General features: G+C 26.4%; 1 protein-coding gene across 1 annotated transcript; it reads left to right on the top strand.

The window, feature by feature from the left end:
- The first annotated feature begins 36,063 nt into the window (after positions 1-36,063).
- so (SIX homeobox 1 protein sine oculis) lies at positions 36,064-65,802 on the top strand. Its single transcript, XM_011505283.1, has 5 exons — positions 36,064-37,159; positions 40,197-40,479; positions 42,156-42,390; positions 64,590-65,061; positions 65,391-65,802. The coding sequence occupies exons 1-5, from the start codon at positions 36,827-36,829 to the stop codon at positions 65,679-65,681; spliced, it is 1,614 nt and encodes a 537-aa protein (XP_011503585.1). The 5' UTR covers positions 36,064-36,826; the 3' UTR covers positions 65,682-65,802.
- The last annotated feature ends 6,287 nt before the right edge of the window (positions 65,803-72,089 follow it).

Raw genomic sequence — 72,089 nt, 5'->3', positions numbered from 1 at the left:
ATTATAATTATACTTTATAATGATATTATAAATAAAAATAATGTTATTTTTATTTATATAATAAATATTCTTTTATTACATTTTACTTCTCATCTACGTAGGTTCATAACTTACAGAATATGTGCTTACAATTTAAAATTATAATAAATTATAGCATATACCAAAATTTATATAAAATTCATGGGTCTATTTATTTTATTTTGACAGGATTGCTACTATTTCTATTATTTCATATATTATGCACCTAATTTTTGCTCTCCTACATTCAATCGTCTATGTATATGTACAAAAATTAATTATTGAAGAATAAGTATTTAATAATACAATAACAAGGTCTCTAATAAATTTGTATATCACATATAAATATTGATATGGTATTGAATAAATTGTATAAATTTTGTATGATTTGTTTGAAAAATTTAACAGAATATATTATAGAATTGTCGGACTAGAGAATGGTACCAATTGTCATAAGTGCAACAAGGATTATAATAAAAGAAATGGATAACTATTAATTCTATATCATTTACATAATTTGGAACGAAGAACGAATGAAGATTCTTCATACTTAGCCATGTTATAACTTACCGATGTTACTATCGGCTTTGTTATCAGTCTCCGCAAAAGTGTCTGGTGAAGGTTCTCAAAAAAACAACGATGTTAAACGAAAATTGTATAAACCGTTATTATAAAAACGTAAAAAAAGAGAGGATCAAGTCTCATCAAATAATTTATTGAAGTATATAGAGCAGAAGATACCACCAAGAATAAAAATCAATTTTCACTTTAATCACTGTCTATTATTTTAAGCATTTAGCTCGTATATAATAAATCGCAAACCAAGCAATAAAAAATCGTGTATTATACTTTACGATCTGTTACAACGTATTATAAAATAATTTTGAGACTACTTTGGCGTAACAAGTATACCGAGAGAGTATGTGCCTGAAGCCTTGAATCTCTCATAAATTACAATACCGACTTTTTGTCCACTCTCGGCAAATGTTTTTCGGACTCGCGCGAGTGAGGGAAGGAAAAAAGACCTCCTTTTTCCCGTCTCTTCACCTCTCTGTGATCGTGTAACCACTTCGCATGGTATGAAAACATATCACGTACCTGGTACAGAGTCTGTTCACGTATGAAGAGCCCTCCACTTCATTCGTTCTTCATCGTTCATCATCAAATTTACGATACGCAGTAAGCGAAGTCGACGCAGCGCGCGCTCATTTTACCATCTTATTATATAGAGACGCGAATTTCGATAAGATGATGACCATAGTTAGGCATATGCATGAACTTATAAACAAGACCGTTCACTACAACGTTCAGGAAAGCACCGATTATGGCGGTAACAAGGGCCTTTTTAACGCGCTTTCCTTGCCTCTACCCCGCGCCCGCGATACACTACAAGAGCTCAAGTGCAAAGCATCACACCTCCACAACCAACCTTCTTGATGACTACTTATTAAACTTTTCACTCTTTTTCGCATACATTAATGTTTTATTTGGAATTTCATATGACTATGCATTTTATTTCGCGTACGCGAAATGTGGACACTATACAGAAGGCGACGGAAGCGGCAAGAGCCTTGAAAATTGTGGCTGCTTTAATTTTAATGTAATTTTAAATAATTTAAAACATTATTGTATTATTCCATTTCATAAACTTTAACCAAATTAGTAAAATTTAAAATATATTATCTTATTATATATAGATATGCACTGCTATTAATACTAGACATTATTACGCTTTATTCTCATTCTTTACGACACTTATCAAATTTAACCTTATTCTAATGCATTATTACCCATTATTTCATATTTTTCACTCTTAAACTCCGCATTAGATATTTTAATAAATTATCTTCCCAATGTCTCCTATAAAAAACCTACGATAGGCCAATATTTATGTCTAATCACATTGGTAACAAATTTACTATTCATCAGATTTTATTTATTTAAGTAAAATTTAATAAGAATCCATATTAATAACAGTTGAATTGGAACGTAATTAGAAGTGAATTCATAACAGTTGCTCAAATTCAATTTTAGTTTAGAGTTTACAATGTCAATTGTAATATCGATAATCATGATGGTCACAATAACACGATTTTTTGACAAGATGTATCGAGCTTTAATAATAACCTACTCACCTCGTAGCTGATATGTTAGAATTATAAGGTAATTTTGAAAATAGTTTTTACACTATCGGTTATTTTACATTTCACTTATTTTACACTATAATTATAACATTTTCTATAACATTTCTAACTATTATCGTTACTTGTTAGACGTATTTAAACTTTAGTATTATATTTATTTCTTACTTTTCCACTTTCAGAAAAGAGAGTAAAAAGAGGACAATATTTTTAGCAAAATTAAAGGATTAAGTTATAACAAACGAGTCTACCAGATTGGCAAAAACGTTCTAATACTTCAATATATATTCCATAAATTATTCGACGTATATAGAGATATATATATATATCAAACAAAATATTTTTTCTAGCTTCAAGAACGATTAAAATTAAAAAACAAGTAAAACACTTATCAAATACCAGAAATTAATTTATATCTATTGACGTTAAATAAGTAAATAATGTCCTTTTTCGTCATTTCTTTCCGTCATTAATATTAATTTATTATATATTATAATATTAAAGCTTTGTAACTACAATGTATATTGAATGAGAGAAAGAGAGAGAGAAAGAGAGAATGAGAGAATGAGAGAGATCATAAATAAATAATATACAAGCATGAAAATTTGATATGAAAATCAATTCCATATGTTTAATGCAATTTTTTTTATTACTTTTCATACACATTCAAAGGAAATTTAAATTGACCTTTAGTGGTTACTTTCAAATATCTGCAGGAAAACTTTGTGTATCTTTATTCGTTAAGCGGTGAGTTCTCAACGGACATAGGACTGAAAAGCTTGTGAACACGCGCTCAGCCTCGAATTTATTATTTGCCAGCAAGGCCTTAAATCTCATAGTTAAACCGCTGGAAGGGGATGCAGCGCAATACATTATGTCTACCTAAGATTCTTATGAGGTTAGCAAGAAGTTAAGAGAGATAGAGCAGACACCTTTTACTGATGTGTTAAGTTATTATAGAATCAATTACTCGTAGTTTTTGTTTATCGTAACCCCAAGCATGTCCTCTCATCAAATTTGACAACATTGCTATTACGTTTTTTAGGCATCAATTACTTTTGACCTTGTACTTATGACTAAGACTTAGTATTGCAATTTTTAAAAAACAATGCTATAAAGTATGTTTTATTTTTAAGCCAAATTCTTTTCATGTTATTATTATTATTATTAATACACTTTAATTATTGTATATTAATCAACTCAAATCGATTTAAAAATAATATTAATATCCTTAATGCTATACTTTTAAAGCTAAAATACTTACTATCTAATTCAATATTTATGGTTAAATTAAAATACTGGAGAAAAATTCACTGCGCTTTCTGTTTATCAGTTGTAAATCCTATAAAGCTTAATATTGAGAAATATTATAGATCACTCACAGAGAAAAAATCAAAAAGTAATAAAAGAATCATGATAGCTTTAATTAAAAGCCGTTTTGTTCGTTGTGAGGCAATAAGTAATGAAAAAATGAAATAAAAAGAAAATCAAATTACCCATGTCCACGTCAGACAATTATCAGGTAGCCAGAAACAGGGTTCGAGACAAGCATGCAAATTAGGGCAAATCATCGACAATTAAATAGGCGACGTAAGACGTTGCATCCATATACAGCACGTGTAGATTGACCAGCCAACAGCAGCGTACACACGGGATAGAAATAATAATAATAAAGGGTACTGGGTTGGTCAAGCATGAATGTTTCATGGTTCCTAACTATCCTTAAAACATGATCGATGGCTGATTAACACTCCATATTTAACTCTTTCTCTCTCTTCGCTCCTTTCTACCTTCTTTTCATTCATTATTTTCTCTCTTTCTTGCAAACATAACAGAGCAGTGTATAAATATATGGCCATTTGGCAGTAAATCTTTGCTTGGTAACAATCATGTACGACTAAAGATAGTCTCTAGCTTCTATATGTATGAGATTATATCTGCATGAGTTTGTAAATTAGCCATTCTGTGCTCTTCCGTTCTCTCCCTCTTGTTAATTACCGTGTTTTAACACCTAACTGGACGGCACCAATTTACCATCGCTATATTTTTCGCTTTCTCTTGTCTTATTGTTTTTTCTTTTTCTTTCATTACGATCTCCCTTTTTTCAATTGCCTTAACACTCCTCGCCTTATTTGCCGTATATGTAGATTAAAAATTTCGCCTCTAGAATTCGCAAGTACATGAATATTTTATCTTTAGCTTATTTACATGCACATTATCGACGTTTTGTATAATCGAGTTATTTATTTGTGTATATTCTCCAGGTTTGTCTTATTTTTGTTCTTTACTTTTTTTACCATACTTTCAAAAAAGAATGCATGAGCTGTTTCAGATTTGCTAATGTTGTTTATCTCTTTACATTTTAAGTAGGATACATCGTTGCATCGACGTTTATACTTTTATATCTCATATTTTCGGTATATAGAGTAAAGTACGGCATAATTTGGAAGCCGCTTAAATTTGCACTTGTCATTAATTATTGAATGAGATTTATGCTTTATAATTATTCAGTTAATACTTAAATTTAAGAGCAAACATTGTAGAAATTCTTATATAAAAACAATATTTGCGTAAATATGAAAACTATGAAAATATAATTAATCATCGTTTCTTCCAAGATATTTTTGAATAGAAAATAAATTGTTATAAACTCATGTACTCATTTTATTAATAAATATACATTCATTTAAAAGTTAAAAAAAAATTAAAAATATATTTACAATCAGAAACTTAGAGAGTAACGGAATTATTTAAAATAACCATGTATAAAATAATAATCTTTTTAGGATTTCATTGATTCTCAATAATGAGAAGGTCAGAAGAATATAAAAAATTAGAAATAATGTACATTTATTACTACATAAACATATAAGACATATATATTTATAAATAAATAAATGTGTATGCAGAAAAGTGCAAAAAAAAAAGAAATTGCAAAAATAAATCATATGCATATATTAAAGATTGAAAAAAATTCGCCAAGCCTAAAAACATGTATAAAATAAAAATTATAACTTTATAATTTGATGTTCCATAAATATTTTTAATTTATTATCATTTGTATTTTCATCGCTACAAGAAATATTTTTTAAAAAAAATTTCTGTTCACAATTAGAACAGTAAATTAAATAATAAAGGCGCCTATGTGTAAAGATACACACGTAAAATACTAGAGAGATATGAATAAAAATACATAATATATAGAATATTTGGATGCATCTATAATTAAATTTCTTGGAATTGCAGGTTCTTTATCAGACTCAAATTTTTTTACATTATTTTGCAATTGAAAGAAGTGAGGGTCACCTATGTTAAAAACAACTAACCGTCAGTCTGTAATTTTCAAGTACGAAAAGTAATATCTTTCATTACATAAAAGTATAATCGAAGAGAAAAAGATCCATTCGAACGGCCCTTGGCACCTTATCATGTACATCAAAATAATTGTATTCTTTAAAAAGCAGCATTTTAACCGCAGCCTACGTAAACAGCCGCGTGTATAATGTTATTTGCATTCGAAGAGGCATTAGCGGTCAGGCTTGCGCTTGATATTCTATTTCATGTCTTCCAAGGTCAACCACGGCTGAAAGGGCACGCATTCTCCGATCATGTGGGCGCTAGATTTTCTTGCATGACAAAAAAGTGCAATATCTAATATTAAGAAATCAGAACTATTACTAGCATTCATTTTTTATGTCCCATGACTTGGATCCTGAATGGTGGTAGTAAAAAATGAGAGGAATAAGTATACTTAACGATAAGATGCCCAGATGAATAATGAAAGTACTTCTGTAATACCTGCTATAAAGAAGTCATGCGAAATATTTAAACTAATAAGCAATTAAAGCATTAAACTATAATATTTAACTATTTTAATGTGTTTTTAAAATTACTTTATCAAAATTAAAACAGATAAAAGAGAAAACGATATATAATTTTAAATAAAACTCGACTATGTTACAATGTCAGAGATATAACATGAATAAAAATTAAAAACTATCGACCATATTAATCATTTAAATACCGTATAATGATTATAATGTTGTCGACGAACCACTTTGAGTTAATCGTGGGTAACTGAAGTGAATTTCCATCATGCGAGATACAACGCAAAAATTAATAGCAAAAATAAAAAAACAAAGAGAAACGAAATGACGAGAAGCACATAAAATCTTCGACCGTATATACGTAGATATATGCAGTTAGTGCAAAGCCCTTGTCTTTCTCGACATTGCGGTTAACAAGAGAGAATAAGACTGAGGATAGAAGCATTAAAGAAAAGAAGTAAGACAGCAACGTGGAGTGCAGCTTGAGTTAGTTATTACTGAATCAATTACTCGAGCGTATTTATAGGGTGGAACTTGTTCTTACCGCTTCTCCTTTCTACCCCTTTCGCTTATCTCTGTCTCTCTTTCTTTCTCTCTTTCACTCTCCTTCTTTTGCTCTCTCTTGCTCTTTTGCTACCTTCGCTTACGAAGCATCACGCATTTTACGCTAATCGTCTTCTCTTGCTCGTACATTAAATTTCTTTGCCAGCTTATAGCGAAGGAAAGATTGCATCAGGATACAAGGAGAAATTCACGAGCCACGACACAAAATATACGGTTCTTAGAAATTATGGAACAGTCTACGGTTGCAAGCCCTTAACGTTGTCCTCGGCAAATTCAACAAAACCCTTTACGTTTAGTTTACCTCTATATCTCAGAAAAAAATAACGTATAAAGGAGGCAAATTGTATCTAATTACACTGAACTAATTAAACTGAACTGATACATATGAAAAAAATTTTGGAGAGATTTTGCAAACTTATTGTTATGAGTTTTTCAATGAATAATGTTCTTTAATTCAATCATTTAGAAGTAGAATCAATACTAATATAGTTTTAATGTAGTAATAAGTATTTATATAACAAAAATATTTCTATTTTTAATATAAATAACTTTAAATAACATATATAATTTGAAATGTGTTGGTCTGGAAATCTATTTGAAAGTTAAATATTCTATATTTAAAATAAATAATTCCATATTTTCAATTAACTTAATAATAAAATTTATCTTCTTGAGACTTATAAAATTGAACAAAACCTCAAAATGTTAATAATTACTTAAAAATATTTTGATTAGGTATAAAATATAAATTGTGTATTATATATATTCTACTAAGGCTTTCAATTCTATGAAAATAATAAAAATTGTACAGCAATTTTAGAAATCATACATCCCTTAGTAGGAATCTGAAAAATAATAATACAAATTTTTAATTCTTACTGGTATACTATAATTGATATCTAATGCTGTAACAAACTACAATAATACATTTGATACAATTTAAATTTATGAAGAAAATTAGTATTACAAATATATTGATTTTCTAATTTACTATTTCATTAATAGCTGGTATGTGCTTGTATTATTAAAAATTACAATTAACAAAATAGTAATTATAGTTGTAAAACAAACTATAATATATTATTATATATATAATCATAATCTTTCTAACTATGCAAAAAAATTTAGAATAAAAAATAAATTATATTATTAATTCATTTGAAATAAAAATATCATTTTGTATTTAATCATAGTTAACATTATACAAAATTATTGATAAATCATACAATTGTAGGTATATATCAATGATTCAACAAAAACAAATTTGTATATATATATAAAATATAATATGAAACTAAAACTAATATGAAAAGTGAATTAAAAATAAATATTCAAATATATTTTGAAAACTTGCATAAATTATAACAGATAAAATTTTTACAGAATCGATTTGTTGTTTTGTTTGTATGCAATTGTTATTGAGTCGTGGCAGTGTTTTTTAATAATTTGAATATATTTATTCATACTATAAAGTCTAATTAATTTAATGTGATAGATATTAATAACCAAAACTAATGAGGAGCAAAATGTCATATTAATCTGTATTAGACCACAAAATATTAAAAAGATGTTATTTTATGTTTTCACATGCGTCAAATACTTATTGCTTTATATAATTTACGTTGTATATGAATGCGTATGATAGTATTTTATTAGTATTTGTAATGTTATGAACACACAATAATAATAATAACTAATAATATATAGTACGACAATCAATTATAAATACTCAGATTTTTATGATTTAAAGAATAACATACAATTAAAATATTATATTTTTTCTTATAAATAATAGTGATCTGACGAAAATATCGATAAATTAATATTTTTATTTCCTTAATTTTGTATTTTACATTTTTTATTTTCATATTTATTTGAAAACAAAAGAAAGTAGCATAAACATACAATACATAAAAATACAAACAATTTTTAATATCATTATAAAAGAATTGAGTACGAAATATATCATATATTAAATACATTAAATATATTAAAATTAATTTATTTTGCATAGTACGCAAAGTATCAACAAGAAATTTATACAGATAACAAATATATTGATATATTAACGTCGACAACTATTTTTCATGATTATATGAACTTATCGTGTGACCAATTGTGCTGCGGTAAAACCACAAATAAAATAATTTTCTTGCAATAGCCACCAAATAGCCTCCTTCAAAAACCACACTACGAAATCATGAATATGCTATGTGATATAACTGATTCTGTAACTATTTCAGTAATATTTTATTCGATAAATTTCATTCAGCATTTCCTCAGACAACTGATCTTCTATTGATCGAAATCTAAAAATAACTTAGGCTATTATATTAATTATTAAAGTATGGAGTGTTTAACATATGCAAAATTTTAATTTCAAATATAATACATACTTCGATTATACACTTTTTTTAATTTTTTTACTCTATTCGGAGAACGACTAGGAATTTTGAAGTGCAATCTTTTAGAACTCAAAATTTGAAAAAATTTATACAGTAAGAATATCACTGCATTAATTACTCTTTATTATTTAATATTAATTCTAATATTAATAATAAGTATATTATTTATTTATTTGTATTCTGTAAATATGAAAAATACTATTTCTTTTTATATAAAATAAAACTAACTGTTATTGTATTAAGTATATTGTATTAAATTATATAAAATTTCTACTAAAGGTACAAGAATACTGTAATAATGCAATAAAATATAAAAAATCTATATTGTAAGTATATTATACAATTATTATATTTTTCAAACCTTTTAAAATTGAATATTTTTATGTTTTTATTTTTTATAAAATAAAATATTTCTAACCTTTTTATTTGAATAATGCAATAATAAAATAATTTAATAGATTTCAATGTAAGATCTTTTAAATTTAAAATTTGTATAAAAATTAGTAGATAAAAGACTATTTGACTTTATGTTCAAAGTATTAATGTCTTTGCATTGACATATATACCTTAATCATGTTAAGATTTTGTGTGCAAATTTCAAAATTGATTGTGTTCATGAATGAATTTGTCTTATTTTATCTTAGACTGTTACTTAACAGTCTAAAATTTTTGTTACACGAATACTAGGAAATTGAAGTTAATTGATAACACAAAGAATTTAAAATTAATAAAATATAAAAAAAATTCAATTATATATATTTATTATTTTTAAAAAAACAATAGCTTGAATTTAAATTAAAAATGTCTTGTAAAAAAATTACATGTCTATGAGCTTTGATACAGTATATGAATAAGAATATAAAAATAATAATACTTTAAAATATAAACATGGGAATAAATAGATTGGTCCTAATAATCTACCTCTAAGCAACAGTGATGGGTTCATTAAAAAATTCCGATTACTTCCAAGAATAGTAACCTTGATATAATTTTAATAACAGTAAGAATAAACAGTATGAGCTCAAGTGCATACGGTGGCAAATACAAAATCACCTTACATAAACTATCTACCTAATTAAGATATAAATAAAGGTGGTTTAGAGCGCAATAAATTACTCTCACGTATATCACGAAAAAGGTATTTATCAATGCGAACAGCATATCAGTCGATAAAAGCCCATTAATGGCGAAGTTTCTTGCGGTATTTGAATTTTTTTTGACAGTAAATCACCGAGGACGGATAATTCAATGGGTGATCGTGGGTTCTGCTTGTTCGTGTTCCTATAATAAGACTAATTCTTCGGGACACGATAATGATGGGGTTGTTATGGAGCCCCGTTGTCGAGCTTTGTCGGGGGAGGAGGCGACGCGTGCCGATTTTCTGTTCTCGGCGGGGACTCCCGCTGATATGTGGACGCTCGCATTGCCAAAACAATAATCAGCTGTCGGCTCCGATTTCTGAATCTCCTGCGCGACCTCCCGGATCCATTATATATATCAGATTTGATGAGTTCGTTTGATTGCATAATGTTGCGTCATTCAATCAACACTTTTCTTTCATAAACCTTGACGCATTTTTACGAAAAGTTTAGCTTCTGTTGTCTATATAATTATAATCTTAATTGAGTACTCCAAAAATTTAAAAATGCTAATTTATACTTAGATTATAAAAGTATAGCAAACATAATGACTTTTTGGAACTTCTGCAGTGAAATAAGATTTTGAAATATTAAAAATTTATCATATTCATTCCATTTAATATTTTTTAAATTAATTATTTATTAATATAAAAACATTTATAATAATGCTGTATACTATAAATAATCATTCATTTTACACCCAAGTATTACATACTTTGAGTAATGATTTCTAGGAGTTTAATCTTGCTAGAAAAATTATTTGCTTTATTACAATAATGCTTACAATATAATACATAAATAAATTAACAGAAGAATATAGAAATAAACTACAGAATTTAAATATTATATTTGTAATCAATGTATATTAAATTGAAATTAGATTATTTCATTGTGCAATTAAAAATTTGAAATCACCAATTTTTACTAGATTATTTTTATATTACTACAATTTATTTGTTTTTTATACAACTATATTAAACTTTAAAGATAATATAATAGTTAAAAAATATATAAGTTAATAGTAAATAAATATTTTAATATATAAATAACGTTGAATTTAAACACTATAAACGTCGACTAACTGTAATAGATTTTTGTTCTTCAAATTGATCATGACACTATTACTTTTCTCTCTAGGTGAAGCTGTAAAAATGCTGAGTATATAAATGCTGAATATAAAAAATTCTGATAACAAAAAATAATTAAAATATTAAATACATTAAATAAATATAAAAATGTACACGTATATGAAAATTTCACATGTAGATATGCATACATATTACAATAAATCAATACGTAGTTAAATGAAACTTCTGTACCAAGGATGGAGCAGTATCATGGAATCGAGGTTAGTAATCCTTCGGACAAATGAGACCTTTACAATAATAGTTTATTAGAGTAGAAATTTGATCTGGCGATATTCGTACGTAATAATGATGCCTTAATTCTGGTTGCTCATCTTACTACGAGGAAAATCCTGTTAGATGGCGCGATGCATATGGTTCATAAACGAAGAATCTGAGAAAGAATGGGACCTCATAAGGCGCGTGTCAACATCCCCTGTTGGCTCTTCATTGCTCTTGCGTACCCGTGAATCAGCACGTAGTCTTATAAACTGCTTTTATAACGTCTTTTCTGAAGTACAAAACTAAAGGACCCTATATTTCCACGCATAGAAAGCCTAAGAAGCATATTGGCTTGAATTTACCACATACCTTGGTTGGAACTTCCCACCTTCACGTCAATATATTCGCACGGTTATAAAATACTACAAGAGTCACCTCGGAGTCAAGAGATTTGTAAGAGTCAGTTGATTTATATATGAACTTTATTATATCTACAATTATCTGTATTAATTATACATCAGAACTTATGTACTCAGGAATGTTTAGCACTACATATATACCTTAACCCACCTTTCAATCGGATTGACGGACCATGGAATTGATTGTTTTCGTTGGCTTGGTTTTACTTAGACAATTACTTTTTATTAATATCAAGAAATTCGACTTTCTTTCTTTCTCTCTAAATTTTTCAAATTTTAATTCTTGTTATATATTGCTATGAACTAACAATACTTCCTTGAATATTTTCAGAAATATTAACATTTCTATCATGTTCTTCATTATGGCTTTCTTTGCTGGTAATTATTTGTGTGAATTTGTCCCTTTGTCATTCTTTATTATATGTATACATACTATTCTATATATACATACTATTATATATATATAAACACATATATATGTACATATAATTAAGTTTTTGATAAGACTTTGAATAAAAAGTTCTTATTATTTTATATGTAATTAAAATTTAAGAACAAACTAAATGCATTAAAATAATACTCTAATATTAATTAATAATCTACTCTAATATACTTTCTTTTGAGATCATAATTACTATTTCAAAATAAATATATTATAAATACTTTTATAATTTGTTGTAACTTAATTGAACTATAAATCAGATAATGAAATAAACGATATTTTTGAAGATATTTTATTATATTAATCTAGATTTCATTTTAAATTATTTTATATAATACAGAAATATTATTATATATAATTTTTAAAATAATTTTTCAGATTTTCTCTAATAAATTTACATTGAACTTTTAAAAATCTAATTACCAATATACAAATATATTTCATAAATGATATTTAGCAATGAATGCACTTAAAATACAAATATAGTAGTAAATTCATAATAATTTGTAAATAAATAATGTGTATACATTTATATCGATCTAGTTTCATAGATACAATTAAATTTATAAAGATCATAATATAATGAATAAATGAGAGGTATGTTTGGATAATTAAAAGAACTTACCATTTTTCATTCGTGATCGAGTCAATTTTGGAAGCCGTACATGGCTATTAAATGACCAGTCAAAAGCAATTAATTTTAACAAGTGTATATCTCCGTTTCTATTTGTATATCTATCTTCTTCACCTATAGCAAGTGTTAGGTTTTATCATTACTTGGTAAATAAATGAAAAAAGGAATAGAGCCCAGCCTAACTGCTTTGAAAACAAAAGAAAAGCTTGATCCATTAAACTGACCCGTACATTGTTCTAAATATTCTAATAAGGAAACCCAACGCCTTCCCCTCTCTCTCAATTACTAATAGCGAGACTCACGATAAGCTAACGAGCCATAAATTTTTAGTAATTGAGTCCTCGCACCGCTGTTCTCTAACCTTTTTCTTAAATTTGTTCCATTTCTTTTAGCTTTCATTTTTACTCTCAACTTCTCCTCGTTGATCTTCACTTTTCTGCTGCTCACCGATGTCTGGAACAGCAGCACTGGCGACTAAAACCACGGTGGCCCTCAACGAGAGCAATGCTAGAAGACATTGGCGGAAGAGTGGAAGGGCAAGAGAAGCAGGCGGTCTCACGTTACATTGCGAGTCGCGGACGGATATCGGGTTACTACCTTCGACCTCATCTTCCTCCTTTTGCCTCCTGCCTTTGCCACCATCAGCATCGTCCTGTCCACCCTTTTTTTCCTAACATTGTACCGTCCATCAGTCACTCAGCCACAGCCTCTTGCCAGAACCGTAAGTCCGTTTCTATTCCCTTCTCGTCCCCTGGATGAATGAGAGACGCCTAGGACGGAAGAGACTAAAGAGTTGGACGACTTATGTTTTTTTGGTCTCCGGAACTCAGTTTTTATTTTTTCTTCCTCCTCCTTTATAAATTCTTTTTCCTTCAACCTATTTTGTTCATTATCACGGGACCGGTATTAGAGATATTATCACTAGCGATATAATGCATAAGTAAATTTTGTGCCTTGATATTCTTGGTTTATAAATGTTGGGAATGTCACATTGATAATATTAAACTAAGATGGAGTATGTAATTTTGCATTCTATGATCTTCTTTAGTAATAATAAAAATCATACCATGCACTTAAAAATTTCAACAAATCTCATTTAAAACATCATTTTTGGTAAATAATATTTTAGTAAATATCATTTTAAAAAGTCAAATGGATTATAATTCAAAATCAAATTTCAATACAAATTATAAAATTTTATATTCTTATAATTTCTCTCTACTAAAAAATGTTTTATCATTAGTATACAAGTGCTTTTTTAAAACAATTTTAAGAAGGTTAGTAAAGAACTTCAATTCCTAAAAGCTAATATATATATATATATATTCAATATATATATTTCAACACTAATTTCAAATTAAAAGTTATTTTTGTAAATTAAAAAATGTTTTATTTCAATAATACAAAGTAAGAGTATTGAAATACGCTCTTTTCATTTAATTAATTTAATGTTCTGATAGTGTTTAACGGTTAAAAACTGTCTCAGTATTAACGGTTTAAAAACGTTAATTTACAAATTTAATTTGCCAATCCAGTAATCTTATTTACTATTATAGATGAATCAATTAACGAAAATTTATTGATCTTCATTGTTCATAAATTTAAATGAAATCTACATTCAAAAATTTAATTAGAAGGCAATGTTGCCCATAATGATTATAAAGATAAAAAACGGTTATAACAAATTGTATGATATATTAAAGTTAAATTTTACACTACTTTATGTAAATTTTTTTTCAAGTAGTCAGATTTAACTATATTATAGTGTAAAGAAAACTGATTATGTATTTATAAAAAATTAAAGTATTAAAAAACAATTAACTTTTAATGAAAGTATTTCTTTAAAATTGTTTAATTTGCACCATATACTTTTTAACATCAAAGAAAAGTAAAATAAAAAAATAATTGACATATTAAAATTATAAAGTATAAAAAATTGTTGACGTAAAAAAATTATTCATCTATAAAAATGGAAAATTTTTTTTAATAAAATAACTAATACTACTAACTTAAATTGCTATTCTACCGTAATTACTACGATTTATAACACAGTAAAATTTAATATTAGAAAATTTCACGTTTTCATGCAAAAACATTGTTGGAACTTCAAATTATAATAATTCTGTATTTACATTATATTAGATATGTCTTTAAATAGACTATGAACTATATACTGAATCTTTTTTTTATAATATATTAACGTAAGTAAAATAATGTGCTCATTGAATCTTTCAGAATAAAAATTATAAGATGTAATGTGGAAAATATTACAATTTTACAATACACGATAAAATTCGTAAATAATAACTTCTTTTTAATTATTATATTAGAATGTAAATTTAATTTTTGACATAAACAAATCGAGCGGTTTGTTTAACGATAGTTCATTATCTTATTTAGCATTACTTACTTATTTTGTAATTTACAAATCCAAGAATTTATAAGGCATAGATATATAGATATACAAACTTTTGAATAATCAGATTCTATAATTTATGTGAGACTTTTAACTTGTTCATATTTTAAATGATTTATTTAATTTAAATGAAATATTGTATCTTATTATTTGTATGAAAATAATGTTTTTCATAATTTTTAAAATGAAAGATAATTAATTGATATACAACCTTTATTTTCCTGTCATGTATAAAATGCAATTATATATTGCAAATTCTAAAGTTTTAAACTACTGAAGAAATGTAGTTTCATCAAAAGATATTGTGCGATTTGATAATAAATATAAGATTCAGTATCTTAATGTATATGCAAATATATATTTAACTGATTGCATGTGCTGATGACTTTAAAATACTATATTTTCATAAAAATGTATTAAACAAATATAATAAGACAATAATAAAAGTTAATGATATATATTATAAACTATTTATTTATTAGAAAGTAAATAGTAAAGTGTATACATTTATTTGTAATATGTAATTTATACTGATAAAAAAATTCAAACATATTTAAAAGATAATAATTTAAGCATTATGATATTAGAATTGAAAGGATGTATCGATCTTACATCAAGATATAAAATCCTTATAAGAATAAGTTTACTTATAAAGATAACTTTATAATCTTATAAAGTATCATAACTAATTTGAATTGGAAAATTTTAACTTCAATCTGTTACAATTTAAATAAAACGATAAAAAGTAAGGTTATCTATTTTTAACACATGTTTAATAAAATTAATTCGAATTAGTAATAGCTATTTTCATTAAATAATGAATTACAAATAATGGAAAGATTATGAAATTATAAAAATTTTAATTATCCTCAAGGTACTAATATTCTTAAACACTTTCATTTTAAGAAAGAAAGAAAATTATAAAAATGAACATATAAATAATACGATTTCAAATAAAGGGTTTTTAGTACGTAACTTGAGAAAATAAGCTTTTTTGAAAAATTCTAAAAATATAATGTGTTTATACGAAAACTTATTGAATGCTACAATTAAAGATACCCAAATATAAAAAATTCCAATGAATTTGATCATAACATTCTTATTTAAATTGTTAGATAAGGATATACATTTATAAGGATTTACATTTTTTTTAAAATGGAATATGAAATAATTTATTAAATTAAACATATTAAATATATCTCTATATTATATATTATTCCTTCAATTTAATATAGTTTATTTTGAATGAATCATTAAAAAGTAATTATATAAAACTTATGATTGGAGAAATATTTTAATGTATCATTTTATGAACTTTAAACATTATTGTAATTATTATACTGTTTAAATATAAGTATCAAGAATTATAAAATAATTAGTTTTGTTTATAATTTATTAGAATTATAAATAATTTGATTTTTACAAATTGTGAAGTAAATCTACATGAATTTCAAAATGAAATATCACGAAGTAAATAAAATATTTTAATATTTGAGTAAAGGAAAAAAAAACAAATAATAGTAGATAATAAAATAGTTTCATATGAAACTAATAATACTTTTAAAAAACATAATTAAAAAGTAGATTTGAAATATAAAAAATATATACAAATATATTTCTATATGAAACGCAAGTAGATGAAGTTGTTGATTAAAAATGTAAACCATAAAATTCAATCAGATATTAATTATTAATCTAAAAATTAATAATACAAAACCCAGTAAACATATTATAAATAGAATTACTTAATATAATTAATAAATCAATATAAGTTTTATAAAAAAAAAATAAAATATCAAAGAAAATTATTTTAAAAATTTAGGAAGCCGACCATATGTATATAAAATGAATTTTCTGAGGATTACACAATCTGTGTTTAATAAATTTCTTCTAATAAATTAGCCTTTTATTTAACAATCTAAGAAATAAGATGAAGTATTTAATATCAGAATTATATTATTCAATAATTCAGAATAGGTAAGGTAATATAGGTTTTAGAACCTACCTAAATTAAATATAATAGTACGTTCGTTCTAAAAGTTAAAAAATTAAATCTCCTGTCTATGTTTCTACGAAATAATTATCTGTAGCCTTACTGAACCCAAATATATATTTGTAACAGTTTTTGTGTGTGATGAATAATATATTTTTTAAACAAGCTTATTTATATAAAGTAATTGGAGAACAGCTTTCGTTGGTTACGCATTGATAATAAATACTATTGAAGTAAACTCCAATCATAATGAGTTCGCCATTTCTTTTTAAAGTAACATTTACTCAAGTAAAAAGATTCATAAGCGCATCTACAGTTGCATATTGTAGATTGAAAGCAACCAGATAACCACATAGGGGCTCCCTCGTTGTAATTTAATCTATCAATGTAGGTGAAACATTTGTATGACTGTATTCAAGTTTTACCTACGCAAGCACTCCAACCATCAACCCATATTAGTACTTACGAAATTCACTCACTGTTAATTTGATGCATCTAAGTGAATGAGCTTTCAAACATATAGTAGTCTATTCGTTGATTTACTGATGTATTTGTTATGATTTTCCATAACTCAAATAAATATTTGGATAGATCCTGAATTCCCATTAATGTTTATATGTTAATACAAAAATATTTTCAAATTTAGTAGACCAGTAATTAAGCTTTCTGTATTTGTAATAAAACTTTTTGGATTTTTTCTTGAAATCTTAAGAATTCCTAATATATTCAAAATATAATTATAAAATTAAATAATTATAGATGATTCAAAATTCATAATAAATATATATATGTATATTGTACTTTATTTTAAATTATTTATCTTGTGTTATTATTAAAATGAAACAGCTGAGTATGTTTTTCAAAAAAGAAATTTCCTTATCTTAAATAAATTAGATATCTGAGATAAATTTGTTTAAGTGAAAATCATCTGAATATTTTAATTTGAATATCTGATTATCACTTCTATGAAAAATATTTTGGTTACAAATCTTATTATTTTTTGAGGTAATTCTAACATTAAATTAAGAAATTGAATTTTCAGATAACTTTTTGGTTACCCAATTTGTACATATTCTGTAGAAAACATAATTATATAAGCACTATCCTACGCAGGTACAACGGAAAGAACTGCATGAAAATTTTGCTTGTATGGCGGTTATAAATGTATATTTCGAATACTGGCAGAAACTTCCATCAACATTTTCGCTCTCTTTCTCCAGTATCTATCCACTCTCCTCTCAACGCTTATTCGCTCACTCTTCGTCCCCCCTCTGAACACTCTATCTCTTACTCACAAGATGCATGAGTATTCTGCACTTTCAGGGTGGCGTCACGCTCAAGACACTTCCGGTGTTAAATTACCCCTTCGCTCATTTTATATATTCTATACGCTCTCTTCTCTTACTCTCTTTCTTATTTCTCTCAGACACTATTCTTCCTTTTTTACTCGAGGTATAAGCTACCATTTACTCGGCTCTAGATCTCTCTTACTCACACTCTTCTTGATTATCATTCCTTTCTTCTTGTATGAGGATGACGGTTTTTTTTAAACTTGTCCCGCGTGAATGAACGTAAGTAGATCATCAGTGCGTAAATAGTCTTATCTTTTATACGATAATTCGTATTAGCATCGACAAAAAGTGCGAGTTAATCGATTTTAATCGGTGGATAGGGGACTTTGCACTTATAAACATAAAATAATGCGGATAGAATTTTGTAAGATTGTTAGTGCGGATAGTATCCGTGTATATATATATATATATATATATATATATATATATATATATATATATATATAAGTATATCCGCATATATAAAGGAATTATTTAACGTTTACGTGAGAAAAGTTTAAATCTTCCCTACTCTCCTTCACTTACCTGTCTCTTACTCTCTCCTTATCTCTCTCTTTTTCTCTCTCTCTTATCAATTAAATAAATAAATAAAATATAAAATTATTAAAACGCAAGTTAAGTAAAAAAGTCTTTATTCGATATAAATTCATATTATTGGAGTTTAACAATTAACAATCAAAACAAACAAAAAATAGCAAATCATAAACGATGAAAACAAATTAATAATTGCATTGATTTAAATAAATATGTTATTTCATTTTATAATTATATTACAGAAGTAAGTTAAAAGTAACATCCAACAAACAATTCAACATTTCATTTGATTTCCATAATACCTACTTGATCATCCATAATAATACATAAACACTTTCAGAATTGCAAGGCATATATATATAAATTGATATTTCATTTTACTTATATTTTAACTATGGATAATCAGCACATTAAAATTTTAATAAACATTACAATATCGTATTGATTTAATGATTCGTATAATTAATCAATTAAAAAATAATAATGGATAAAAAATAGTAAAGCAATGTAAGATATGCAAATTAAAAATTCTCTTTTAAAAATCTTTGTATATTTTGTATACATTGATTATTGAATAAAATTAAAAAAAATTAATGTAAATCAAGTTCAATTTTAATTTACATATATAATAGACTATAAAAATTTTACACAAATATTTTCATATGTTCAAACAATCAATTTAATAATTAAATTTCTCTAATTCAAATAAATTTATATAAAAAAAGAACTATTGTTACAAAAAAAATAATTTTTTGTTTTTTCTAATATTTTAAAATCAGAGATTAAATCTAACATATTGTAATAATATCTTTAAACTTGATAAAATGCTGCTCTTGCAATGAAACAAAATCACCATATTTAATTCGATTACCACATACAAAAAGTGAGCCAATTAACCCGAAACAAAAGTAAGGTCACTTAGAATGAGTATAAAATAGCTATAATGCTCCAGATAATTAAATTTAAGAACGATGATTTTAAAGTACATTGGCTAAAGGTGTTCGTCATTGAATGGGCGTATTTTATTACTCATTAAATTACCATCAAATATAAGTTTATGCTGAAAAGTTAAGTGTAGTAATAAAATTTAGCCGTATATATTTTATTCTGTCTTCTTCTACCTTTCACTACATTTTAGTTTGCTAAACAGTTCACAAACAATTCTATATATTCGTTGAATAATATAAGTAGCGCAATAATAATAGGAAAAAGTATCGACACAAAATAGAAATGATGTTGAAGCAGAGTTGAAAAGACAGTTTAATGATTTTTTTATTGAAAATTTAAATGTGGTAGGGAAGAGAGTCAATAAAACTCAAATGATCGATCGGTCGGTGTAATAGCTTACACACACACACGCGCGCGCGCGCACACAGAGCGAGAGAGATAAATATATATATATATATATATATAGACGAGCGGCAGATTTACAAAAAGGTTCCACACTCGATCCACAGGTGGTGTCTTGACCGCCCACATTGCACCGTAGTCGCCGATCCTAACGCTTAGATAACGAACTGAACACATTCTAACCGCGGATATTTGTTATTTATAATTTACACGCCTTATTTTCTATTCTTTACATTCTTCCTCTATCCCTTGCGCTCTCTCTCTCTCTCTCTCTCTCTCTCTCTCTCTCTCTCTCTCTCTCTCTCTCTCTCTCTCTCTCTCTCTCTCTCTCTCTCTCTCTCTCTCTCTCTCTCTCTCTCTCTCTCTCTCTCTCTATTACTCTCTTTTTATCTTTCTCTTTGTCATTTTATTTGTCTATTTGTCTCTCTCTATCATTCTGTCTATGTATCTCTTTCGTTTACAATCCCTTTCATTGTTTTTCGAAAGTTAGCACCGCCAGTTTGTCAAATAACTTCGGATCGTAGGATTGTAGATAGGAACATTGTCAATGTTCATAAATAGTTATATTAAAAACTTTATTTATCAGATTAATTGATAGATTAAATCTTTTGGAATAATGAACAAAAATAAATATATATTTTGAACATTTTTCCAAATATCTTCCTTCATATTATTACATAATCGGTGCTGTATTCGGAATTAATCGCATTAAATAATCGGTGATGTATTCGTAAGATATTGCTTTTAAAGTAATAATAGGTATTATATAACTTTATGTAAATTTTAGGTTACTAAGCAAAGAAAAATATGAGCGAAAATGTAAAAAAGTAATTAAAAAAGTTTAGTCAAACTTTGCCAAGGTTTTAATCTGAAGGTATAGAGTTTAATTCTCACATGAATTCAAACTCTGTGAGGTTTAAACAGAGTGCACAAATAAAGTGATAAGTTACTCAGTAAACAATAAATCATTGCATTACAAAGATCTTGATACCGACACTCCCGTTAACGGACAATGATTAGTTGTAGCGATAGACGATGAGCTAACCTGCATATAACAAAGATTCATCGATGGCCGAACCTGCGCGCCCGTAATAGGCATGTGTGTATAGGCCGACCACCTGTGAGATTTGCTTAGATATGTGCCGATAGCCATCACCATCAAAGAGAGAGAGAGAGGAACCAGGGCGGTAACACATCTCGACAAATTATATACTATACATACAATGCGACTGTTGCTTTGCCTCTCGCTTTCTCTTTCTTCCCTTTCTTCCTTTTTTATGTTATTTTACTTCTGTATTCTGTGGCAATATGTATGCACTGCGTGTAGATAGCTCTTGTAATCGTTACTTTTACCGAGATTTATTAAGTTTCACATATTGTTGATTGATACATCATCTATGTCAGAGTTCGTATGCCTTATAACGAATATATAATTATCAAAAAATCAAGATTAGCTTTTCATTTCTAATATATATAAATTAAATTATTTTTTAACGAGAATTAAAGAATATGACTTGTTTGTAATGGCATAAAAATATTAGTATTCTATTAAATTAGATTATTAATCAATATTATATGAAGTAATTCTTAAAAATTCTTTTCAAAATCATTTTCAAACTCAAGATAATTAATTTCATATAAAATTTATTTTTAAATTATTTTACATTTCCTTATTTCTTTTTACAAAATATTAAAGTAATTTTATAAAGATTAAAAGATTTAATTACAAATTTTTATATATTGAAATATTATAAGCCATTTGTTTATTAATAATTTGTTATTTCGCATAATATAGAATCTAATTCCTTCTAAAATAATATGAATATTTTTATTATATATATTTTATTTATTATTTTATATTTTTTACATACAATAATTTCATTTATAATACAATTTTTGTAATATGAAAAGAATTTATTTTAAAATAGTTTTCTTAAAATAATTCTACTCTTTTAATTTCTTTAAATACACAAAACAAAATGTAATTGCGTAAAATCTAGGGGATTTAAAACGTAAAATGAACAATGACTCGTACCATTAGTTTTATGAACTTTCATTTAATCCAAGTTGTTTTAGTATATGCGATCTTTGACTATATATGTCTTACCACAGTTCATATATTGATATTGATTGTGTCTTACCACAGTTCATAAATTGATATTGATTGTGTCTTACCACAGTTCATATATTGATACAATATATAATTCATTAGATTAAATATTCATATATGTCAAGTAAAATAATTGATTGAAATTTAAAAATTGAACTGATAAAACAATCAATTTATTTGATAAAAATTGCTTCTGTTGTACTTTTACAGAGTAGAATCAGTGAAATAGAATGAATGAAAGATATTATTTTACTGATAAATACTTATATTTATAGTGCGTTTCTAATTATCAACCTGAAAAGAATTTAAATTTGTAAATTAATTATATTCGTTGAATTCGTTACTTATTTAATGTTTTTACTTAATTTGTTTTCAAGTAATAGAATTTGACTTATATAATTTGTCTTCAATATGCTATTTATAAAAAAATTCCGTTGTATTCTATTTCTAGTGCATACTAGGAAATCAAATTATCAGAATAGTTTTCAAATGCAGAGTATAACCAGAAATTCCTTAAAATATTTATTTGTTAAGGTTTGAATAATACTAAAATTAAGTTAAATTAATTTTATTACGGAGAAATTTCGTGTAAGCAAAATTGGCGTAGTAAAATAGATGGTTTTATACAATATTAAAATATTCTTTAGGAACTTTCTAATAAAAGGACAGCGATTTCATCGAAAAGGCCGATAATGAAGATAAGCGGAGTTAGTGAAAACAGTGTGGTGGTCCGAAGAATGAAAAGCTGACGGAGACGCAGCACCAAGACGAGGGTCCGTGTGTGGTCTAGCGCGCCCCCATGGATGGTAATCCGAGAACCAGGGCCGTCTTCACTAAAGTTTATTGGTTAAATCTCAAGGGGAATCATCGTCCCAAGAGTATCGGACTTGTTCGCGCCCTCAAGTGCCGACGTTTACCACCCGCCAGAGGTTTGAATTATGCTATGACATGCAAGTTGCTTATCAGGAATCGAAGCGAACGTGACGGAACGTGTCCGATCAATTGTCTATCATTCAATAACTCGGCTGTAATTCTTTTATTTCTTTCTTTTTTTTCTTAAGCAATTTCACCACTATTTGTATACCTATAACTTTATATAAATATATATTTAGTCTCTACTATTGTTTACATTGAAATAAAAAGAACATGTAAAAATATTATTCATTTTTATCTTAATTTACAATTCATTCAAAATTTTATGTAAAATAAGAGATTTACAGCTGCAACACTTGTAATTAGTATTATATTCTATGAAGATCAGTTTTCAAGCATGATTATTACAATACAAGATATAATAAAATTATTGTAATTAAAAATTTTTAAAAAATACTATATCACCGTCTCAATCTATTACATACACTTTATGTATGTGATTAAAAATATCAAATATTTGTGTCAAAATTTATATATATTTATATTATTGAAACTAACATTATATTTTATTAGACAATTTATTTAATTAATAATGGTATACTTCTATAATATTTCTCTTTCATAAATAGTGAAACATGAAAATACTATTTTAAAATAAAAATAATAACATTTTAAATACTAAATTGCATTGTTAACATCAATAAGTCATATAATAAAGATATAGCACACCACATATCATAAATATGAAATATTACATTCTAGTTATACGAAATTATATGAATTATATAAAATTTTATAAGTGCAAATTTATTTAATAAATCCCGTGTAAAATACTCATATATGTAACATAACGAGGCGTTTATACATGAATAATTCAGACAGTTATTATTTTCATTAGAATTAGCAAACTTTCAAGACTTTTATTATTATATTAATACATAGTGAATATCAAGTGCAATTTATCAAAATTCCATCAAATCAAAAAGAATTTGGCGCCCGTTAATAATAGTCAAAACAAATTATTTTATCTAATTAGTCGTGTGAAATTCGAGATATTGACAAATACATTATAGAAGAATTCTATAAACGTGCAACCGTCAAGGGCTTCCAAAGAATTATGGGACACTTATACACAAAACCTTAAAGACTGCGACTCACGCGCCCTGGAACACCTAATATAAGCTATTACGATGGAATCCCCAGATAAATGCATCCCCGAATTTGAATTCTGAGATTTCAGATACAGAGTCGACACACATATATGACAATCAACATATATTTCTCTCTTTTTCACTCTTTTTTCCTTTCATTCGCTTTTTCATTTTTTTCGAGATCGCGTGGCAATGCTTTAGGCGCGTGACTCGTAGCGTAAGTGGCTGATTGCGAAACTGTAGAATTTATCGTCCCTGTAAGAAATGGAGGACCGAGTTTCACTCCTCCCTTATCTTCATGATTCATCGCGAATAGGACCAACAGTCAATTTTAAAATGTGCATTTTTCTTTCATTAGAACTTTTTAATATCTAAGCTTGTGTCATTAGTAATATTCATATCATTATTCATTAACATTTATCCAATTATACCTAAAACACGATGCATTAATAAGATACTCAAATATTAAGAAAATTTGAGATTTTCTTCTCTCTCAAATGTTATGAATCTTTTCTGAGTTTCAAGGTAAACACAGAAATTTATTTTGTCACACTGATCACCTACTTAGAGTTGTAAATATTCTTATAATTATGTTATGATTCTAATAATTATTAGTTAATGCGGCCAAATCTATAATTTATTTTTCAAATATTTTCGAACTCCAAATATATATTTTATAGTATTTTATAATTTTAAATCAAAATTTTGATCTTCAAACTAAAAATGGTATAAAGAGAATGAAATATTGTATTTATTAAATATAAATCATACGCTTTTGATAAATATGATATCAACTTGGATACAAAAAAAGCAAAAGTCGTTCTCTTAATAAGCCACGACATTCAAAGTTAACGTGCTTTTCTCCTCAGATATATTCGTAGTTATCACTACCAATAAAAGTAAGTATGGGAGAGAAATGGAGGGAGAGGCGAGTGAAGGGAGGAGCTCTTAAGACATCCCACGGGGTCAAATGGAAGTAAGGCATCAAGCCGTGTTTCCTTCAAAACGAACACAGAATGAAAACAATATTCCCCATATTGCACCGCCACTTTCTCTCTCTCTCTCTTTCTCTCTCTCTCTCCCTCTCTCCCTCTCTCCCTCTTTCCTCAGTAAATTGATAGTCCCGAGAGTATCAAAGCAACGAAAAAAAGAGCAGAGGCTTCTCTTGCTTTTTTCAATTGTATTATGTCGTATATTTATACGGAGGCAACAGTTGCTTGTTCGGCACCAATAAAGACGATAGATATGAAATAGAAATATGAATAGATTGTTCAAGTGGATAGAAAATACGGTTTCTGCGTTGGATTCTTTCGTCGATGACAAATTTATAATTTTTTAAAATTTTATTAATTGTTTAAAAAATATGTTTCTTTACAGCTTTTATAAAAGCTCGTATCAAAGATATATAATACTAATTAATCAAATAGAGAAATGACGAATCGTATTCATTATGAAAAAGATATTGATTGTACGACATTTCCATTTTTATATTTTCTTTTGCATAGTTTATTGATCGCAATAGTCTAATAAAATTTTTATATTTTTTTAAATAAATGAATGATAATGCCTTTAAAATAAATCGTTAATATAATGTAGGCTTTTGTACAATATAATTCCATGTTAATAAGAGTAAATGTAATATTTTTTAAGTTAAATAACTGTCCTAATAAAAACTTGAGATTGATTCAATATTATTAAGTGCAAGATTAATTTTATGTTATTAACTACAACACCAAGACTAATAAATTTTATAAAATATGTATAAAATTAGTTTGTCGAATGACATCATATACTACACCTGTATAGTTCATAATGAAATCTGTATCTGCTAAGTTTTGCAAATATTTAATCGATATATTTAAAAACTATTCAACAATAAAGTATATAATTTAATGATGTCACCACTCAGTCATAAAATTTGCTTTGTCTAAGTAAAATCATTTCATATTTTATTTTCTATATTATGCCATTTCGATTTCTTAATTCATGCAACATTCTAAATATTGAAATGAAAAAAAAATATATATATATATCTAATATAAAAAACAAATATATATAATTCACAAGAACATTATTTTTCGGCTGTTGTACAATGATTTACAATCTTTGACAAAATCATTGTCTTTCAAAAACTCTATATATAAATAGGAAATCTTCGTAGCCATTTCCATTCCCTGTCGTGTTTGACTTTCCTGTTAATATACGCAAAATTTGAAAATTAATTAAGGGAGATAAGGGGATGGCATTGACGAAGCGAGCTGTACGAGCCGTCCCACGTTATACAGTTCAAGAAATAACTTGCAGAGGTAATGCAATATTGTAAAGGGCTTGTGATGTATGATGCATCTATCTTCCTTACTTTTCCGTTTGAAAGCTATTTTTTATTTGTACCAAGTGCGAGCCTGAGCGGCTCTGTTACTAGGCTTGTACCCATAGATACACCTTCGACCGAGATTGATCTCGCGCATTGATATAATTTTTTTACTCTCTAAATGACTATGCTATGTAATTAATTAGTAATTACTGTGATCCTGAATCAAATCCAAATCAAAGTCTTTTCTTACCCAATCTTTCATAAACTACTCTTTAATTCTTCATATAAAAGTATGACGGAATTCATTACTATTATGTTTAAAATAGCATTATATTTATTAAGATGTACAAATTGCACGAGTATTTTCAAAATTACATAAATATTTTCTTAATTTTTAAATCTATATATTATTGCAATAAATAATATTTATAAATATATTATGATTTGTAATTCAAAACTTATCTGAAGTTATGTAAGTTGATATAATTAAAAGCATTTCAAAGTTATAAAATAAATAATTTTAAATGAACTCGGTTACTAAAAAGAATTTATAACCTGTTAAGACTAATAATACTACAAAATAACTTAATGAAATTCAAAGGTAATGAATCAGCATTTGGAAATAAGGATACTAAACATAATGACAGAAAAATAAAATAAAAGAATAGAATCCATGAAAATAAAGAAATCGTTGCTACTCATCACAAATCGTGTATATTTGTAAATGCCACAGTAATGAAAAGCATTGGGATGGGTGCATATTATATGCACTTACTTGGATTATATGCACTTAGATGGATATCCGTCTCTCTGTATTCTACCTACAAGTATGCCATGAGACACAAACATATCACTTTAACGCAAAGCTACGCCCATCATGTTTCAGATGGATGTAGCTTAAAATATTAAGTTAGAAAGAGGATGAAAAAGGACAAAGAGAATGAGTTAGAATGTATTGCATCTCCGCAGCAGACAAACTTTTAGGGATGGATTTTTATTGATTAATTAGTAGGTTACAATTAATCGGAGCATATTAAAATCGCATCATATTATTAAATTATTTAATTTTACAATTTTTACTAGTTTTAATAGATCGTTTGAATAATAATTACTTTTTCAATAGCTATATGCTACGATTAATAGTAATTATTAGTAAAAATTGTTGTGAATAATAAAATTAATTGTATGATACCTATAACCGAAAAAATATTTGTCAAAAAAAAACATAAACCGATGAAAAAAGTATTAAGACAATCATCTAATTGTAGTAAAAAAAAGATATATAAATAAATTTATACTATGTTATTACTTTTTAAATGTGACTTTAAAATTATTTAATAGACCAAAAATATAATTGTAAAAATGAAATAGTAAATATGATCGAACTTGTTTGATTCGATTAGCTGAAATATTATTTTTACTGTTTTTAATATTTCGTATGTTTTTTTGAGGTAGACTAATAACACGTTTGCGAATATCAAAATGATATGGAAAAACAAATAAAAAAATATTAATACCCTCTGTGTCGGCATTGGCTCACGGTTTCCATGGATGCATTGATCTGCCTTGCCCTGGCAAATTCTAGATATATACCATGCAATGTATGTCTTTTTATCCTGATGCCTTTTTATATCATTTACTTCACAATTTTTTCATATTTCTTTATATAATTTATATTATACTGCAATTATTTTACTTTCGGAATAATGAAATTATCAATAAACCATGTTATCACAATCAGTGAACCTAAATACATCTATATTAACTTTTTATTCTTATTAATCTTTGAATTAAAATATAGTTCTTCACATTCATTATTATGAAGAATATTCTACTTTATTATGTAATTTATAAATATATACCTTAAGAATTTTATTGCATCATAATATGTTACAATGTTAATACTAAATTTTTTTATATCTTCAATTTAATATAAAAATCATTGATTAAAAACAAAAAACAAAAAAAAGTATGGATGTATCTGGTATGATATTCTTGGACTGATGAAACTACATTAGTAGATATTTAAAATATAAATTACAATGTTAAATATCAAACTTTTCACATATATAACAATAAAAATTTTATTAAATGTTTATAATTGAATTGCTTATATATTGTTTATAAAAAATTGCAACTTAACAATAATCAATTAATTTAGTAATGATTATTTAAAAATATATAATATATATAGTTTTTATACCTCTTATAATATTTTATACCTAGAACGGAATATAAAAGATGTTTTTAATAAATAAGCAGCCTTATTGATGGAATATATTACTAACTTTGTCTGTTATCAAAATTATATTCATGATTGTCGAAAAAGTCCAATTGATAACAAATCACATTTTAATCGGCGATAATCGTAACCAAACAAAGTTGATAGCAGTGGCAAGCTTTTCACATAATTATTCGTTTCTAATAGACAGTGATCTTAATATACTTTATATGCCAAAACTATATTTCGAAGAATAAATAGCAAAAGTATAAATTAAGCGAAAAATTTGTAACAAATAAAAATCATACTGATTTGTGCAGTTTCATTCATTCATCCTAATCTTCAAAAATACAATAGCAAAATATTTTTTAGTAATTTTTGATAAAGTTAAATTTATATACTTTCTAAAATTTAATGAAGTATAAAATTATTGTAATGTTAAATTCTGGATAATTCAATTAATCGTATATTATTTATGAGTACTATGTAACTATTAAATGTACAATAACAGTATAATGAAATATAGAAATCGTCATGAATATCCGCAAAACTTTACAACAAACAAAACATAGTTAAAAAATTAAGAATAGCACATTTGCAAATGAACAAAAAGTAGCAGACATCTTTAAACTAAATACAAAAAATTATGAAATTTAGAATTTAAATAAAATAATACGTTTTAATATATAACAGGTAATTTCAATTCATTTTTAAAACTTGAAATTAGAATTTTTAAATGAATTTAATTAAATTAAGCTTTTGAAATCACCTTACTCAATTGAATGCTTCATCTTACACTGGAATAATGTGTGAATAAACAGGGAATGGAATGAGCAAAGCGTAGAGATAATAAACTGCTTATTAGAGTTGATCTGCTTACCAGAGTTGAATTTTGGAATAATAAAAACCTTATGTATACAAAAACATATTAATAAGCATCATCTTATTGCAGTTTAGGATAACGTTTGAGACTCAGCCCAGAAAAATTTACCGAAAAACTTTAAATATACCATAGGATGCGAAAGATTTAAACTACTAATCAAAATGTCCTTATGCAACAACAATTTTTAATAACTAATCTCTTATATGTATACAATCTGTACTTCATCATAATTCACAAAACGATTATTTTAAGCAACTGTCTATTTTGAAAAGTCAGGTTTTATTAATTATGTACAATATCGGTACAATATAATCAAGAATTGTATTCCGTTCCATAAGATACCATTACACATCGTAGCAACAAATTAATTTGAGAAAATGGTAAAATTAAATTTTTAATATTAATGATAAGTAGTACTAATTTTTTAATATAATTTAAAAAAATAGATTTAAAAAATCATTAAAAGGTATCTAAGATTTAAAAAGCAAATATTTAAAAAGTAAAAGTTTTAGAAAATGTATTAAATTTAACTTTAAATTATTAAATATAAAATATAAAATTAAAAGTTAAACTTTAAATATTTAACAGGTATAGGAACCTGTGTATCATTATGAGATATACAAACACTTAAATATGGAATTATATTTATAATAATTAAACTACTGTATATTGTTTTTGAGTTATGTTTTCAAATGTAAATATTATAGGCAAATAGTAAAGAGCAGTAATTAGTATTTATTAAAAACAATCGTAATTACTATTATTAAATATTTAGAATTCTTATTATATTTAGAGAATTATTATTTTTAAATAGTATTAAAAAATTATTTTAATTCTGAAAGTTTTATTTTGAATGTTTACAAGTAAGTGGAATTATACCTTATGAACATATTTCAAAGTAACATTTTACTTACAATCTATCGTATTAAATTTTTCAATATAACTATTCTTAATACTTTGAATATCAATGGAAAAATTATGTGCTGATAAATCAGTAGATAAGTTTCATGCTTCTATTGTTCAAGTATTGTATCATAGATTCAAAAATTCAAAATAAAACATAATTATTTTTTGTTTGATTGACTTCTTTTTCAAAGAAAGAATTTTGTTCGTTATATTTATGAAATATATTGAATATTTTCCATTATGATATTTTTCAAGTTTAAGTCCCTAGGTAAAAATTTTTACTTATCAATTATTATTTATCGTGTTTTGCCTGTATTAAAAAAAATTAACTCAACAATTGAACAATTACAATATATTTCGCATTGAAGAAATTAACGATCATTAAAATACAAAATATTAATTGAAAAATGTTTGAGTAAAATTTTCATCTTACCTATTAGACATAAAAAAGTGAAACTCGTAATGAAACAATGAGCTTTCGCGTTTCTAGAAAACCCAAGTACATTAAAATTTACCACATATTGCACAATTTTCCGTCTTCCGCTCTCTATCTACTCTCTCTCTCTCTCTCTCTCTTTCTCTTCTTCTTCTTTTTCTTCTTCTTCTTCTTCTTCTTCTTCTTCTTCTTCTTCTGTTTATTTCCAATACAGGTACTCGTTTATTACAAGGACCCGAATTCACGCCCGAATATTCTATGACATTTAAACATAGAACTCGGTACGTGCTTGGACAATAATCCTAAGAAATCAACTTAGGCACTAACTTCTATCGTTACTCGCATAGAAAGTAGTCAAAGCCAGAGTTGTATCAGTAACTGTCTTGATGTATTCCTCCATTCAGAAACGCGGGACAAGTTTTATAGTAGCACAGCTGAAACTTTGGAGCATATCAGCCTTTGATCCACCATTGTTCTCATAACGATCTAGTTGAGGAAGGGGGGAGATTTTTGAACCAAAGGAACAGCGATGATCTTTGACTTTTCTATTATAGTAGCATTTGCGTCAACGATACGTTGACATGAAAAAGTAGCTCGTAGTCGATAGAAACACAAAAGCCGCTCAAGGACGTCACATTATGGTTTTCCGAATTCAAACGTAATCCTATTTGTTGGACTGTTCGAAGAAGAAAGCATGAATGATGTTAGAAACCTGGAATTATGAGCCATTCTATTTTGTAATGAACTACGGGGGGTATAAGAGATTGCAACGGCTTTATTATGAGATGTTATATTATATTATATAAGTTATATGATATAAGGTTTGCGCCTTCGAAGGATGGGAAAATATTTCTTTGTGCAGAACCGCTGCTGAGTGCTTCTCATTATATTATATAAGCATGAACTGTTGCTCACACTTTGTCTTCCTTTTTACCCTTTCCTTAATTAAATTTATTCTTACAGTAATACACCTTAAATGTCAATATTTCTCTAACTTGTCTACTTTTCCGTTTTATACTGATACATGTTTATTCAAGAACATTATTCTTTAAAAGAACAATATTCTTGATTTTAAAAATTATAAAAATAATTGGAGTTAAATGAAGATTATCTTGCTATATAATTTCATTGTCGTCAAAATTATTATTAAATTTTAGAATTAAAAATAGTAGCGAAACGAACCAGAATCATTGTTACTTAATATTATTATATAGTGGAACATATTAAATTCATCGGTTAATTATTTGTTTGTGTTTATGTTTGAGTTTGTTTGTTTGTTTGTTTTTTGTGCGTATGAATCATATTACCAAATTTTAATAATGAATAATTTTATTACTCAATTTATGTATAATTGTATATAAATAAATTAATCAGCAAATTATTGATATACTGAGACTATTCTGCTCTTTTTGGATTATTTTTACATATTTTAATGGATATATGAATTATTTTTAAAACAACCGTTTTTTCATAAAAATATTTATAGAAATACATTTATCCAATAATAAAAACGTGATCATAAGGTTCAAAATAAGCATCACTGGATCAAGTATTAATTTGAGTTTGAAAAACTTCTGAATAACTTCATACCATTATAGTGCAATTAGTCAAAATTATTGTTAACATACAAGGTATAAGCTAAGTATAACGGTTTATCGCTAAAAAGCGGATATGCATTTTGGAAAAATAATAGCATTATTGCCACTGGAAACAATTTCCTAATTCCATATTTACATGCCTTCGCTATAGCCTGAAATATGCTTGAAAAATAATACATATACAGCACTCCACATAATGTTTTTCTAAATAAGCCATGAGCCCTGAGTAGTTAGGCAAGACGGAAGTCAGTTTAAGGAGTTTTTCTAAGGGTTTTTCTAAGCTTAAAATAATGTAGTATGTATTTTTTTACTGCATCGTACATCATAATACATGGGTGTTGTTTATTTAATGTACTATCAAGCCCAAAAAGATCATTCCAGTCATTTTCTGACAGCATTTTTCTCTGTCTCTCGCTTTTTATTTACTCGCTTACGATACTTTGATTGACGTGGGACAGGGTATGTCACTTTGCACGCGCACACGTACTACTTCCGCCATAGATTTTCATGGGATACCACTACTGTTGGTTCTTTCTCGTTACGTGGACAAATTTTGAACATAAAAGAGAGAGAAGGATTCTAGAAGCAACATTTTATGTAGGCACTATTTGGAAGAACATATACTGTCAGCTTCCTAGCTTTTCATGCTTGACGAAACTTCGCTTTCAATCCTCTAAAAGAAAAGTGAATCATATATCTTAAATATTAATTATTTATGTATTTATTAATAAATATACTTATCACTTTCAGGTAAAATACGTAAATTTATTTGTTTTTTTTTAAATATAATTTCAATGTAGATAACAGTAATAAGAATAATGTATTAATAAAAAATTCATTGAAAATTTCAAATTTAACATATAGCTCTTGCAAAATATTTTAAATTACTATCGTTACTTCTTAACTGACTTTTTTAAAAATATTTTTTAATTTAGGTATGAAATTGAAATTTATAATTTTATTCATAAATAATAATCTAATGATTTTTAATTTTATGTTGGTTTATAAAGGAAATAATACAATTTAGAAACGAAAAAAATATTATCACCGAAATTTTATTTATAAGTATATATTGAAAAATATTTTTTGTTACAAAATTGTAGCTAGTTATTTTGAGATTTGAGATTATTTCAAGAAATAACTTTAGAAAAATAATTTTATATAAATTTTTTTTATTTATTGTATACGATATAAAAATATAGAGTATATTTATTTATTGAAATTAATAAAAAAAATTATTTTACTAAATAAACATGCTGAATTCGAATATTGTTTTTAATTCATAATAATTTTTCACAAATAAACTATAAATTAATATTACACTTTATTGCTTATTATAACGCATTATAAGAGTGATAAAAGATCAAGTATTTTAGAAATTTATTTATAGAAATATAAAGATTTGCTTAATGTGCTAATTAATATCAAGTATCAATAACAATTATTTTTGAGTAATATATGTTACATTAGTTTCATATACTAATATTGATTTAGAATTTTAATAAAACTATAAAAACAAAATAAAGTAAAAAGTTTAAAAAACTAAACATTAAAAAAGGAGGAAAAATTCAATAATGGTTCAATAATGGTATATAACATTATAAATATAAATACTTGAGTTTTTAAAGAGTATTCTTAAATATTCGTAGCGAAATATTATGTTTTGATTTGCATGATTAAATATATTATTTAAGGAATTTTTGATTCTGGTATTTTTTAATATAACAATTTTTAATAATTAGATAGTTTAATTTGTACCTTTACGTTTTTTTATAAAATAAGTTAATATTATAAATAAATTGTGACAAAAGCACAGTCTCGCGTATCTAATAACATACATTGTATTAGAAAACTATGATTTTTTAAAATGCAATGTATTCTTTCATTCGTTAAGTAACTAACAACAAAATATATAAAGATGTAGATTTAAAAAGAATTAAATCAGCGCAAATGAAGAAAGTAAAGAAAAAAATGGTATCTAATTTATAAAGCCAGAGGAAGACAACGACGACTAGCTAATGAAGAAAACTAGTGACAACCACTTTTACTCGTTTCTAACCTACCTACCTCTCTCTCCCTCTCTCTGTCTGTATGTCTGTCTCTCTCTCTCTCTCTCTCTCTCTCTCTCTCTTTCTCTCTCTTTCTGTTTCTCTTTTTATAGTTTGCTAACAGAACGCGAAAGTGCGGAACACTCTTAGATGGGAGGATGAAAATCACTGCTGGTAGGCGTTGCCTTTTTCTGTCCAATGGCGTCTCGATATGGTTATCGTATACTGGCGTTAGAACGAATGAGCTTCAAGTCGGTTGAACTGTCATTCAACACCACACCCACGACCAATAGGAGACTCGTGTCCCTTGGAGTTTGTCTTCCCCCTACAATTCATTACACCCTCACAGTTTTACTGTTCTTCCCATTTCGTTCATCATTCCTTCTTGCTTACTCCCGATATATTTTGTCCTGCCTTCCTCATATTTTCTCTCTGTCTGCGCTCACATCTTTCTCATGGTGTATGCTGCCGTCGTGTCTCGATTTGGTTGCGAACGACTCAGTCGACTCGGAAACGCGCGTCCGACTGGTAAGCTTCTATGGAATACGCGCGTGAAGAATAAATCCTCGTAGTTTCAATTGTGTAGAAAAGAAGATAAAACTTCCGGACTAACAATTATATCACAATACATATTGTGTCTCCTAGAAAAGAATAATTTCCGAAGTGCTCTATCGCATGTAAACGAGTAAAGAAAATAAGTGGGATCGTGAAGAAGAGGTTTTGATTGGATGGCAGCGCCGAATTCCGTCAATATCGTCATCATTATTGTCCTCCATCTTAATATGAGAGTACATTAAAAGTAGTAGACGAGTAGTTAATCAGGGTCAAACTGTGTGCCAATATGCCCAAGGACGATGAGTGTTATTGATTTTACAGCATTATATACTTAAACAAAAAGATTGTCAAAGATATTTCGGACGCCTAAACCAACACACGACGACAACGGCCGCGATTGCTGCAGCGGCTTCTCTAATACAGGTCTTCTAAAATTAGCTGCGCTCGCATATCCAACGTTCTATTAATACACGGACAGCCTCGTTCTCTATTGCTTACTTGAACGGCAATTCACAGTTTTTCGTTCCTCTACTGTAGAGTCACGTAGAAATACGAAACCGTTCTCACAAATTTTCGACTTGGGAATTCTCTGGCAGTGATCAAAACAATTTCATTGTCAATTATTGCGTGATATTGCACGCACACCATGGAAAAGGGATGGTGGAGACCCCGATGTACGTGGACCGGGATGAGTAAGGAAAGAAAAGCTATGAGGAAGGAAGAACAGAAAGCAGTGTCGTCGACAGCCGCATCGGATTAAAACCGAAACGAAAACAAAGTAAAGCAATAATTTCTAGTGCAAGAGAAAAGACGATCATTACACCTAATAATCAGATTCAACACACATGTAAGACAAGTAGGTACAGTTTATTTGAAAAGTCTGAATATATGAGAATTATCCTCTTACTCTGTCGTGTGCTATTGATACGGGTCTCCGAGGACGAGTGAACGTGTTCAGAAAATACTTACCTCCTTTTACTTGCTTGTTAGCTTGATCTCGTATCCTCCGGGATCAGCATGTATCGACTACCGCGACCTTAGGCAACAATAAAATTGACTCAAGTTGAGTGTGACGGTTCCAAATTGAAAAGGGCCATAGCATCATCAAAAGTAAAAGGCAAGTCCTTGTTTTGGCGCCAGGCAATGAGGTGATGATGGCCTACGGGGGAGCTGGCGGTTCCGCAATGGGAGCCACCTCTGCAGCCAGTGACGTAGTCCTCGGCAACGCGGGACAACAACCGCCACCGCCGCCGCAACAACAGCAACAGCAGACCCAGTCTCAGCCAGAATACAACCCTCAAGGAACGACGAGCTCATCACTGGCTGCAGTGGCAGCAATCGAAACTGGGCCTTATGGAGCTCATGGGTCTACTACGAACTACAGCCCTCAAGACAGTCCTGTGGATTCAGTTGTGACTGCTACGAGTAACGGCCAGGTGCCAAGTTTTGGTTTTACGCAGGAACAGGTCGCCTGCGTCTGTGAGGTACATAATTCTTTCTCTGTCTCTATCTCTACACCCCCTCTGTCTCTCGTACATCTCTTAAATAGCCGTCAATATTACATTTGGAGAAGTAAAATATTTCGAAATGTTGCAGTATTTATCCAATCTTTTTAATACTCATATAAATGATGTTTCACTTAAAACATTCTAATTATTTCTTATTAATATCAATGTTACATTTCAATAGTTCAATCTTCTAATATAACGTTTTTGTAATATATTGTACTACGTAATTATAATAAGTATACTGCAATTATATAAAAAATTATTTTCGTGTATTATATATATAAAATTAGGAACGCAGAAGTTTTTAAATAGCATTCGGGTGGATTTACTAATAAAGCAGTTCTTAAACTTAAATCAACGTGAAAATAAATTTGACCTATAGTAAATAGCCAATCCATTAATAGGTTAACTTATAGAAATGATTATTAAAATTGAGAGAAAAAAATTATATAACTCATCACATATTCATTGATAAGTAATGAAATTGCTTTAGCATTATGGTCCTAGAACAAAATAACGTACCTCCTTGAGTTTAAGTAATGTGTAATATTATTCTGAAAGTGTTCGTGACAAACTTGAGATTAATCGTTACCTGATCTGTGACTTTAATTAAATTAAAAATTAAATTGTGATTGTAGTCCATTTGCTAGCTTAATAGGAGTTATTTTAATTATCTTTTACAGTTTTATATGCACCCTAAATAAAATACTAGAATTTTAATTATTTAATACCTTAGCAAGTTCATTGAATTATATAAACAATCCAAAATTGTTAATATAATTGTATTCGAGTAGTCGTTTAATATATATATATTAAATTTTTTTATTAATATCATAAACTCTAAATGTAAATATCAATTATACATGAAGAATCTACAAAATGATCATAAATAAATTCAATGAGTTAAATTTTTTTTCTTTAATTCAATTGTAGAGAAAAAGTGAGTTAAATAATATAGTTAATTTTATTCATTAAGCATATAATTTAGTAATAGTATATGATTCATACTTATTCATTTGTACATAATTTTTGTCAAGATTTATTGTGCCAAATGTCAATTCCTTTCATAATAATTAAATATTTTAGCAAATACAAATCATTATTACTGTCGTATTATTGGTTTCTGTAGATATTGCATTAGCGCATACAATCTTAACAGTATCTATTAGAATTTAATTGGAAAAAAGCATGGGTAAGCGTATTCGGGTTCGGCATGAAATACGTGACATTGGTATACAAAATTTGTGTTGTAACGTAAAAACAAGAGAGGCTTGGTGCTGGTCGTATTTTTGATGGGTTGACACTCGATAACTATTATATTACCACAGTGGCATATTCTTTTTAACTTTTTTAACGAAGCGTACAAAGAAGTAATCATGACACTCACAAACGAGGGACACAGTTGGGAATAAAAAAAAACAACATCCATACGAAAAATCTTACTGCCGTCGGCATGTCGACAATCGTGTCGTTTACCACGCATCCACAAATATATTCATTTTTTCAAACGATTGCTAGTAATCGAGGCATATAGTCCCCGTTCCTTCTCGATTCATTTTTACAGTCTCGCGTAAATTCATTAATGTGCTTGCCGTAATTTTCAAATCAACATCGAAAACTATGACATTAACGTTTCTTAATTAAAATGTACATAAAATATATAAAATATTTTAATCATAATTTTATGATTAAAATAATAAATGTAACGTTAGCTCAAAATTTTGTACAAATTATAAGGTATATTGAAATTTTATTTTGAAGATTTACAAAATGAAAGTAATGTTAACTTTGAAAAATTAATCATAATTATACTGTTTACGCTTAACTTTTTATTTCCTTTCAAATTTATTTTTTGGTTATTGTCTTGGTTCTTTACTGAATTTAGTGTTAATAATACTGTCTCAGATATACAATTAATTTTTATGTACTATTATATTTATAACTTGTTGAGACATATTTTTTAATGAAAGGAAAAAAAGGGCTAATAATATTAGGTTTTTCGCGTGTATGTGCACGGCTAAAAACTTCGCTCCTTTACCTTCGTCACACGGACACACACACCAATAAAAATAGCTAGAATAGCTTATTACAGAGAAGTATGAAGCAAATTATTGATCAAGTTTATATATTAATTGTCCGTGTGACGTGGGAGCTAGTTGTCTTGTATTTCTGAATAATAATTATTATTTTATAGGCTATAAAGAACAGACTATAAGACAATTTTCCAAATTTCTCATTTTAATCGCAGATTATCATATGTAATTAATTATGAAATGATCTAAATATAATTTCTTGAAATAATAGTAGTATTATTTTAATGAACCATTCTGAATTATGCAAATTAATATTGAAAATTTAATTGAATAATATTGAAAATTTAAAATTTAAATGATTTAATTATGACAAAATTTTAATTAAAAGAAGAAATTAAAAGTTATATTGTATTTGGTAACACAGACGATAAATTAATATAAGAATAATTTATAAAAAAATATTTTTATGTTCAAAAACTTATTGTGTAACATATTTTTATCATAATTTGAATTTAGTATGCTTAAAATAATTATTTTAATACCAAAAGAAAAAACATTGAATTTAATAGAATTTGATTTCTATTAATCAAACTTAATTCAAACGAATAGTCTGTCATTAAGAGTTTAATTGTTCTTGTAACATTAAAATTTTTATAAAATGTATGGAACTTGGAAACTTTCTTTTCAAAGTACAATCTCATTAGATTTTCACTACAAATCAAAAATCTAATATACGACACGTAATGCATCAATGAAGAGCTTTGAATTCTTGAAATAAGAATAACATTAATTTCAAGATATTACAATGTAATTTACGAAAAAATGATTAAAAATATCAAGACTCCAAAGCTTATATTCACGCACATGTAAATTATATAATGAACAGAATACGAAAATATACAAGATACACTAGATTAAGAGGAGAGCGGGATGAGTTCTGCCGACTAACAGTGTGCCCCCCCTGTCTATCGTCTATGAAGACGATGGTGTCGTCTGTTCAGGTGCTCCAGCAGGCAGGGAGTGTCGACCGGCTGGCACGGTTCCTCTGGTCACTGCCGGAGTGCGCGCGTCTCCGAAAGAATGAGAGCGTTTTGAAGGCCGAGGCCGTTGTGGCTTTTCACCACGGCAAGTTCAAGGAACTCTACAAGATTCTCGAGAACCATTCCTTCAGTTCACACAACCATGCCAAGCTCCAGCTTCTTTGGCTCAAAGCGCATTACGTCGAGGCAGAGAGGTTACGAGGCAGACCCTTGGGTGCCGTTGGTTAGTATTCATCCCTATGATATACTGTGACATTAAACAAATTTTCATATTTGTTTCTTTTTTACACCAAATTTAACTCTCTCTTTCTCTCTAACTCACTGACTTTTACTCACTCTCTCTTTTTCTCCACTTATTATTTAATTTTGCATTGATTAATATATATGTATAATTTTAGATTTATATTTAAAAATGTACACTTTCTATTAAAGATGGCTTTTTAAAAAACAATATTAACTCTTTATATTTCTTTATATTTTTATTAAAGGTATTCACTTTTATAAAATAAAAACACTAATTAAAATATAAATTAAAAATATAACAAATAATTTAACAGATCTTATTAAGAAACACTTATCAATTTATCAGTTTAGAAAATTTCATTCTATTACTAATAATTTATTCTTTTTACACCGTAATGCAGTACACTAAAGTCATTAAGTTAAAATAATAATTATGCAATTGAGTATAACAGTTAAACTTTGATATATTACAAAACCACATAGGAATGACAAAATTTAAGTATAAATTTAAATTCCATCATAATTTCAAATTGAATTCTTTTTTTAAATATTTCAAGTATTAACATTATAATAAATTAAAAATATTAAAAATATTAATAGTAGCTATTTCATATATGAAAATTAAATTAAATGTTATGTATTGATTTCATAATTTTATTTAATTTAATAAATAAAAATTTAGCAATGTAGTATTCTACATTCTTTTAGTTTTATGAAGAAGAGGTTTTTATTTATGGTATGACGAAGTATGTTAGCTTCATCTTTTTAATAAAATAAAAATTAATTGGTTAATACTTAGTAGTGTACTTTCATATATTACACATATTTCTATGAATTGAATACATACTTTAGAAATACAAAAACAAAGTATTATTTTATTTTATAGAATATAATCAAGTCATGGAAATATATAAAATTTTATATTAATCAATTTTAGGTATTAGTTTTATTTAATTAAAAATTTTAAAAATAGTTCATAAATTTACGAACTACATTAAAATATTTGTATATTGCTTTATTATATTAATAAAGATTTCAATTATTTATTTATTTAATGTATTTTTTTTTATTAATTAAAGATTAATATTTTATTAAACAGATATTAAAATGCAGCTTGTTTTCACAATAAATTTTAAATTGATTACCTAACTACATTTTTAATATATCAAAATAAATATGCAAAATTAAAGTTGTGAAATATATTTACATCTAGTAATGTACAAAATTAATAAAAAATATAGGCTTGAATATGGTAATGATAAAAACATTACTAACAGCATTTATAGTTACATCAGCTGCTAATAATTGGTTGAGCAATAGGTGATTGCTAGTTTAATTTGAATAATATTTTAGTAAAATTCAAACGAAGTTACCAATACTTAAGAAATGTGATAAAAACTTCTAGAATAAATAACATATAAAATATTTAATCACTGATATATATTAATAATATATTTTTTTAAATATTTCATTAGCAATATACATATTAAGACTAGATCAAATCAAATTATACAAACAGTAGTGTTGATCAGCATAACTAAGTAAAATTAATTTATAAAACAAACTGTTACATAAATCTTTTAATAGTCTTTTTATTCGAAATGTTGTCACAATTTAATAGTTGCTAAATAATCAATTGTTTTGTTTTAATTGCAGGCAAGTATCGGGTACGGCGCAAATTCCCTCTTCCGCGAACAATTTGGGACGGCGAGGAGACATCGTACTGTTTCAAAGAAAAATCGAGGTTAGTTTTAAGAAAATGGTATGAAGCAAATCCGTATCCGTCGCCACGAGAAAAGCAGGAGCTTGCCGAAACTACCGGACTGACCACCACACAAGTAAGCAATTGGTTCAAGAATCGCCGGCAGCGAGACCGAGCTTCTGAGCACAAGTAAGTATATATAATTTTATGCATCAATTCATGGATGTCCAATTGTAACAAGCCTATTTTATTGCAACTTGTCCTAATTTATAGATTAGTTTGAAAGTAAAAAAGTAACCAGTATTACAACAATTTTGACATACTGGATGTGTGCAAGAGTGATGAAAATATATATTCATTTAATTGTATTTCGATGTTAATATTCGACATTGATATAAATTAAGTAATAAAATTCTAAAATCAACTTATTTATTTTTAAGATAAATGCATAAACAATTTTGAAACGAATTAGAGTGGGTTTAATCAATAATGAATAGAATATTTTGATTAAAATACTTTAAAATAATAAATTTATAATTGTTACTGGTTTAAAAATGATATAATTTCTTAAAAAATACCAATAAATAAAAATTTTAAACTATTTAAAATCTGATTCATTGGATAAAAACTAATAAAAACAATAATATACTTACATTAAATAAATGTTTTTCTTCATTTTAATCTTCAGTTTTATAAAGATTTTTATTAGATTGGAATCAGTACTTAGCCAGAAGTTTCCTTTTCAAAGCATTTATCTAAAATGTGATTTTAAAAGAAAGAGAAAAAGTAACATTTTGAAGCGACAGGGTTGATATTCATAAAGACGCGTATTTATTACGAAGGTGGGTCGAAAGGTTGACGTGGAAATGGTATTTAAAAACACAATAATGTAGTCATCACATGTCACACAAATTCCTGGCTCTTGACTCGAGAAATCAGCGTGGTTGAGAATTTAAGTAGATCTTTCTTCGACTGAGAAACAGAAAACTTCGAGGTAGACATTAAATATTTTCGGAAGCAAATAATAGCTGTATAACTACAGTAGGAGTTTGTTCAACGTTTCAGGTTCAATATTGGTTGAGAGTTTCCAGAAAAAACTCCTTTTTATGGCTGAGTATTATACAGAAGGAATTCTTAATAATAAAAATAAATAATCCCTTCACTCACAATAAGCAATTAATTTCTCATGACAAACATTGAAAATATCTAATAATTCTTAAAAAATATAACAATGATAAGTTTGTCCATATAATAGAAAAATATTTATTTAAGATTCTCATATTGTAAATCACTTACTTTTTGTTAATTTATAACATCTTTCTGACGTAAACTTCTAAAGATACAGTAATATAGCAATAATGTAATTTATAAATGACATTCCAAAAATATATCCACGTATTTTAAATTCAATATTTATGTTTATAATTTTAATTTGCAATAATAGTTTTGAGTTGTATGATAAAATTAATTGAACCATAGAATAAAAAATATATAGTTTAGTCAAAAACATAAAATAAACTTGTCCTTCATATTCTTCAAAATTCCGTGTAAATAACAGGTTTGTTATTTACATATTCATAATTCTAAAAAACATCATATAAATTTCCATTTTAATGAAATAAATTAAATTAAATGTTAACATTTTAATAGAATAATAAAATAATCAGTACATTATTTATTTTATTCTCATTAGTAATTTTATTTTATATATTCCGGTCACATATTTATAGTCATTTAAAGAAATACAACATTGATGAGAAACATCTCTACTGAAGATCTAAAACAAAATTAAAACATTCAATCTAAAGTTGCTTGTTTATTTCAAAGAAAATTTTTTCATCGATTAAAGAAAAATATAAATATTCAAAATTTGTTTTTTTCAAAATCTAGCATTATAAAGTTACGATATTAAAAGACTAAAGTATGTAACACAAAGAAAAATAATGTACTAAAGTACGTTTAAAAAAGGACCTGGAAAGTTCGATTTTACTGTTAGTAAAGAACAATTTTATGTCTTAATAGTTAAAGAATAATTTAAAAATACATTTTAAAAGTCATATTAATAATAAATTGAATTAAAGACAAAAGCAACTGGTTAGACATTTTGATTTTTTTCGAGTCCTTGATTAATTCAACTTACTTTCGTTTCGTCAGTAATTTCATTTTTAACGTTAATTTTGGTATTTTGAATAAGAAAATGGACTATATTGTACCAATCGATATTTATTTAACATTTAATGTTTTAAACCTTATTTTAGTGAAAATAGTGGCAATAATAAATGTGGATTATTAACTAAACGAGTAATATCTAAAATATTAAAAATTTCATGTGGAAGAAACTTAGCAACTGTCAATAATTTTATTGTAAGGGAGAAGACAGCATGAATAGTACTCGTTTTGACTTTGTGAGAGAGCAAACATCTATATACGTAGGGTTCGTGTTATTAATAAGGTCGTTGCTCCAGATCTGATTTTAGATCTAACAGTGAGTTAGCGTGTTTAACTCATAACATAATGTATCGCGTTTCTTACACGACCAACAATATACCTTTCTTTAGATATTAAAAATATATTTATCGTATAATCCATCGTAAATTAAATTAATCGTAAATTATATAAATTTTATGCCTTCGTTATAGAATTTTATTTAATTCTATATTTACTTATATATTACATTATATACATATAATATTAAATATATTTGATAGTTACACATTTAACTATAAATTTCATTTTAGTTTAATTTTATGTTATAATTGCACATTAATTAGTGTGATTTCATAATTTATTTGTCTGTTTTAGCGTTTTTTTTAATATAAAAGCAAGTCTTAATATTAATCATTATGAATTGAAATTTAAAACAATAATATGTTTTAAAATAATTATGTTAGGTATGAGTAATATATTTGAAAACTATGTATCATTATATTATAAATATATTAAATCATATTATAAAAATATAATATATATGTAATAATTATTTTTCATTATTTTTGTTTATTTTATTTAAATTAATTTAAATTATAATTAAATTAAACAGATTATGAACGGTTACATAGTAAAATATTTTAGATAAGGATAAGGCCTCAATTAATTTATCCAAAAAAAATTATTTGATAGCTAAATATGTGGAATAAACATGCTAGGAACTATATAAAGAAACCGTAATATTCATAATTTTTTAATCTCGTTTTAAAATTTGAAAATTGTTATTTATGTATCTATATACTTTTTTTTGTTGAACACATGGTTAGCATTCTATTGGTATTTGTTAGATTGAACTTAGTCGTCACGTGATTACCGTCCTCGTTATCAACACCGTCATCAGGTACGGTGACCAGACAGTGTGCACGTGGTTGAGGAGGAAGTGGGAAGCACCATCGAGGCAAAGAAACATACAGCAAACGCGCTTGACTCATGCAACAGAGAAGATATCGTATTTCTTTATGGCTTCTGTGTGTATTCCCATAGACATTGAAGTCGAACGTTAGCTAAGGATCGTGTCTTCTGCTGTCAGTTACTTTTTTCATTCTCTGTCGTCTTTTTAGTTGCTAGTTCGCTATTTCCTCGAAATGCTTTTTATTGACTGCTTTTTGTCTATATTAACATTATATGTATCACTATTTCTAAAAACATGGGTAATTATTTTAACACCAATCAAAAACATTTTTTAATTTTTTCTTTACTACATTTTTGGTACTGTAGGTAGATTAAAAAATTTAATATTTTATCGGTTAATGATTATTAGTATATCGAAGTTTTTGTAAAATAAAAAAATATATCTTCCTTATGCAAATTTAATTTACAATTTTTATCTTTATATTAACTTAACTAATTATAGAATTCTATAATGTATTATAAAATCGATTATTTTATATGCGCAAATAATAAATAATCTACGTATTTGATAATAGTCTGGATAAGCTATAACTGCAATGCGCACTGTTTACTGAGGAAAAGTGATTAGAGTCGGCCCTGCCCGATGAATCATTAGAAGAACTACTAAAATACTAGCTTAAAGTGTATCGATAAAACATAAACACGTTTGAATTGCAGGGGTCGACTGATAACTTGATCGATTGTTGGGTAGAATATTAATTACAGGGAATCCTTTTAAAAGAAAACCTTATAATAGTTTGCCAATATTGAATTCTCAATTAATTTTGGTATATTACATCCTACAAAGTAATTATTTTAAATTTTATTATATACAGTTGTTTAGTTCATTAATCATTTTACATTAATATTCAAATATTTGAAAATTTTTTTAGTCTTTAATGCAAATATAGTATCTCAAAGAACAAAAGAACATAATTACTTAAAATAATAATAAAATACATATATTTGAATAACTATTTACATTATATTTATTAAAAATTTTAATATAGTTAAACAACACTAAGTAAATGAAGTAAAACACTAAGTAATTGAAGTACTATTTTTTAATCCTTTTAATATATTGGTAATACAAATTTAAACAAATTTTATGTTCTACCTATTGATAAAAACAATAAAAATATAATTATAATTTGTATAATTAAAGTTGTATAATTAAAATTATAATTTGTTTTATATCAATATATTTGTATAGTAACTTTAAAATAAAAATATTATATAATTATTTTTAGAAACTACAAATTACACTTTACAATAAGATTTTTTAATACAAAAGGTTTTCGAATATAAACAACTTAAAGTTTTTTTATGATAATCTATATGATTATTTTAAATGTTTTGATTAATTGAAATAAACAAAGAATTGCAATATTCTTGTCATTTTTACTATTCAATTGTTGCTAAAATTATATAACAATTCAAAAGTCTTTGTCAAGAACATTTTAATATTTGAAAATATTATCATTTCTTTTCCATTTGTAAATATAATAATTTCTTTACCATTTGAAAATATTATCATTTCTATAAGTATATATGTATATATGCATGTATTTATGTATGAAAAGTAATGTGCGGTATTGTACCCTTGGGATGGAGGCGTCATTCTGGGCGTTTTGATATGCAAAAGCAGAGAGTGAAATAAGCGAGATAGAAATGGGAGTTAAGAAATCCAAAGATGGTGAAAATAAGTATGTGCTTACATTTTTGTGTAATCAATGTAACATTAACGAATATTTTTTATGGTACCTTTCAAAACTTTTACATTATATAAGTACCTTTCTTCAAGATCATTTTCCTTATAAGTATTATTAATATAGGAGGTGTATCATGTAAAATTATTTCTCAATAAATATGATTTTTGCAACATAATTATTTACGATATTGTTTTTAAATTCCAATCTTACAAATACTGTGAGTGAAAATTTATTTAAATTTAAAAATATTTATAAAACTTTTCTTATCAAATATTATATTATAACAATAAAAATTAGCGATTTTAATTTACATTGAAATATATATATATAACATAAATTATTTTGTATATTGTTTTTATCTAATATATAAATATAATCTATCAATTTATAAGCATTTTATATGTTATAAAAAATTGTAGCTAAATGTTAAAATTATTTTATTAATTAATTATAATCTATTTGAAAATAATACAATAAAAAAAATTAAATATAAATATATCTTAAATATAAACTATCCATTTAATTGTACTATTATTCATTGAAAAATATAATTTTTTTATTCATATAATTTCATTAATTTATAATATTGAAGAGTTTAAAATTATTTTTAAATTTCAAAAGTTTATCTCCATGGATATAAAAATCGAGTATATTATACAATAATTAAGAAAATTTATATACAGATGTATATAGAGAAGAGGGGCGGTGAAAGAGAGAAAATATGATAAAAACTACATTAATTAAAAATACATATTCTCTATTTCCATAATTTTGTTCTCATTATATTATTTTCAAATAGATTATTATTAATTTAATAAATATTTAGTAGTTATTTCTCAATTATTGTAATAATTAAAAGATTTTTAATTATTATGGTGCAATGATTTAACTGTGTTTTAATAATAATAACTTATTTTTTTACTAGAATTGATTTGATTTTGTCATTGAAAATGTATCAAGTTATAGTGAATCAAATATTTGTTTTAATAACACACGTTTAAAAGTAAAACATTAAAATTTTTAATTTATTAGCTCCGGCAAAACATTTTTTAATTACACTCAGTAAATTTCAGATTCGGCAGTTACCAATTTTTTCTAATAATTATTTACATTTCTCGGCAAGCCATGATAAGTTGTCCATGGTAAAACGCGTAAGAGAGAAAATAGAAAATGTAAAAAAAGTTATAAGATCGCTATTACTGTTCGTACTTTCAACATATTTCATATATTTGAATGGATATTAATTTTGAGATAAGTTTATTATTTCTTATATAAGCCTTTAGCTTGTATTTGCATATGTAGAAACATAATTGTATAAATATGTTTTTTTATATTAATATAAAATAGTTTTAAAAATTTTATTCAAATATAAAATATTCATTGAACGTACTTTTATATAAACTGATAGAATTTCAAGCTAGATTGCCGAGTTATTTATGCTGATGTACATTCTCACAATAAAAGAATAGATTTGCATATTAATAAACAAATATTGTTTATTTATTTACGTTATTAATAATTTAGTCCAAAAAGTTTCAATAACTTCATTATAAATATTATATATTTAAAAGATACTAATATTTGATTAAACAATGGTTATTGGATCATAAGAAAAACGAAAGAGTACTACGAACAAGGTACAATGAATTTACGCTCTACCTCTTTATATAGTGAAATCCATTATTAAGTATTTTCTGCTCAGTATTCTATAAGATAGAATAAGAAAAATCAGTATGGTTACTGCAGCTAGTTTTTGCAATAGAACTTGAAATGCAACAATGATGCGTTTTGTCGTTTATCATTTCTCTCCAGTTGTTTCGAGTATCTTAATTTTCTATCTTATACAAACAAAATACCCTTAACAGATTCACATTCAATTCATTGACGGAACAGTTCATTCCACTCATAATTAAGTCACATACAAGCAAGTTTCCTCCTCACTGTAACTTTCATGTCTGAATATAGATGCTCAGCCCTGCATTGTTAGAACGAAATATCTGAGATTTTATCAAATTATAGACATAAAGCAATTTATAAAAATCGTGATATGATATTTTTATTTTCAAATTTTCTTTCTACTCTAGATTTAAAATTTAAAATAGATTTATATTAAATAATGTTTATTCACTTTAAGAAGATATATATATGGATGTTCGACAAAAAATTAAGATGTAAAATTTTTAAACTTTGGTCATGACGTACTAATTATATTAATTTACTTAATTAGTATTCGTATTTTATGCATATTCCAAATGTTAATCATTAGTATAAGTTTTTATTTAAGCCACGTAGTACCATTCGTTATTTTACTGGAATTAATTGATTAATTGTTTACTGACTTTAGTAAAATTGAAAAATAACAATAGTTTAGTAAGTATAACAAATGTATTCGTAAAAAATTCGTTAAAAAAAGTCATATTGCAAAGCATTTATGGGATAAAAAATTAATGTGACCATATAAATCAAAATCATTAAATATTAAAAGTTTTATCAGATTTTGATTAAATTATATTTATAATTTTTATTATTTTTGCCTAAAATAATTAAAATCAGCTTAAATAAAGCAGAAAGTATAATTAATGGTAGTTCATTTTGCGCTGAACACCAAACATTAGCGATGACGTCAGATCTAAACTGAAAGCATTTGAGCGAACGTTCCTCCCGTAGAAATGATAACTTGTACAAGCCCAGCTGTTATACGTGGAATTTGCATTCGCTGTTTTTATCATTCATGTTTCTCTGTGATCTTTTTGTCGTTGTAAAACTGAAGATTACGGGGAGACGAAACATCTACACGCATTTTGTTACGATGAGTTTGTTTATTGAAAACTCTTATCAAATCAACCTACGTATGCTATTTAATTGATACATTCTACGAATATAGATATCGTAATTATATATTTAAAAAAGTACTTTAAATAAAAGATGTGAAGTTATTCGTTTGAATATTTATTTAATTAATTATAATAAATGATGATTAAAAATTAACTTAGCATTTTGTGAGTCAACTAAATATTTTAAAAGGAATTTGCACACATTAAAAAAATAAACTAAAATTAGATAAATAAATTATTTTTTATTATGGACTACAAGTTATATATATTTAATAAATATCATATATGTGTCAATATAGAGGCAATTAAAAAAGACTAAACTAACTTAATGGTTATGCATTGTATTTCTAATAAGGTAAACTGTGTATTTCTATAAATTTTCTTAATTATTTTTTAGAGTTGTTAGAAAATAATTTTTTACTGTCAAAAAGCATTATTTAATATTTGCACAAAATTATCTAGCATATCACTTCTATATATATTTGTGCACAAAAATCGTACAGTAAGGAGAATATAGCGAAGAGTTTTACGACATAGCAGCTGAAAATATCTATCTTTCAGTTTTTCCCTCAAAGGGGCGTAAACTTGTGGGATTCCCAGAAATGAAGCAATGTCCGTCGAGGGGTTAAACGAAAAAAAGTTGTCGAGGAAATGGCTTCGCTAATATTGACTGTATGAAACTGCCTAAGAGAATCAAAACAGTAACGGGTGGTGCTCCATTTTACCCTCCGTTTCTTAATCATTTACGTACTCTCAATGCCACGAGAGCCATCATGTCTACATCTTTTCAAATGCATGATGGCGGTACTAACCTTGATTCTTCTATTCTTTTTACTGTTAAATTTTTTTGATTAACGAAAAAAAACATTGGCTAGCAAATTCTACTGAATTATTTTTATTATTTTTGGATTTCAATTTTTAATAAAAAATTACTTATTTCACTTGTGAATATATATGATTAGAAAAAATTTTAATCGATATATGGACAAAGTAAAAAATATTGTTTTTATACAGTTTTTATTTTGTTAACTTAATGTTTTAGATTTTTTAATTTAAAATTTTCATTCTATTATTTTTATACGTAGAAACTTTGTAAAGCAAATTTAATATTTGTGTATTAATTAATATTGTCCAAATTATCTTCAATGGTGTTTCCGTTCTTGTATAAATACATTGTGTAATAACAAAATACTGTGTAACTAAATAAATTTGGATGCTTATAATATCAGATACGAGTGTTAACCAATTATACATAATTATTTCTGTATGAATTGCCTAATTCAATGTAAAATAATAAAAGAACGAAACGCGAAAATAATACAAGTTATTTCAGTACATATTATGCCATTAACTGATTGCCCGCCAATGATGTTGATTTAGTAGAAATTAAAAACGATAGTTCACAATGCTGTTTCACATTTCTGCTGCTGCTTAACAATCAATGCAATAGTTTAGTTCTTTTTATTCAAATTCAATTATCCAGTCTTACTATCTTGAATAGGAATGAATAATTTTCATTATCTTATGTCCTTTGTGTTTTAATTAATAACAAAAGTGGTAATACTTTAATAAGATATTGAAATATATTATATAAAAAAAATTCTGTGAATGTGAGATGCAAATTAATAAAAACATAGCATAAATACCGCATTTTTAAGTACAAAGAAATAAAAAAATATGACTAACGAAATAAAACTTTCAGTGCGCAGTCATCGTTGTTAGTGCAGCCATTTTTGGCTCTAAGGCATAAAAACATTGTCGAAAAAAAAACAAGCAAAGTAAGAGAGAAAGAAAGAGAAAAAGAACCATACCGAAGAAGGCTCCATTTCTAAAGCTTGTGAAGAAGGGCGTAGACAGAGGGAAGTAGATCCTGTGAAATCTTGACAGGTTGTTGAGGGTTATGCCCATATGGTCTATATGCATACGGGTGTTCATACAGTAGTGATAGTGCCCAATGAGCCTCGCACTTCTCTAGACTCCTTGTACTTTTTTCCTCAGTCCTCAGCCTTTCTTGTACAATCAGTGCTATTCTCTCCCTCCAGTTTAATGCTGGCCCCTTTTTGTGCGAGGGCCGCCGAGAGAAAGAAACGAACTCCTCGTTCGCGGGCTGTTAGTTGGGGTGGGGACAGGGGGTCTTTTCATTCATGCACGCATTCTCGGAACGCGCGTGCGTGCGTCGGTGCCCCCGCCTCCATCGGCGTGAGTATATACTCTTCTGACGAATAAACGTGTCTCTAATCGCTCTTTCGAGTACAAAATTCTTTGATCCTATAAGAGTTTTTTTAGAGCCAGCATTCGTACACCAGTGGCAGTAGGATTCCTATTTAATTCAAGCTCTGATTTTTTTCGAGAAGAACTAGGACTGCTGCTGATGCTACTATTCACGGCTTCTATTTGATAGTTATTCAAGTTGGGCCAACAAAATTTTTCTCTATGTCAAGAACTTTTACTCTCACTTTTCTTCCTGCTTTCAATTTTAGTTACCAAGTTACATATTTAGACGAAAAAAGATATATTTGAATTTGTGGAACATTTGATATAAAAAATACAAGCTTTGTAATATACTTAATTGCTAATAGATTTACTACGAATCTTAATTTTAATTGTGATTCGGTTTTCAAACGGCAAACAACGGGTATAATATAGAGTTAAATACTTTGCAATTATATTTTCGTTGTTAAATTTATATTTGTCCGATTAAATTTAATATTATAATAGTAAATCATTACTTCCTATAATTTATATCAAATATTAATATAAATGATTGTAATATTATAAAAGTATATTAATTGTATTCTTGACATACAGTCGCATTACATGTTGAATATTTTAAATTAAAACTAAAAGTAAAACTATCATCTAAAATCAGTAGATTTAATTTAGTACGTAAATAATTTTATAGATTTTCAATAGAATAGATTTTTCTTAATTATGTTTACTTCTCTTTGTAAAATTAGATTTAGCTATCAATCTATTTTTCTGAAAGAGAACATTTTTTATATAAATTATTTTGAGATGCTAGGCTATGAAATTTAAATTGAATATTTTTCTATTAAAGTATTTATTATAAACAAATAAAATAAGGTATTATTCACTTTTATGGTAGATCAGAAAATATAATTATTAATAAATTATTAATTTGTTGAACTGATATTAATTGTGTGTATGTATGAATATGTTATTGAAGTTAGTGCTGTTTAAATAGTTTTTATATTTACTTAATATATAACATGTGTAAATATATAGATCAAACTTTCCCATACTCTTACCCTCTTTCACGTAGTTTTCTTATGTTGCTGTATTTAAGTTCGGGTTACATAATAGAACCATAAATATCAATGGTAATTAAGTATTTCTAAGGTTGTCTGGCTTAACAATTCCATGTAATGGCACACAATGGTTTGCTCTCGATTTAGGATCATTCTTTTTATTCTCTTCGTAAAACGAAAAACTTTTAGAATAAAATTTGTATTATTTCGTATAGTGTTTGTTATTACTCATGTCTATATAGATATAAATGAAAGTACAACTCACTCAATGAATGCCAAAAAGAAAACAGGGTTTAGAAAAGTAGTTTCGATTAATTTATTGTAATACAGCTTTCATTGCAGATTAATTCAGCAAATAAAGTTAATTAATATTCACAAAGTCCATAAATTAAAATAAGTAAAATAAACAATTTTATAATATAATTTTATTAGTCTTAATCCGTATAATATTATAAGTTTAAATACATTAATCAAACTCATATTGTGACAAATAGGATAATGAAAACACTCTGTAGCCTACTAGTAGTATGATTGAAATATTAATTAGTTCGTGACAAATCTTTTATAATAAATATATCAAAGGAAGTGTTCTCATAATTATTATAATGAATTAATTAGAATACTTAAAACAAAGTGTAAAATAATAATTTTAGAATTAAAAGTTTCATATAAGTACTGTTATAATTTTAAAAGTTATAAATTTTGACATAATTTATACAACAAATTCCTATTTTGTATTATTGTAAAATAATGTAAATATTATTTTAATAAACCTTTATATAAAAATAATGTATGAAATTTTAAATAATATATTATTATTTACTATTTATCAACCATTACATTATTAGAGTATTACTGGTAAAAAAATGATAATCGGTACAAATTAATTTTTTTTATTATAAATAAATAAAAATTAATGATAAGAGAAAGTAATTAATAATAATGCAAAATTTTTATCTATATAATATTACATGTAATTGCTTTATATACTATAAAAATGTCATAAATATATAATTTAATAATGGCGATTAATTTAGTAATATTTCGTTGTTAAAATCAATTAGAAATGAGAGTAATATTACAAGGTGTTACAAGGTTCACTATGTTAATTAACTTTTGAATAATTTTTGGCATCCATTTAAAAATATAGCAATAGCTTGTTTCTTTTATCGTACTCTCAGTATCAATTTCAAGATAATTTAAATTATAAGTTTTTGTCAAATAAAATTTATGCTTTATAATGTTATTTGATATTATACTTAGATTTAAATAATATTATATATATTTTATTTTAATCAAATTACAGATATAATTTTTTTCTATAATTAACAATTGTTTAAATCATTATCTTATTTTTTTAAGTAAATGCGACTTTATATTTTTTAATAGATCGAAACTTATCTATTACTTATCTATTATTACCCATAATTTCTTATTTTAATAACAGTACTGGTGAAAATAATTCTTATCCACAATGGAAAATACACGCGTGCAGCTTTTATTGCTATTTTAGGCTTCAGCGATCAAAATGTCATACATCTATATGTAGGAATATCTATGAGTACCGTTTTACATATTGCGGTTAGAATACTTCTCTTTTCCTTTTGGTGATTCTTTCAAAACATAAAACATATGTAATTATAGGATAACTAGGATATGCAGCGTAATTTTTGCCGCTTGTTTCTTTTCTGTTGGCTTGTTCACTTCATTTGCAACCCAGCAGTTATTTTATGTCTTTTCGATATGTATTAGTTTTAGATACTGTCGATTTTTTTGTCTTTTTTCTAGAAAAGCACATTAATTCGTTATTTGTAATGTTATGTTGGTCGATTTAATCCAATATTATTTACATTAGCTAATGTTTAATCGTGAATTGGAATCATATTATCGTGGAGAAGCGGTAGAATCGAAATCGTGAGAGAATCGTGGATAAATTCAGTGGATTTATTGATAGTGACGATTGAAAGTGAACTTATCAATAATTAGAAATTTTAAATGATTTTACTAATTCTTCAATAGGTATTTAATGTGTATTAGAAAGAAGAAAAGGTAAATGTACTCTTAATGAGGAAAGCTCATTTCTGCATTATTTTTCACAAGATATAACATGCATCGTTTTATAATTCTTTATAGACCTAAAAATTCAATGAACTTGAAATTTAAGTGTATTTATATTTTTCGTGTTATTGAAAACGTACGTCTAAACGGTATTTCAATTTTTTCTCATTAAGGTGTCCTTATGATCGATTTTTGACTAAAAATCCTACACAGACACTTCTTTTATAGACTAATGGGCTACGATAAAAGAAAATAATGTACAAAGCGATGAAGAGGATACCCTAAGAGTGAAAGGATCTCTGTGGATGGCAAGTGAGATTATTATGTGCTTTTTCCCTTTCTTTCCTTTTCATCGTATTACGTGCAATCCGTTTGTCTTTTTTTAGACGCATTCGCGTTCATGCGAACTAAATCTCTTAACCTACAACAAATTCAATAATCGACTGTCTTACTTGTACACCGCTATGGATCACGCAGGTAGAAAATAAATGACCCATAATGAATCGAGACTCTTGATACTAAGAAACAGCGTCATGAATATTTACTTTCTCTCTCTCTCTTTCTATATATATATATCATTCGATACTATTTTTCGCCTTCGTGTACTCGTTTATCTTCTCTGATGCTAAAAATGATGATTCGATCCGAAAAAATACATTTTGGAAAATTAGTTGTATTTTATATTTATAAAAGCAATACAAATACGATTGTATTGTATTTTTATTAATAAAGTATGTATATAAATTATATTAATATTTAAAAATAAAAAAAAAATTAATTTATACTTTTTTTAACATAAATATTTTACAAAAAACAGATCTTAATAATGATCTTATATATTTTTGTGCAAAATCTTTTTTCTGCAAATATTATAAATATGAGATAATATTGATCATTCGAATATATATCTATGTATATTATTTAAATCATTTAAATTATTTTTAACATATTTTTAACACATTTCTATGTATTTAAGATTATTCTTTTCATAAACCTTAAAAAATATTAATTTAGTCAATCTCTGAGAAATTAACTTAATCTTTATGAAAACTTAGATTAAAATAAAAACTATTATTAATACTGATTTGTACTATTGAATAGATATGAGAAACCATGTTATATTCGTAAATTTCTTTTGAATTCCTTTAATTGATTAGACTAAATAAAGTCGAACTCCACTTTTTATAATAAAATGTAAAAAATAATAATGTTAAATTAAAAGATAAAGGAAAATTAAAATGACTATTGTATTTTATATAGTTATATTAATTGTTTATTATTGCTATTAAGGGAGTTTTTTATTACATATGAGTATGAATCTCCATAAATAAAAATACTTGTTTATTATTAAATGTAAATTTGGCAAATATTCTGAAATACATTCAAAATAATTTACTTTTTCACTTATAATACATATATGATTAATACAAACAAAGTTACTATAGTCAAGTTCCGTAGCTTTATGCACTATAAGGTTTATACTTGCTTGCATTTACTAGACCGTAGCAAATAAATCCAAAAACATTAAATTTATTGTTTGACGATTACTGAATTTCTGACCGGTTAATTGGTTAAAAAAGACAGTATTGGACTATGTCTATTAAAAATGGCTCAAAGAATATTTATAAGCTCTTAGTTATGTATTAAAAATTCAGGAGTTATATTAAATTATGATATAAGCATATAAATTAAGTTAAAGTTAAACAGCAGATATTGATATAACAATATTATCTTCTTCATAGACTTTCAATCACTTACGTTCATTAAATTTTACAAAGGTGTTAACGCTTAAGAATTTATTCAAACGTTATTTTTATGTGTTTGCATATATCAGTGATTTCTTCTTAAATCTCAGTTTTTAGGAAGAAAAGTACTTGCTTTAAAAACTACTGATGCACTTGGAATCCAGATGAATAGTTGTAAAGCATTGAATGCATTTTAAGACTTTGTAACCTGTACCTACATGTCCTAATGACTGAATTCTAACTCCTTCCAACTTCATGTTGTATATTTTGACTCGTTTCTATTTTAACTCTGCAATGCAGATAAGTGAATTTCCCTCTTCTAACCTTGCATTCTCACATCGAACCGGGGTAGTGTTCGTTCCCTTTTATATTTATTTATATCAAGTAATATTTTCAAAATTTCATGCGATTACCAATATAAATATTAATTTACTTTTACAAATGGAAAAACAACAGTATGTACAACGAAGTGCGTATTAATCTAATTAGATCCTTATTATAAATGATAGTAAATAACTATCTACAAATTATTTTCGAATGATGGTTTTAATTACTAAAATACTTCATGAATTGTGATCTTTTACAATTATTTTCTCATTATTTAGTAATATATAATGCGAATTTCTAAAACTTTATCTTGTATTAGTGAATTTATTTACAATAAAATTTGTTGAATTAAGTTTAGTTACATACATATTCATGAGTTATATATAATAAATCTTTTCGTAATTTTTATACTTTAGTAATAATAATTTGTAATTTGTTTTAAATTATTATTTTTAATGACATAAAATATTTATATTACAATGAAAAAGTAAATTTATCAGGGACTTGATAAAGAATATTTGAAAAAGATGATTTAAATAATAATCGCATATGTAGTATGAATATAAATATTTGCAAGTGTAAAAGTAATACTTAATTTTTAATAGCGTAAACAATTATTTCCTATTAAAAACTTCTATTAAAAAGTTATGTTAGATTTTCATATAATTAATAATAAAATTTCAGAGATAGGCGAATGTAAAAAGAGTGAAAGATGAAATATAAAATTAAGTTAACTAGCTTTTATCTTTTTATAACAATAAAGCATCTTTAGAATAATCATTTGTTTTTGTGTGGACTTGATTTTGGTTTCTTCCATGTGGTTGTCGGTGGCGCTCTCTCGCACCTGCACTAAGGAGAAAGGGAAGCAAACAAGCCGACCATAAAGAGCCTACATCATCGGAGCTTATAAACAAGGAGGCTGAAAAAAGAACGTGCAATGTGTACACGGAAGGCCGACTACTCAGTTATTTTAGGGCTACGGACAGAGTTTCACTATCTGCTTATAGAATCAGCTGCCCTGGCCCTTCGAGAATACCTATCTTAGTCCTCTTTTTCCTCACTCTCTTGGAATACCATCTGACAGCAATACCTATGCATAAAAAATGCATATGAGCCAGAGAAATAAAAGTTAAATTGATTTATGAACTATTTTTGTTTCAGATTATTCTCAATTTGCAATTCTACTACTTTTCTATGTATTTTTGAAAATATATTATCTTCTTATCCATTATCGGAAAAACTCATTCGTTTGATAATATTTACTTTTTGACTATTGAGACAAAAGACAAATTTTTTTTCTAATTGATTCATTGGAATTGGAATTTTGGAAAAGTTATGTTAAATATTACATGGGTTAATAAGGATAAAATTTATTTCTTATTCTATATAACTTACTCTATGTAATTTAATACTCTTTAGTGTTTTGCCTTTGAAAACCTGAAAGGATATTTAAATTCTTGAAATAAATAGAATATTTTTTTCATTTTCCCAAAAATCCATATAAACAGAAAGCACTCATACTGTACTTACAGTATATTTAAAATTATTGTAGAAATGCACTTTGAAAATATTAGAGTAATAAATATGATTAATAATCATAGGTACACTAAATTTTTCTCATATGCAACCCATGACTTTCATCTCTATTAATATGAAACGCTTCTGAAACAGTATTGTTTCAGCGTCAAACTATAAAAATGATTAACAAAAATGAAGTGACTTCAATGCATTCGGTGACAAATTATTTGTGAGCATATACAATATCTAATAATATTATTGTAACGTCATTAACAATCTCTAATATAGAATGATGAGAAAAGAATCTGGTGGCTTAGTGACTAAATTTTTTTACACTCGGCGATGCTTAAAACAGTAGGAAACGCTTCAGTATCTCTATATAATAAATCACGTGTATATCGAACAATTCCACGGCTAATAATGGCCATTTTAGATCGACCTAATAATATTTTCAAGCTCAAGCTTTAATATTTAAGTACTTAGTTTTGCACGAAATGATTCAAACATTTGCTTCCATGTTGAAAAAATCAGCTGTGAAATTATTTAGCTGATACGAAGGATTTTAACAAGAATTGATCATTTTTATTGAACAAGAGACTTTAACCACATATATTTATGGAAATATAAATATCTAAATAAATGTAATCACAGCTATCCATCGATGTAAAATTAAATTTTACTTTTGACCATATGGATTTAAACAAATAGTGAAAAAAACGAAAATAAAATGTTGAATTTCACTCAGTATTATTTTATAGATTAATATTAATTATTATTAATATTTTTGAAAATATTGACGTTCTAGCATATTTAATAATAATATTTTCACTGAATTAGCGTGATATTACAAAATGAGAAAAAGTACAATAAAAAGTTTGTTAATGAATAGCTATATAAATTTGATTAACCGAAAACAGATAAGAAAAAGAAAATAATTGAACTTAGATTCTCTACATTTTGTATAAATATATCTATTTAATATTATATTTTCTCAATTGACAAATTTTCTTCCAAGTCTATTATTTGTCTTTTCATCGTCGCCATTGTCCTCGTTGTCGATAGTGCCACCCGCTGCATATCTTTTCGGTCTGTAAACCGTAGGAGGTGTTTCCCAGGTTCGCCTTATCTTCTGACCATCGGGTAATAAATTTATGCCGCGCGAGATACTAAATCACCGCCAAGGATCAGTTCTAAACGATCACGGACGCGCTCAAACATATTACTTAAGCATTACTTTGATTAGAATTTGTGTGACTCATTGGCTATTATCTACACAAATCTTTATCGCTTATATTCAGTAGTTCATTTCTATTATACTGATAAACACACACGTGTATCTCCGTGGAGAAATTCCTGGAAAAATTTTTTTTCAAATTGTGTAAATAAATCCTACGAGAAAGCTTTATGTCTTTTTCACATGGATAGTCGGTCTGATAAAATCGACATAATTCTAATAGTTCTGTTTATCGTTCGCACTTATGCTTATTTTCAGCTTAGACTTTTCCAATACCAAATAAACTGACTATCAATTTTTTGTCTAACTATTTGAATCTTATCTTACATTTACAATTGTCTCTATAGCATTTCAGTATTGCATAGTGATTGTTATGAACTTTAAAAGCTTGATAAATTAAATACAAGACCACTTCTTAATATTGAATAAATATTGAATTCATAAACGTGAATGAATTTGGTCTGTAAAAAAAATTTAATACGGCAAGTGGATTTTTTAAACACAATTACACTTTATAATATATGTTAAAAATTTTTACAAAAACTTCAACAAGTTTATTCTCAATGTAAATTAACCAACAAAATAATTTCCTAAATAATCTCTATTTTATATATAAATTAAATACTTGTAAAAAGTATTAACAATTAGCGTTTATACGTTCTATTTCCAAAAAGCCCAATAAAAGGAAACGAAGAAGAGGAAAAAAAGATAGTAAGTGCGAATAAGAGAAAACATTAGAGAAGAGGTGTTTTTGCAAAACTATCCGAGAACTTTTTGTCGAGTGCGAGCACACAAGAACGATCTTATCGTCGACAATAAACTTAGACGTGAATTGGTAAAATAACACGCATAGCGATAGTATCACTGACGAAGCTGCGAGAACGAATGCTTTATGGTTGCATACAATGTGTGCGTGGCCTCTTTTGAATTTATCGAGAAATTAAATTAGGAATTATGCTAATCAAGTTGCGGACCAGTTTGATGCCTTACGTACTCTGTTTCTTTTTCCGTCTCCCTCTCCCTCTCACACTATCACTTTCTGTATATCTGGTGTCCGAAGTCACCTATTCATGCATTTCTTTTATTCGTTGTCTATTACACTGTTGGTAACGAGTTGACTATTTGGTTTAGCAACTTTTTAATTTGTTTATATTTGTTTAATGGTTGATAATTATCAGATGGTTTTATAGGATATTCAAGCCGTTGTAATTTAGGTTTGAATTTGATATTTAGTTGTTTTTTTTAAACTTTATTACAATTTCTAATAAATACATTAATTAATCGTTTCCTAAAAAAAAAAGAAAAATTTAATAAATTCTTTTTCATATTACAAATTATTCTTTCATATTTACAAATTATAATAGTTCTCTTTTAATTAAATAAAATTTTAATTTAGTCAATTATTTATTTTCATTTTTATTTGAATGTATATATTTATAATTGTTATTTCGTTATAATCAAGAGTATAAGTTAAAATGGAAAAATTAAGTTATTCATGGAATTTTAATTAATTTATATTTTTTGATGAAGTAAGTGACTTTTTCTTCCTTAATTAAAAAAATTAAGCATCTAAGTCTTATATTAGTGAAAGATAATTTGTGCGTTAATTTAAAGATAGATTTTATTTTCTATTAATGTTAAATAAAGTAAATTAATAACAGTAATTCCTAATACAAAATTTGACATCATTGACTAATATAGTTAGTGTATTACATACAACCCAAATTTGTTTAATTCATATGAACTTTAGAAAATGATTGCTACAGTTTTTGTCAAACAAATTAAATTCAACACGTTGTTAAACTTGGTAGGTAAAATGTTTATGTAAAATCAAGATGTTAACGTAGAGTTAAATATTACAGTCTATTTAAAATATAATAAAAATTATGATTATTTCATATTTTCGATATACCGACATATCATTAAAAGTTCAAACTATATATCTCTTCATCTTATTTTATAGATAATATTCATTAATTTGTAAAGATTTATGAACTTGGTAAATTAAATCTGTAAGCGCGTGATTGTGTAACATCACGTCTTGCAAAAATAACTTTACAGACAGATGCCTCCGTGAAGGAGTTTAAAACAAGGGTCACTATCTTCGTATGCATATCTTTTTCGTTTTATTCGCTGCTAACCGAATGCGATTTATGAGCGGCCATAGCGAGAGTAAATGTTTCCTACCTGTGAAAAATGTTTTTACTATATTGTGCTGCTTGAAACCGTTTTGTTTACACAGACTCATTATATGTATATATATACAAAGAGAGCGAGAGAGAGAGAGAGAGAGAGAGAGAGAGAGAGAGAGAGAGAACAATTTACTTCCAAAGTTTAGAATACAATTTATTTTTTTCTTTTGTTGGTAATTTTTGAGGAATAATTTTAAACTTTACAGGTATCCTGTATAATTTTAATGGAATATATTCAAATTCTGAAATATTAATAAGTACGGTATAACGATTAATGAGAGAATTATTTATCTTGTATATAATTTTTGAAAAGATGAACCAGTTGGAGATTAAATTATAAATTTGAAATGAGTATTTTTGAAGTTCCCGGAGATACAAGCCAACGACAGGCATTTTTATAACGCTTTTGCAGTCAAGCTTCGGAAATGCTTTTCCTATTATAATAGACATTCTTAGCAAGATTATATTATCTTTTTATTCAATTTTAGAAATCGACTTTGAGAGGAACCGATTAATTTACAGAAAACAGGCCAATGCACAAACGTACGAGGTCTTCCTTATCGAAAGTTGAATGATTCAGTGGCTTTTTACAGAAACAACTATTTATGCATACCGATAAAGATGTATCAATGTTTTTCTCTTTATAATGAGCTCAGAAGTGAGTGAGTAACATGTACGAATGGCATACATGTTTTATTTTTGATCTATATTTCTATAAAAGAAATGCAAAATATTTGTTTTTAATAATTAAATCACTTTTTCTTGTAGTCCCAGTTCATGTAAACACTTGTAAATTTTATAAAAAAACTTTTCAAAATTCTATGGAAATTTTTTTCCTTTTTTATTAATATATTAATAAAAATGTATTAATTATAATAATTATATAAATTATATAAATAATTATATAATAATTATATAAATATATAATAATCAATTATAAAAATATATTAATAAAAAACTCAAAGATATTGACTGTTAAATTATATTTCAAATTTTACAATTTAATTTTAAAAAAATACGTTGAAATATTTTTTAAGAGAAATTTGTTATTTATTTAAAAATTCACTCCATCAGTTGAACATAGGCTTTTCCATTGACTTTTATATAAGTAATTAATAATTAAAATATTTTAAAATTTGATGTACCAGTTATGCTATGGAATTGTTGATCTCATTCAATAGTTTATTGCCAAATTTCCCCTTGAAATATAATAATTAAAATGACTATCGCTAACTAATCTTTCTTTGGTGAATATCGAATGGCACTCGACCCCCATCGTGATGTCCCTCAAATTTCTCATCGTTCCTTCGACTACTTAATCTAATACATGGCAATTTGTCGCAAGTTTATAGCAATCCTAATTTGTCGAATAATATTCCATTTGGACAGCAGGCGATTATTATACTCGCAGTGAAACATCTTTTAATACGAGATTCAGTGATTTGCTGATTAGAAATACAAGTTTATAGGTGTCTCGTGAATGAATAAGAAAGGTAGAAAATGATGCGTCAGAGAATTATATGCACCTCAAAGGAAGATGGCGAAAAGGTTTGATGATGACGTAGGTCTATTAAATAGAGTTTATATTTACGAAGACCTAGGCGTTGTTGAACGATCTGTGCTGCTTTTTAATATTTTTTGACTGTCATTTATATATTCTGTCTTTTCTATGAAAGTTAAACTCACATAATAACTTGTTCAATTCGTCGACGTCATCATTATCTCCTTCTTCTCACCTCAGCTCCTTCATACTTGCGTTATTTTTCTGTGGTAAAGAAAAAGATGCTTTATAAGCATTTTTAGAGTAATCAATTTATCTTAACTTTTTAATACGAATTGGAATAAGATATAAAATGAAATCTATGAATTGAAAATAATTCAATTACTCTTATTTATATCACTCATAATGTATATAACATATTATAATTAATTGACAAGTGCAGTATCAATACTAAGTTAGTATTAATATAATAATTTAGTTATAAAATGAAATATTTAAAAAAGACATAGAATTTATTTTGTAATATTTATTTAATGTATGATATGTCTTATCTGATATAGCGTTTGGTAAATAATAGAAGGTAATGTTTAATTCTTGAACAAATGTTTCGATGTTTGTAGTGGTCAAAAGGGTGACAAGTGTCATAGCGGCGATCCCGGTGACTCGAGCTATGAAAGCGGTGATGAGACGAAACGTCAATCTGTCAGTCAACAGTCGCAGCATTCAACTTCTTGCGCTATCCAGCAACAGCAGCAACAACAGTCTTCATCACATCAACTGGTGGATCATCAACAACAACCGACCTCAAGCATGTACCATCTGCCCGTGCAAGTATCTGTATCTTCTAGCTCACACTCATACCACCAGGGCCTCGGACAATCTGGCCACCATATGCAACCTCAGCAGCAGCATCATCATGATACGAGCAATGAGAGCAGTGACGATAAGCGTAACCTCCATCATCAACTACAGCATCTGCAGGCAGCAGCTGCCGTTCACGGACTCGTTCCTCCAACAGCGTCACTGCCATCACAATCGAGCTGCTCTCAGCAGAAAAGTCAACTCGACTATATGCAGTACTATAGTTCGCAGGTCAGTACTTAGTTTTTCATTCATCTAGCTATTCGCGGTGTATTTTTGTTAAAATGAAATTGAACTTGGTATATTGACAATGACGCAATTAGAGTTATGAATAAGAAAAAGTGAATCGATATTGAATTAAAAAATATATTTAGATTATAAAATTATGTTCATTTGCAATACGTTTTCTTCGAGCATATTTTTATTTTTTAAGCACTGATATAATTTAGTAGAAATAAAAATAATTATAGCTGGAAATATTCGTAACTTCGGAACGATTCATCTTAGATATTTGCTAATGAAACGGATAAAATAGAAGCGAGACTATTTTTTGCCGACAGGATTACCTCATAGGCTCGTCGAGCTCGACTGAACTGCAAAAGCCTCTTCCACATACTACAACATCCATGCAGATGGGGGCAATCACCTCATCTATGAGCGGCCTCAGCCCGATGGGCCCCTCTACAATAATGCCATCAACGATGCAAGGAGTGAATCATACAGTGAATAGCATGTCGATGAATAGTATGGGTATGGCTGCGTACCAGGGTATGGGCACCATGAGTATGTCGAACTCCCACGCGGGCTACCATAGCGCCAGTCTTGTTCTCGGAGAGTATCACTCCTTGTGACCTAGGGTACGACCGAGACGCAAGCAAGGAACTTCAACTCAACAGTTACAGCATCATCACTACTATCAGTACCACAACCAACAACAATATCATCATTACCATCATCATCATCAGCAGCAGCAGCAGCAGCAGCAACCGCAGCTACATGTATACAGTAGTAATCATCATCATAACCACAATTACAACCAGCAGCAAGAATGCCAACGCGAACATCGTCATCATTCTCATCACTATCATCATCAACATTATTACAATAATCATCATCATAACCATGAGAAGAGGTGGGAGCACCAGCAGCAACACCAACCGATGTCAACGCAACAACAGCATAATTCCAACAAGCCGGTGACTATTGTTCAAGCACGAATTTACTGTCTCACGGAGTAATGGACTTTAACTTAAATATATATCTAGTATCCGTTTGGATGTTCTGTTTTCACAATAACGCAATAAGAATTATTTTTATTTCAATTCAAGATTGTATTATTATTATGTATAAACTTTTTACAAATTATTATTTTTATTCAGTGAATTTCCTTTGTATTGAAATTCGAGTATAATAAAAAAGTATATTTGTTAAACATTTTAGCAAACTGTACTTTCTCAAATTTTATTTTTTGATTTTTTATTCTTTAGATTACAACTAATTCTCTGATTATTACTTGTTATTTTAATAAACTTATAAACAAGATAATATATGAGTTCTGTTTAACTTTAATTATAATTATGAGTTATGATAGTATTTATTTTTTATATAATACAAAATGCTTACGGAACATTTATACTTCTATTTTAATAAAATTGCAAATTTATAGAAAATAAAGTTCAGCTGTGACACTGAAATACTCATTATATAAATAATAGTGATTTTATATTTCAATACAAATTTTTATTAAATGTAAAGATGTCTATAATATTGCACATTTACTATTATTTCAAAAATAGATTCAGTTTTAATGTAGTCGTATAATATTAAATACCAATAAAAGATAGACTGATCCATATATCACACTCATAATTATGGTATAATAGAAGAACAATCTAAGTAAAAACATTTCAAGACAAATTAAAGTTAAATATGCGTTGTCGCAAGAGCTTAAAGTTATTATTCGTCCTACTTGTACATGTATGTAGATAAAAAAGGTATGAATGATCGAGGTTTAAAGTTTTCCAATTTATAAATTGTAAGATAAAATTTTTACATGATTCAGTCAATACGTTATTTTTCAAAAAGTACGAAAAATCCTAGTTTCGAGATGAATAGCTTTTACAACATTTATTAAAAATTTCCAAATTATATTTAATTTATTTAGTATTTTTATTATAAATGTACTTTACTTTGTAATTATCTTTTTTAAGAGAACTTTTGAAAGTATTTAAATCTTATAAATTTAATAAAAATAACATTTGGTGTACAAATATTTTACTCTAATTTATTAAATAAGCACAATTACAAGTATTATTTCAAAGCCATATAAATTATAAATTATATTATATATATTGCGATAATTAAACAATAAAAACGTTATATCCATAAATTTATTTAGAATTGTATAATGTATAGAGCTTAAATTTTGATTCTTTCAAACGGTCGAATTTCTCGTTATTACACATCAGCAAATTTCGATAAAAAATTTATGAACTTAAATATTCTGTAACAAATCTATTAAAATAATGTTAAAGTTGCCTTACTATGTCTATCAGCTCAGTATAAAAGTGACATTTTAGAATAAGAGTATAAACAAAATAAAGAAAAAATTGAGAAGTGGTATTAAGTTGTTCGTTGTTTGTAAAAATAACAAAGTTAAGCAGCAATTTAAACCAACTACAAACAAAAAATGAACGTTAGGGCAAATTTTCAGATGATTTAACATTGCAAACAGATAATGTTAATTAGTTAGTAATTCTTTAAATTTTTGTTTTGTATAGAAAAATCAAGAAATTCATTGTTCAAATGATGTTGCGTGCACAACGAGGCCATGAAGTGAAATCAACAAAAGATTAATTATGCTTTGGTAGACAAAATGAACATCACTATGTGGGTTAAATATCCACATATTCCACCCTCCTCTGACAATATTATTCATATGTTCATTAACAATTTCATTACGTATAGATTGCCTTTCCTTCTTTTTGATTTCCTCGCGATCAATTAATAATAATTAATAATGTCTTTAGAAAACCTGAATAGAGATTTTTGTTTGATAAATGCATTTTTTAGTACAACATTTTTATTTTAATAAATAATTAATCAAACACTATGTAAAAAGAAATATATATGTTCGTATTTAATGCATGAAAATTTGAGGTCTTAATATGTTTGGAAAACAAAAACAAAATATGAATATGTAACTATAATTCATATTTTAAAATTCGATAAGTAGAATGTTTTTTCTAATCTTTACAATTGTATATAAGTTTTAAATAATCAATAATATATCTTTGCATTTAAAATTAATGAAATAGTTTCATTATATTATTTTAAAAACTTATATTACAATATAATAAAATGGTGTTATTACAATAATTGTGTGTATTATTAAATAATTAATTTTTTTTGTACGTTTTAATAACAAATTTTTTTAATAGTATTTTCAAAATTGACCAGAAATTTTTTATTAAATATTAAATTTTCATTTTTATTTTTAAAAAATATACATGCCCATTATAAATCTTATATAAAAGTTAAATACATAGAATTTATTTCATTATTTAAAATTCATTATTTGATTCAATAAAAACTCGTACACGGAAGAGTGTTATCAAATAAATTAAAAAATTAATTTAATAAAAGAATTCATATGCTTCGTTTACTAAGCAAATATTACATTTGAGCCTATGTGTATCTAGATGCTTATTTACTTTATTTGATTTTGATTACAATTTTTTTATATTATGAAATGCATTGATTTTTTTTTATTTAAACTTAAAATGTACATTTAAAAAATATAACAAAAATACGCATTATCACTTCATCAAAGGTAGAAAACTGTCTAGTTTAAAATATTCTTGTTTAGATATAGTTGTGTATTCAATTAACTGCTCTTACATGGAATTTTCTATATATTAAAAATAAATTAATTTAAAAATTAATATACTTATAGCAAATTTGAAAATGATAAAATAAAAGATGAAATAATATAATTCAATATTAATAATATTTTTTAATATTACACACAATAAAAAAATATAGAAAGATTGACTTATATTTAATTTTTGTTCGATGTAATGACTATTTTTTTAATCATCATTTGTAGGATCTGAAAATTTTAATATTCATGAAAACATTTATTGTTTATTGGTTATCCTGTATCACAGTGGCGTTAAAAAAAATTCTAAATTTTTTCGGATTTGAGTATAAGTTTCAACAATTTGAGGTTATTGAAACTAATATTGAAATAATAAAATTGAAACTACAGCTATACAATTATTTTCTTCGTACGACTATTTAAGTTCTAATTCAAAATTGATTTCCGGATTAGCATACAAAATTATTTTTAAACAACACAGAAGAACTTAAATTTGTCATTCTAGGCAACCATTAGTATCTAGAAACCAGAAAGAGAAATAATGTAAAGCTCATAATGTAAAAGTCTGATATATCGTTTAAATATTATTTTTTATATATAAATTTTAGATTTATATACTAATAAAATATTTCATTTTTAATTATTTTCTGCTTTAATTTAAAAATTACGTAAGAGCGAGGGAGTATTGAAATTAAAGCAACATTACCACGCAAAAATACAATATTTTCCATTTTACAAATTTATTGCGAAATGATTATTTAAAAAAATACAATCTTTCTATACAAAGATATTATTATATTATATGTAGATTTATATGCGACTCTTAAATAACTTACTAATAATCATAACTATACGGTTTTTTTATTGGTTACACAACAATGTACTATCGGATCGGAGATCAAAACTAAATGAACGTATGTACAAAAATGTATATCTACTCAAAGATTTTCATCGCTAATGAAGTATAATTTGAACAACGTAACATACACAACTACATTCCGATGATTTGGTCTACCTTGATTGAATTAACAAAGCTTTATAAACTGTGTAAACAATATCTATTGTAATTCTGTTACAGTGATTCATTTGTTTAAAAACATGTTTTTACATTTGTTATTTAATCGGGCAGTATAGTTGGATTTCAGATGTAGCTTTTTTGTCTTTATTATTGATATTGTGAATATATGTATTATAATTAATTTATATAAAAATTATTTATATTTATTTATGCTGTATTTTCATTCTTTTTATCATTTTTTTTAGATATGATTTAAATAAATATGATTAAAAATAAATTATGTTGTTTTGTTAATAAGTAGTAAAATCATGATATTTAATCAAATTTTATTAACACAGTAAGTTTTTTTACAAATCATGTTTTAAAGAAAACTATTACATGCGTATTAATATTAATTAATTTTGCTAAATAATAAAAACTGTCCTCATCTAATAAAGTAATCCACAATAAAAATAAACTTATTTTGTGCATATAATTTAAAGTTTGATATACGATGTTAAACACTGTATTAAGCAATAAGCAATAAGTTTTATACGAATATAAATTATTACTAAACGCAAAATGCTGCAGAATTAATGTATATATAAGTAGAGCTCAATCGAGCAAACTACTTTTGAAAGTGTATAATTTTTGTTAATGCATAAGTGGTCCTATAAGATACAAGCAAATCATGTTGAAAATAGTTTAAGTAAACAAATACTAGGAAGTAAAAGTTCTAGTATCATTAACTTTGCCTGTACATCGATAAATTAAAATAGAAAGAAAAAAATAACCAGAAAAAACAATAAGAAATAAACCGCATTTGTAATATATTTTTAACAATATTTGTAACATTTATTATACACTTATGTAATAATAAAATTAGAAATTACAAGTATTTCGATATAGTATAATAAAAAGAAAATAATAAAACTTGCACAAATCGATACATCAGTCGTGCGTAATGTGCATTAGACATGCATATGAAATACAATAAATATATATAAAATGCAACTGTAGATTACTATTATGTATTGTGTATGTATATATGTATGCGCGCGTGTGAATTGCGTACACACACACACACACACACACACATATATATATATATGAAAAAAGAGGATGACCAATCGTTATTTGATGTAAAAGAAATAGGTGATACAACGTTCGGTCGAAAATTAAAAAATGTCCAATGTTACGATGCACAATATTACTAAAATTATGACTGAAACGTAGATTAAATGACGCTATAAGATTGTATTCATTAAAGTTGATGTTATTAAAATTAATAAAAAGGATGTCGTGCCGCGATGCTTAAGAAAATACACGCATTTGATTATTTTCCTATTTATTCAAAATCCTTCATTTAGAAATACATTCATTCTAATTGGATCATCTAAAACTTTTTAAAGCAAGTAATCCATTAAATTCTTTTCAATATTAATTGTATGTTTTAAGTAGTTATTTAATTGATATTAAGTATTTATTCCAAGTAATAAAACTATTTGTATCCACGGTTTATATAAGAAGAAATCTAAAAGTCAAAAAGTTAATTTATATATAAATGATGTTTATTTTTAATTTTCTGGTGTTTCTGTGTTGGCGTGTCTCACAAACATATTATTTAATAGATAATATATCTGACATACATATCATCGGTTAATCTTTAAAAAAAAGAAACTATCTGTAGTCGATCATTGAATTTTTAGAAATACAATTGCAAAAAATATAAGAGAGAATGATACATTGGAAAAATCTGTATTCATTTGCAACACTTAGCTTTTTTAACGCGCTCTGAAATTTCTATAAAGAATCCATATACAATAATGCCGAGATTCGCACAGATACAGTTTCTTACTCCCAGCACTTTCATCACAAGTGAATCTCGGCCATGGTAAAAACGCATTTGGTCCGTACTTTTATGCTTGTAGTTTCTTCGCGAAAACAGAGTGATTTTTTATTTCACATAAATTGTGGCAGTTCTATATTTTTTTCATAACTAGAGAATGTTTTTTTTATAAATAACTGGGAGCATAGTTATCATACTAGTAGCTTTTTATTTTACCTTTTAATGAATTAGTTCATTTTATTTTTTATAATGTCATTCAATGTAACATCTAATTATGTCGAAGATATCATAGCGGTTTATATCTAAAGAAAAAAATGTTACATCTATTCAAGTAGACTTAATGCTCCTCTTCATCGATCATGAAGAAGCAAAAATAGGACACACAGATAAAAATTTAATTTAGTAGAAAAAAAAATAATTATAAAATCGAGAAGATTAGTAAAAGAGATTTCGTGGAATTGTATATGCCACCAAATTATTTAAACCGTTAAAAGTTTAAAGTAGAAGTGGGGATTTAAGAAATCAACGCTGTG

The sequence above is a fragment of the Ceratosolen solmsi genome, unplaced genomic scaffold (genome assembly GCF_000503995.2).
Source record: "Ceratosolen solmsi marchali unplaced genomic scaffold, CerSol_1.0 scaffold87, whole genome shotgun sequence".
Classification (NCBI taxonomy): domain Eukaryota; kingdom Metazoa; phylum Arthropoda; class Insecta; order Hymenoptera; family Agaonidae; genus Ceratosolen; species Ceratosolen solmsi.
The sequence above is the reverse complement of the archived record's forward strand: the minus strand, read 5'-3'. Positions and strand labels throughout refer to the sequence as shown.

Coding starts and splice junctions, on each gene's coding strand:
- so (XM_011505283.1), top strand. CDS start 36,827: ATGATGGCCTACGGGGGAGCTGGCGGTTCCGCAATGGGAGCCACCTCT. Junction 37,160..40,196: donor AGGTCGCCTGCGTCTGTGAG/GTACATAATTCT, acceptor TCGTCTATGAAG/ACGATGGTGTCGTCTGTTCA. Junction 40,480..42,155: donor CAGACCCTTGGGTGCCGTTG/GTTAGTATTCAT, acceptor TTTTAATTGCAG/GCAAGTATCGGGTACGGCGC.